At 38.2% G+C, this 71,824-nt stretch overlaps 1 pseudogene across 1 annotated transcript; it reads left to right on the forward strand.

Annotated features, from left to right (window-relative positions):
• The first annotated feature begins 44,378 nt into the window (after positions 1-44,378).
• LOC308633485 (large ribosomal subunit protein eL6-like) lies at positions 44,379-46,375 on the forward strand (annotated as a pseudogene). The gene is made up of 3 exons: positions 44,379-44,385; positions 44,495-44,790; positions 45,860-46,375. The product of its transcript is annotated as a large ribosomal subunit protein eL6-like (transcript).
• Positions 46,376-71,824: the final 25,449 nt, after the last annotated feature.

Here is a 71,824-nt window from a genome sequence, read left to right on the forward strand (position 1 = left end):
TGCAAGTACAACAAAAAGCTGTAGATAATGTATATAAGATGACATAAGAAGATTTATGAAAGGTAGAATGAAGAAGTCAGATATACCAGAAACCTCAGGACCCAAGGAACATCAAAATGCCAAGTTCTTTGGGTTTTCTTTTTGTCTCGAATATCCTGGAGTTGGAGCTTAATAGGCCAAAAATCTAGAAACACCAATAAGTACAGAGCAAAAAACAAACAAAGAAAACCCCCCAAACCACTGTTTTCTCTAGTCAAAGTTCTAAGAAATGGAAAGGGGCAACCTAACAAGACAGAAACCTTTTAGAAACTACTCTGCTTCAAGCAAACAGCATAGAAAAACTGTGATCTCACTTCTACCTATGCCAGCAGACTACCACTGTCACCAGTCTTTAACAAGGAATTTCTCACCTGTGTCTCAGAGGAAACCTAGAGTCAGGACTTTCCTCTCCACTCAGTGGAATGAGAGCACCTCTTATCCCATGGTGTCAGCAGAAGCATGCGTTTTTTTTTTTAATATAAAATAATACCTGGAACAGCAAACAAAAAACTACACTAAGAGATTCATTGAAAAACAATATACAAAAAATATAGATCATGTATAGAAGCTAGAGTAAAGAGAAGGGGGAGGGAAGGATAAGATTACATAAAGAATTGATCAAATACAAATTAATAGATGAGAGAAAGGAAGTCTAGTAGAGGAAGGAGAAGAGGGGTAGGACAGGAGGGGGAAAAAGGAAGGGAAAAGTTGTGATCATGAACTGAAATCAATTTCCATGCATGTCTGAGTTTGTTGGAAAAACCCAACTACTATGTATAACCATAGAGATCTAATTAAATTTAAAAAAAATAAAACCAATATATATAAACCTAATGGAACTCAAAAAGTGTTCAAGTAACCTCTAGGAAGAGAGTACAAGAAAACAAATGATAAACTGGGAGAGCAAACATAAAACAAAAACAAAAAATAAAATGACAGGCTTAAGCCATAATATATCAATACTTATATTAAATGTGAGTGGTAACCAAGAGAGATTGGCAGATTGTATTATAAAACATGATCCAACTATATGCTGTCATTAAGAAACTCACCTGAGCCAGGCACTATGGTGCACACCTGAAATCCCAGCAGCTTGGGAGGCAGAGTCAGGAAGATTTCAAATTCAAAGCCAGCCTCAGCAACTTAGTTAGGTTCTAGGCAACTTAGTGAGACCCTGTTTCAAAATAAAAAATAAAAAGAGCTTGGGATGCGGTTTACTGGTTAAGCACCCTGGATCAATCCTTGGTACCAAACAAACAAGCAAACCAACAAACCCCCAAATATCAGTATGGAAATGTTGGAGGTAAATAGAAGCAAAAACAGTAGATTATGCTAAGTGAAGCTAACCAATCCCTAAAAAACAAATGCCAAATGTCTTCTTTGATATAAGGAGAGCAACTAAGAACAGAGCAGGGAGGAAGAGCATGAGAAGAAGATTAACATTAAACAGGGACGAGAGGTGGGAGGGAAAGGGAGAGAAAAGGGAAATTGCATGGAAATGGAAGGAGACCCTCATCGTTATATAAAATTACATATAAGAGGAAGTGAGGGGAAAGGGAAAAAAGGGGGAGAAATGAAATACAGTAGATGGGGTAGAGAGAGAAGATGGGAGGGGAGGGGAGGGGAGGGGGGATAGTAGAGGTTAGGAAAGGCAGCAGAATACAACAGACACTAGTATGGCAGTATGTAAAAACGTGGATGTATAACTGATGTGATTCTGCAATCTGTATACTGGGAAAAAAATGGGAGTTCATAACCCACTTGAATCAAATGTATGAAATATGATATGTCAAGAGCTATGTAATGTTTTGAACAACTGATAATAAAAAACATATACTATGCAAATACTAATTAAAATAAGGAGTGGCTATGTTGGAAGCATATTAAAGTAGACTTCAGACTCAGAAAATCATAGACACAGAAAGGGACATTATATCATGACATAAGGTCGATCTACCAATATAGTAACCCTAAAGGTATATGCACCAAACAACAGAGCTGCAAAATATGTGAAGAAACTTGATAGAACTGAAAGAATAGACAAATCAACAAGTATGGTTAGAGATTTCAGTACACCTCTATGTTAATAGAACAACTATACAGAAAATGAGCAAGGATATAAAAGAACTTGACAACTTCATTAGCCAGCAGGATGATGATTTTATAAATTAACATTTATAAAAAATTCCACCCAACTATGGCAAAATACACTTTCTTCCAAGTACCTCTAGAACATACACTAATACAGCCTGTATGCTAGGCCATGAAATAAACCTCAACAAATCTAAAGGAATACAAATCATATAGCATGTGTTCTCTGAACACGGTGGAATTAGAATATAAATCACAGAAAGATAACATCAAAATCTTTAAGCACTTGAAAACTGGACAACACACTTCTAAATATTCCAGAGATTATACTGAAGTAAAAAAAAATGAGTGGAATGAAAACAATTGTACAACACTTCAAAATTTGTGGGACACAGCTAAAGCATTGCTGAGAGGGAAGTTTATAGTATTGAGTGCATATGTTAAAAAAGAAAAAAATCTTATGGGCTGGGGTCGTGGCTCAGTGGTAGAGTACTTGCCTCACATGTATGTGACACTGGGTTCAATTTTCAGCACCACATATAAATAAATGAATAAAATAAAGGTCCATCAACTAAAAAATATTTAAAAAATAAAAGAAAAAGTCTTAAATCAATAATCTAAGCTCCCACTTCAGGAACCTATAAAAAAGAAGAGCAAAATAAATCCAAAGGAAACACAAAGGAAAAATATTATGTTACATAATATGTTAAAGCAAAAACCCTATACAGGAGTATTCATAGCAACTTATGTGCATATTGGAAATAATCAAACATGTGCTTGCAGTATTCCATTTCCAGATGCCTGTGATGTCTATCTATACAAATATTAAGTTATTTTTTGTAGATATAAATATCTACTAGTGTAAGCCTTTCTAGAATTGACCAGTTTTTCTTCTGATTGACATGAACTTTTGAACATGAACTAATTTAGTTAGTAATTACTTTCAATCAAACTGTCGTCAAACCTGTGAACCTGAGAACCATCTTGTCTCAAATGCTTTTGTGTATTTTTTACTCTTGTATACTGATGTTAAGCCATGCTGTTGCCATGATTTCTGCATTCTTGGATGAATATCATTATTACTACCAAATTTAAAGAACATCTTTAATAGTTTTAATAGTTAAAAATTTCCTTCAGGGCATTGACTAAAGCCATTTGAGACTACTGGTGAGGTTTTTGTAGCTGATCCTGAAAACTGGGAAAAAGCAAAATTGTTTCTTAGTTTCTCACTGCCACCTGTTCATGTGATGCTCCAGCCACCAAGTCAAACAAAATGCATTGTGAAGGCAGATGAGCACTTGTATCACAATGTGTCTTTGGCATCCTGTGGGTCCTTGGTCCCCAGCTGGGTAACTTGAACTATCTTTCCTGCTCTGTGTTGTCAAACAAATAGACTATAGAGCAGAGAAAACTAAAATTCCTCTGAAGTGTTTTGTAGTGTTTAGTTCCAGAGGATCCTTCAGGCTCTGCCTATTTTTCTGACCTCCAAACCCAATAAAGGTTCCAGGGGTTTCTTTGCTTGTTGAAATGATACCCAAAGTACTTCTTCCAGAAGATCCAGTGGCAACTTAATGGGGGCAAATCTCCTTTAGATTTAACCAGACTTTGGTGCATATCAAGCCTGTAGAGATCAAAACTCAAACCGAGGTTGCTCTGTCCATGTAAATACATTTATAACAGGGGAAAGGTGCTGGTTTTTGGAGGCAATGGAGTATTTAGCATGTACTTTCTGCCTGAAGGCTTTTCAAACCTCAGGATCTGGGCTCATGTTAATTTGCCTGGCTATCCTAGTGTCTTAAGTTCAAGGAGTGAGAAGTACTATGCACTAGGTTGGAAAGGTCAACCTTAATAGAAAGAGATTCTATCCTTGTTAACATCTCAGTTCAGTTAATCTCTACTGTTTCTTTTTTCCTGCAATTTTGGCTCACTGAATCTTAGCTTCATCAATTCTTTTATTTACTGAAATCTGAAAGGTGGAGGCAGGAGAGGAGAAGATTTTAAACTGCATTTCCACTGCTTGGGGTCTAGCACATGAATTTCCCCCCCTCCCCATTTGAAGTATTTGGATAAGCCTAAAATTTTATTTTCTCTGTAGTAGATTATCCTTCATATTTTTCTTATTCCATCATTGTTCAAATCTGCTAAAAGTTTTCATGTATCAAATTATTTTGTTATTATAGAATTCTTCAGGCCTGAGTGGAACTTTTTAAGCACATGGTATTTAGCATTCATACTGCATAATTTAGTCATTTTTGATGATAAAAGCTTCTTAGGATGTTGGGTGACAAGGCTGTTTCTAACAGAAAGTTCTGGTTGGTGGAAAATGAACTTCACTTTTGAGACAAATAAAATTCAAAGCCAGTAACTACTCAATGTTTATAAACTACAATCTGTTGAGGATTCTGTATTTAAATAATAAGAACAATGATTAGAGCAGTAAAATGAAGAACAGAAACCATGACCTTCCCTTACTCAGAGTTTACTTTTGTCCATTCTTCATTCCCAGGCCGGAAGCCTCTATTTCTTAATCATTAGGTTTAGAAGAGCATCATTTTGTATTTCCTGGACAATCTATCACCCAGTGACTCACAGAGCTGGGGTGTGTGGGGAAGGCACATAGGGTTGCTTTAACAGAGAACAAGACAACACGATGTCACAGAGGCAGTCACATGCGTCATCCACACACCAAGGAGCTCTTGCCTGGATTCTGAATCTCAGAAGATGCTGCAAGATGCTGGAGGAAAAAAATCTGTCTTATGGGATTGCCTTCCACAGGCATAAAATGAAAACCATTTTGATTTTTTAGAGGTACCTTTACTCCCAAAGGATCCCAATGTACTCAGCTCCTACCCCAGGAGTATTAGTCATACATCTTTGAACGTTGCCTCCTCTATGCTAGAAAAGGCAGGCTTCTCTTGAGGCAGCCCCTACTGCAGCAGGCTTTGAGTGAGGTAGTAAATAGTATTTCTAATTAAAATGGCAGAACAAAGTATGGGGAGGTAAAATGTAATATCCCACACTGGAATTTGACAAAGACACAGTGGTTAATAATCCTCAGTTTTTAGAGGACTATATGATTTAAGGGGGGGAAACCTCTTTCATATTGCAGAGGATTCAGTGTGAATTCACAGGGAGTTGGACAGGATGAAAGGGTCAGAACCTCAGTTGGAAGATGAGTACATAGTAGCCAATACAAGGAGGGGAAATCAGTCAGTAAATTTAAATGGGTGATAAAGCTGTAGGTCATATCTTATTTATTTGAGACAAATAAAATGATGCTCAATGATTAAAAATAATGATTAAAAATAGAAGCTTCTGGCCTGGGAATGAAAAGTAAAAAAAGTAAACTCTGAGGAGGGAGAGTTCATCATTTCTGTTTTTTATTTTACCACTCTAATAATCGTTCTTATTATTTAAATGTAGAATATTCACAGATTGTAGTTTATAAACATTGAATAGTTACTGTGGTTTTGAAGTTTTATTTGTCTCAAGTAAATAAGATATGTCTGAGGATATGTGCTTGGTGTTTTAGAAGTGTTTGATAGAATTGGATTGGTTATCAAAGGACAATGTACAGTTTCCTCTTGAAGCTCTCAAATGTCTGCCATCTCAAAAATGGAAGGTCCTTAAAGATCATCTGTCCCATCTTCAACATCCAGGCTAAATTGTTTAAAAGCATCTCAGAAGGATGGGAATCTACTTAACAGAATTCCAGGGAAGGAGTGTCACAGAACCAGACTGTGTATTATCCAAGTTAAATCTAAGTTAAATCCCAGAAGTTTCAACTAAAACCAGACTCTTTTTGTTCCTATCTTAGAGGAGATGAGAAGTAGCTTTTCATTGTGTGAAAGCCTTTTCCACACTTGAAAGACATTGTTACAAGGATCTTTTTGCTAAACTTAACAATCCATTTCCTTCAAAGTTTTTCTAAGTTTCATTTCCCATTTATGACCCTGTGAAAGTTAATGTGAAGCTCTGGTATTGAATAGGAGAGTCCTTGAAACCTGCCAGGACTTTACTTACTTAAAGCATTTTTACTATTATATTCATTCTAGGAAAAGAGTCCTTCATTGATAAGATGGCAGAGAGCTTAAGAGCTGACAGTATGGGAAGCAAAATCTTTGAATTTGTCTGTCTGTACAGGACAAGAATCAGTGACATGTTGCAAACTGATGACAGCACAAAAGCAATTTTGATTGAATTGGGCTTCCTGGTGGTGCCTATCAGAAGTGCCTCAGAGCACAGCATTGTGGGAGGTGCTGGCTAGCACCTGTTCTCTGGGTCCAGCCATAGGCTCTGAGGCTTCAACATGGCTGCTCCTGTTTTCCTTTTAACCCTGGCAGTTCCACAGACATACTTCCTAGGAGTGATTAGGATTAATGGAACAAATGTCTTCGCTTCATAGGTTTGGTTTGTTCCAAAGGCTGTTAATTTCCTCCTTTGCAGTCTGTTCATGATCCATGTAAGTTTCACTAGGTGGACAGAGCTGCTTGCCTGTAGCTTCTTTCTCCCACAGGTGAATAACTGTATTGAAGGTAACACCATGTGCTATTAATTTGATCAATTTTTAAACTGTTTTAAAACAGTAAAATTATTTGCTTAAATAACATATAGCCATAGCAAATTTTGAAACCAAATACTTAGATAAGATAAAATATAATTTTTACTAACCTTGAACTTATTTTAGTTTCTGTTTGGGCTAACCCTGATTCTAACAAATGTGTCCTGAGACATACTTGGTACCACATGAGATACTGAACATCCTTTGGTAGATGCCAGGCACTGTATTTGTGATAATAAATAACACAAAGTTGATTTTTGTCCTCCGAGAGCTATCTGTGAGAACAGAACCTTCTAATGGCTTGCATACCTCTTCTGAAATTGCTGTTGTTTCAGAATATACACAGTACATGGGATCTGGCTGAAGTTCCTAGGAATTTCAGAGCAGGAAGGGTGCTTCAGCCCTTATAAGTAGCAGGGGAATCAAAATTTTAAATGTACCAGGTGAAGGACAGACATTTAATTACCTGCTTCCAATTCTTGAAAGAAAACCACACTTTGCCACCTTTTTTCCCCCTTATGGTAAAACAGAAGAGAATTATGTCTATAGCATAAGTGTCATGTTTTTTCAGAAAGCAATTGCCCTGGTGGTTTCTGGGTCCTTTCAGCTTTCCCTCCCTTTATATCAGATAACTAGTTTAATTTATTAGAGTGTTCCCTTACCTATGTCTCTTGATTCCCTGTTTTTTTTTTTTTTAATAGTGTGGCCATCAATAGTGTTGTTTATAGTTTCAAATAATTATTCATTAAAATATATTTATTAAAATGTATGCTCATTAAATATTCAAAAATATAGATATGGAGAAAGAAGGGAAAAAGTCTATAATCTCATGTCCATGTCCTAAGCATATCCACCATTTGAATTTTGGTGAACTATGCCAGGTTATATATTTTCTTTATGTAAATTTTATTTAAAAATGTGAAATCATAACATACTTTGGAACAGTTTGGTTTCCTCCACCTTTGACTTATCATTATATCTTAAACGTTTTCCATAGTCAAATACTCTTCAGAATATTTTAATCACATCATAATATTCCATTGAATGGAATCATCTTGTTTTATTTAACTACATTCTGTCATATGTAAACTTCCAGTTTTTCATTGTTATAAACAAGATGACTATCACTGGGCAAAGTATTTTAATCTAAAGCTAAGTATTATAAATGTCTATCAAAATGAATTCATTAAATACTCAACAAGACATAGGACCTTAAAATACAATTTTAAACCACCTTTGCATCCCAGGAATAAATCCCACTTGGTCACCATGGACTATCTTTTAACGTGCTGTTGAATTTGGTTTCCTAGTATTTTGGTGAGGATTTTTGCATCTATGTCCTTGGAGAGGTGTTGGACAAAGAGGACAGTTTCAGCTAAATAGAGGAATAAGTTTTTGATATTTATTGCACAACGTGATGACTATAGTTAATAATAATGTATTATATATCTCAAAATTACTAACAGCAAATTTTAAATTGGTAAAATCAGTAAATTTTCACCATAAAAATTGATAAGGATGTGGCATGATGGGGTCATTACATTGCTTTAATCACTCCACGTTGCATATGTGTAACAAAACATCACTGTACCTAGTAAATATATTATAATTGTAATTTGTTAATTAAAAATAAAAATAAACAAAACCTCATAGCTCTAAAGGGGCTGACCTTCCTGAAACTTTCTAATCACTGACTATGTGCCTCTTTCTGATCTGCTGCTTTACTCTATGAGGGGATTTTTGCTGTTCCTCTAAGTTTCTCCTTCATCCTATTGACTGTGTCATTTCTTCTATCCAACCCTCCTCAGTCAGGTTTTTGAATGACTAGACAATCTTTCTGGAACTAGTTTAATTACTCCATATGTTCCTGTCTTTAAGAGGAGCACAGACTTTGGCAACTGTCTGATAAGCTTGCCTCAAGCTTCCTATGAAACAATTTAAGTTGGTGCTGTCTAGTTTGGTTGACATCAGGAATGTTGTGATTTGGTGGCAAGTGGGGGTATATTTTATTGGGTGAGGAGTTATTTGCCCTCTGCTCACCAGTCTGGGCATGGGAAGCCTCTTCCCTGCAGCCACTGCTATTGGCAGGGATCCCACCACTGATCTGCTTTTTGATTCTGAAGGAAGAAGCTCTCTGGTGCTAATCATTTTCCATGTTTATAGCTCTTACGTTATATAGGAATCAAGAAATGAAAGTGATTAGAACAGAAGTGAGGTAGCAATCCATATATAAGATTTTCTTTGCTATACTTCTTCCTTTGGGTTTAAAGGCATGAAGGTAATTAGTTCAATAGAGCTAACCAAAGCCTTATAAAAGGAGACTAGATAAACCTACCAACATAACCATCATCATTCACATTTTTACCCTGGCTCTGTAGAGTGTACTGTCCTGTTTTTGTGCTGATGGAATTGGGGGTATTTTTTTAATGTTAAATAAGTATTTGTTCTGGAACAAGACAGGGATGCCCTCTCTCACCACTTCTATTTAATTTAGTCCTTGAAATACTAGCCAGAGCAATTAGACAGACAAAAGAAATTAAAGGCATAAAAATAGGAAAAGAGGAACTTAAATTATCACTATTTGCAGACGACATGATTCTATACCTAGAAGACCCAAAAGGGTCTACAAAGAAACTACTAGAACTAATAAATGAATTCAGCAAAGTGGCAGGATATAAAATCAACACGCATAAATCAAAGGCAATTCTGTATATCAGCGACAAAACTTCTGAAACAGAAATGAGGAAAAACACTCCATTCACAATATCCTCAAATAAAATAAAATACTTGGGAATCAACCTAACAAAAGAGGTGAAAGACTTATACAATGAAAACTACAGAACCCTAAAGATAGAAGTAGAAGAAGATCTTAGAAGATGGAAAAATATATCCTGTTCATGGATAGGCAGAACTAACATTATCAAAATGGCGATATTACCAAAAGTTCTCTATAGGTTTAATGCAATGCCAATCAAAATCCCAATGGCATTTCTTGTAGAAATAGATAAAGCAATCATGAAATTCATATGGAAAAATAAAAGACCCAGAATAGCAAAAGCAACTCTAAGCAGGAAGTGTGAATCAGGCGGTATAGCGATACCAGATTTCAAACTATATTACAGAGCAATAGTGACAAAAACAGCATGGTACTGGTACCAAAACAGGCGGGTGGACCAATGGTATAGAATAGAGGACACAGAGACTAATCCACAAAGTTACAACTATCTTATATTTGATAAAGGGGCTAAAAGCATGCAATGGAGGAAGGATAGCATCTTCAACAAATGGTGTTGGGAAAACTGGAAATCCTTATGCAACAAAATGAAACTGAATCCCTTTCTCTTGCCATGCACAAAAGTTAACTCAAAATGGATCAAGGAGCTTGATATCAAATCAGAGACTCTGCATCTGATAGAAGAAAAAGTTGGCTCAGATCTACATATTGTGGGGTCGGGCTCCAATTTCCTTAATAGGACACCCATAGCACAAGAGTTAATAACAAGAATCAACAAATGGGACTTACTCAAACTAAAAAGTTTTTTCTCAGCAAAAGAAACAATAAGAGAGGTAAATAGGGAGCCTACATCCTGGGAACAAATATTTACTCCTCACACTTCAGATAGAGCCCTAATATCCAGAGTATACAAAGAACTCAAAAAATTAGACAATAAGAAAACAAATAACCCAATCAACAAATGGGCCAAGGACCTGAACAGACACTTCTCAGAGGAGGACATACAATCAATCAACAAGTACATGAAAAAATGCTCACCATCTCTAGCAGTCAGAGAAATGCAAATCAAAACCACCCTAAGATACCATCTCACTCCAGTAAGATTGGCAGCCACTATGAAGTCAAACAACAACAAGTGCTGGCGAGGATGTGGAGAAAAGGGTACACTTGTACATTGCTGGTGGGACTGCAAATTGGTGTGGCCAATTTGGAAAGCAGTTTGGAGATTCCTGGGAAAGATGGGAATGGAACCACCATTTGACCCTGCTATTGCCCTTCTCGGACTATTCCCTGAAGACCTTAAAAGAGCATGCTACAGGGATACTGCCACATCGATGTTCATAGCAGCACAATTCACAATAGCTAGACTGTGGAACCAACCCAGATGCCCTTCAATAGATGAATGGATAAAAAAATGTGGCATTTATACACCATGGAATATTACGCAGCACTAAAAAATGACAAAATCATAGAATTTGCAGGGAAATGGATGGCACTAGAGCAGATTATGCTTAGTGAAGCTAGCCAATCCCTAAAAAACAAATACCAAATGTCTTCTTTGATATAATGAGAGCAACTATGAACAGAGTAGGGAGGACGAGCAGGAAGAAAAGATTAACTTTAAACAGAGACATGAGATGGGAGGGAAAGGGAGAGAAAAGGGATATTGCATGGAAATGAAGGGAGACCCTCATTGCTATACAAAATTATATATAAGAGGTTGTGAGGGGAATGGGAAAATAAACAAGGAGAGAAATGAATTACAGTAGATGGGGTAGAGAGAGAAGTTGGGAGGGGAGGGGAGGGGGGATAGTAGGGGATAGGAAAGGTAGCAGAATACAACAGTTACTAATAGGGCATTATGTAAAATTGTGGATGTGTAACCGACGTGATTCTGCAATCTGCATTTGGGGTAAAATTGGGAGTTCATAACCCACTTGAATCTAATGTATGAAATATGATATGTCAAGAGCTTTGTAATGTTGTGAACAACCAATAAAAAAAACTCAAAAAAATAAAAAATAAAATAAAAAAATAAAAAAAATAATAAGTATTTGTCTTAAAGAAGTAATGTTAACCTAAAACCTATAATGTCTACTGGGTTTAATTTTAGTGATAACTAGGTATGCAGGTCAAGCACTTATTATTAAGAGAGAAGAGACTTTTCTCAAAGCCTAAAATTTCTTTTTAATTGCTTACATAAGCCAAACTCAACTCTCCTTTTCTTTGACATAGCTAATCCCAATCACATAGTTACCTTGAGCCCAGGCATATTATTTCTCACTAAGGCATTCCTAAGTGTTGTCCTGAAATGAATTTTTTGAAACCCTGAGGAGGAATTGCTGGTGAATAGAATCATACCACAGGCTGATGAGCATCCATATTAGGATAGGAAGAACTTGAGTTGAGGTCAGGAGTTGAGATGAGTAGGTAACTATAATAGCACAAGTCTCAGAGAGTAGTTGTTGGTTTCTTGTTTGCATTTTTTTTGTTTTTATAAAGTAGGAGGAGTGATGTCTAGAAGCAGCAGTGGGAGTTAGGAAGAATGTCCACCGTTTTCCTGGTGTGTGGGAAGCAAGCAAATGAACACTCTTCACTGAAGAGGTGCTATCCATACACATTCAATTAATACTGAGAACCTCTGATATGCCAAATCCTGAGCCTACTGTTAGGAAAGTAATGTTTCCATGAAGTTATAATTCTGGAAGATAAAGATGGTGCCAAAGTCAGTGTTCTTGTGAGCCACCTGTCAGTCAAGTCAAGAAGGGTCACTCAGGTGGAGGCAGAACTGTTTGGGGTGTAAGGGTATAGAGTAATTCCTTTACAATGGACAGGGGTTCAGGGTCAGAGAGAAAGTCGTTGGCAGGAAGGGAGCAGTGCAGGTCAAGGTGAAGGCAGCTAGGAAGGCTTCCTGTCCCTTGCCTTGTCTCTTACTTCTGCAGCAGCTTCCTGCTTCTTTCTATCATACTAACTTCCTTACTTCTTGGTCCACAAAGTCTTTTAATTTCTTTTCTTTAAAGGATTAGCCCACATGGAGACCAGACACTCATAACCCTTGTTATGGTTTGGACTTCATGTGTGGAAGGCTTGGTCCCCAAAGCAGCAATGTTGATAAGAAGGGCTTTTGGGAAGTTATTGGATCTCGAGAGCTCTAAGATTATTAGTGGATTAATGTATGGGTGAATTCAGAGCTGAATGAACTATTGGGAGGTGGTGGAAGCTGTAGGGTGTTGGGATGTGGCTAAGGGAGTCAGTCCCTGAGGTGTGTCCTCAGGGACTATAACTTGTCCCCAGTGCACTCTTTCTTTTCTGCTTCCTGGCTGCCATGAGGTGAGCAGCTTTCTTGTGCTATGCTCTTTTACCAGGATGCTCTCTGACTTGCCTCAGGCCCAAAGTGACGGAGCCAGGTGACCATAGAGAAACCTCTGAAACCGTGAGTCCAAATAAACCTATCCTCCCTCAAGTTGAATGTTTCTTGGTTATTTTGTTACAGGGATGACTAATACAGCCCTGATTCCAAATTTTCAACTCCAGATCAATTTCAGTTGTCCATGGTCAGAAGGGTGGGTCACAGAGGTCCAATATGTCTGGAATGCTTAGCCTGACAAAAGATGTTTTCCAGGTGGATGAAAATTGAGAAATGGGTGACCAGCCCCAAAGTGTCTTTTTTATGCCTCATTTAAGGGGTCTGGGGTTGGGGAAGATGTCAAGGGTGTGACTCCTTCTATGTGGAGTTTGCCTAAGAACAGATTCTGGAGTTAGGATTTATTGGCACTTAAACATTTCCTTTAGATAACTTTAAGGGCAGAAAAATGCCAAATATCCTCTGGCATTGTCATATTAACTTTGACAGCCTTACCCTGGTACTCTGATTTTTAAAAGAACCGATGTTAGACCCCTTCCTAAGCAGGTCAATGCTAATTGACAGCATGTTTTAATTCATAAAGAAAATTTAGTATGTATTTAATCCAAATGAAAAATTAATGTACATCTGACAAAGTAACATTTTTATTTTATTCTCTCAACCCTCTAATCTTTATATCTGCAAAATTCTTGACTGGTTACATTCTAGTCCTCTTTATTTCTCATATACTATTTGAGCATCCAAAGGCAGTTGTCAAAGCTCATGTATTTGCTGGTGTTCCTGAGCTGCTGGCCCTGCATCATTCCTAATTTGCTGATAGCCTTGTTATTGATGATGGCAAGTTTGGCCTTTGGTATCTGATGGATGGAGCCTCTGGCTGGGTTTATGAATTATAATTTCAGTGGGACACTGTAGAAACCTAAGTACCTGTGTGTATTTTTGGCTTGACCCTCTGGTTCAGGCAGACAAAACAACAAAATGAGAGCAAGTGGAAGAGTCTTCACAGAGGCAGAGGGAATAAATCAAACTTTATCCCTCTCCTCACTCTATTAAATATTTACCAGTTCTCATTTTCAACAAAATATTAAAACAATATTATTCACAGTAACAATATGGTAGTCTACATTGCTGTCCACTAAAAGCAATGGCCACCATCATGATGAGTGCTTTCGTAGAGAAGCGGAAGTGTTAGTTAAGAACCTAGGAAATATACTGATCTGGACCTCTGAAGAACTCAGAGAGTGCCCAGGAGGAGAAATGCAAATGATAAGCATGTGACAACTGGTGAAGGCACGAAATCTTGTTCTAGATACAGTGCATGGCTATTTTGGAGAGAGGGGATCAAGATATTTTGGAAGATCTGTGGAAGCCCAGGAGCGCAGAAGTAGCAGTAGCCTAGGATGAAGCAGGAGACATGCTGTGGAAGCCTCATAACCAACCAAGGAGGCTGGACCTCCTCCCAAAGGCAATGGGAACCACTGAGATTTTAGGCATCCTCCTCTTTAGCAGCTCGGGCTCCTCCTGAGGGTCATGGAGGCTTTATACCAAATTCACAAGTCTTTTTAAATAAACATTCCCAGGCCCATGCTCATTTCACTTGTATGCATGAATTAGAAGTAGATTAAAATAAAGAAAATGTGTGTGCATGTCTATTCCTGTCTCTGGGACCAGCAGAGGCCATTTCCCAACTTCCTCTCTCCATACAGAGTTCCTATGAACCCTTGAGATAAGCCCTGGACTCTCCTCTAGCTCAGTCTCTTGCCTTGGCACAGGATTTACTTTTGTAAAATTATTTGACATATTTTTGCCTCTGTTTACCTGTAAGGGCCTGAGTTACTTTTATTGTGAGGTATGCAGGAACCATTTCTGCATAGTCTATAGATAGTCCAGAGACAGGCACCCAAAGCCCAGCTGTTGCAGTGAGGCTGTCAAGGATCCCCACTGGGCCTCATCTGCTGGAGGTTTACTTGGGTACAAGGAGGTTCTTTTCTTCTCTCTTGTGTTGCTTCACTCTGTGCCTCCACTTAAGTGTCCTTCTTGCCTTATCTTCCCATTTGCATCAATAACTGGGGGATGATGGAGGATGAGGCAATAGTTGAGGAACACTCCAGTTTTGTGAGCAAGATTACTTTATGTGCTGTATGCTGGATGTGCAGAAGACAAGGTTACGTACCATTCATTTCCAAGTTTTGTTTCTGACTTTGTTTTCTTAAGACCTGAAGATATTGATGGTGATTTAGTCAACAATATGGGCCCTGGAATTGAGCCAACCTGAGTTGAAATCCAGCTAACCTGAGTGGAATCCTAGATCTTTCACTTACAGATCACATGAATGTTTGGCAAATAACCCCTTGGCTTCTTCTCCAATAGAGTGGATATGTAGTTCAGAAGGCTGCTGTGAAGATGCTCAATACATGGTCACTGTGTAATTTTATTGATAAGTTACACATAATTAAAAGTAAGCCATTATTAGTATAATGACCAGTGATGGAAAGCAGAGGCTGTAAGGATGTGGAACTCACACCTCCTAGGATATTCAAGAGTCTCTGTAGGTTGTAAGGGACAGGATTCTTCTTACATTCTCCTCACTTCCTGATCACCAGCTTTGTTTTCACTTGAAGGACCTTAGCACATCAACAGGACATGTATAAGACAAATGGGAGTTACCCCTCAAACCTACCAAAAATCACTGGGAACAGGTTGGATCCAAACATGGCATTCATCACTGTGGTTTTGTTGAGTGAGCAGCCTGCTCAGAGAAGAGAACCTCATGCCACAATTTGTTTTGCTGAAGATTGATGAATGTTTATGCTGGAGATCTGAATGCTTATATCTCCCTAAAATTCATATGTTGAAACCTCATCTGAACGCAATAATATTAGGAATTGAGGCCTTTACGAAATGATTAAGTCATGAGGGTGGAGCCTTCATGAATGGGATTAGTGCTCTTTAGAAGGGGCCTGAGGAAGTTTGTTCACCCTTTCTGCCATGTTAGGACACACAGAAAGCGTCACCTCTGAGGAGCAGACTCTCCCTCATCTGACACCAAATTTGCTGGCTTATTGATCCTGGGCTACCCAACCTCCAGAACCATGAGCAATAAATTTCTTTTCTTTATAAATTATTCAGTCTAAGGTATTTTGTTGTGGCAGTAAGAACAGACTAAGACAAAAAGATGAAAGATTATCATAAATGAGAAGAAAGTGGTTTTAATTTCAAAATTTGCTTATAGCAGGCTAGACAAATACAAGCCCAACACCAACCTATGTCCTGACTGGTCCAGCCAGAATAGGGAACTGGGTCACCCTTGAATGGCCTTTGACTTACAGGGGACATGAATATGAAGAATCTGTTGATGCTGCTGCTTCCTGTGTTCTGGAAGAGAATCAAGCTGCACCTTTTAGCAGTATCTCTAAGTCTTCTGCAGTTGTCCACATCAGGAATCCTCATCTATAAGAATGGAGCCAAGGGCACTAAGAGAGATCAGAGAGGAAAACAACTAGAAAAAAATTCCTCCTTCATTTTGGCAACCATCCACGGACAAGGTTTAAATGATAACATTCTAGACAATATTTTGAAACTTTTGGACTCCTGTATTTGCTGAAGTTTCTAGTTGTCAGGACCAGGATGGCATGAGACAAATGGACTGAATCTGCTAGTTCTCGTAGTCCTTGTGTCCAGAGTCTGTACAGAGGTCATTCAAGCTGCTGACCTTGTGTTTACTTGTAATCCTGTGGTGAAGGCAGGTAATAGAGCCAGAGCTACAGCTGCAAAGATCCATCACCATCTGCATCCATTAATCAACAGATGCTTGATACCCACAATGTACCCAGCACTGAGCTGAGTAGGGGCCACAGATAGGAAATCTCTGGCTCCTTCTCTCAGAGTCATAGTCAGGGAGGGAATAGACAAGCAGATTTTATAGTATGGTGTGATGAGGACCTGGTAGGACACCAAACAAGCAAGGGCAGCAAGCCTAGCTCAGCCAAGAGATGATGCTTACATTGCAACTTTAAGAAGATTCATAGGTTATCATCCCCACCTCCAAATTATATGGGAGTCCTAACCCCTGAGATCTCAGAATGTGGCCTTGTTTGGAGTTGAGTCATTACAGAGATAATCAGATTAAAATGATATAATTAGGGTAGACTTTAACCCAATGTGACTGGTGTTCTTATAAAAAGGAAGAGTTGAGACCACCAGATGCAGAGGGAAAATGCCATGTGAAGAAAGGAGCTGTGCTGCACAAATCAAGAAACTACCAGGGGGGCTGGGGATGTGGCTCAAGCGGTAGCGCGCTCGCCTGGCATGCGTGCGGCCCGGGTTCGATCCTCAGCACCACATACCAACAAAGATGTTGTGTCTGCCGAGAACTAAAAAATAAATATTAAAAATTCTCTCTCTCTCTCTCTCTCTCTCTCTCTCTCTCTCGTCTCTCACTCTCTCTTAAAAAAAAAAAGAAACTACCAGAATCTAGGAGTGGGGCCCAGAACAGCTCCTTCTCCAGCACCTTCAGAGGGAACATAGCCCTGCTGATACCTTGACTTCAGTTCAATCCCCAGCACCACCAAAACAAAACAAAACAAAACAAAAAACTCTGATACATGACTTCAGGTTTTTGGTTTCTAGAACTGTAAAACAATAAAAAAATTGGGTGTTTTAATATTCCCAGTTTAGGAATATGCTGGTTCAACAGGAACTCAAAAACGAATTTAAGAACTCGGGGGCCATCCAGAGTGTAAGGCAGGGGAGGGAGAATGGATTAGTGCCTCATCAAAGGCTTGAGGGGGCAAGTTCACCCCTTCAGTTCCTCCTGACACTTGAAGATTACAGTGTTTATCCTTTCTAGAGGCTGCAGCAGCAACAAGGGCCAACTTGGAAGTAGAGAGCAGCCCTCCCCAGACATGGAAGCTGCCAGTACCTTCATCTTAGACTTTCCAGCCTCTACAACCATAAGAAATAAAATACTTTTGTTCTTTATAAGTTAGTGGATCTCAGTTATTTTGTTATAACATCAGGAAAGGACTTTTTCTCCACCTGGGTAACCTCTGAGTCCTGTATTAGCATCATTTCCTGCTGTAACAGAGACTGCAGACGTGGATATTGCTTACATGAAAACCTTGGACTGATGCTGTACTGAGGAATATGAGTTTTATCCTAAAAGAGATGAGAGTTACCAAGGAACTGCACACAGTCAACCTGTGCCTTGGGCAGTGTTGCAGATACTGGGCTAAAAGGGGTGGTTCTTAGAAAGGGAGGCATTGATGTTCTTTATAGAGGTCACTGTGTGACTCAGCTAGGGAGTGAGGAGACCTAGAACAAGGGATTCTGTGGATAAGGGAATAGGAAGAATGGCCAGGTGGAGCTGCTGTTGTGGAAATGGTGACAAAGGATGAGCAGGAAGAGAGAAAGGACCCGGGGGACTAAATGGATGCTGAAAGTATTCATTGACCAGGAAGGAGGGAAGATATGTGGTGCTGAGAGAGGCTGCTATTGAGGAGCTAGAAAAACTTGTCAGTGGAAGTGTCCTGCAGGGGCCTGGCCCCTGGGTCATGGAAGGAACTTAAGAGCCTTGTCCCAACTCTTTCCTGGTATAGTCCAAATCACCTATGAAAGGGGAGAGGAAGACAGGGCTGAGGGTGACTTTAAAAGTTCCTTCTGAAACACTCTCCACCCTCTACTCTGTTTAAAGGGGTCATGTTAAGAAGCTTCTCCCTCCTTTCCCATGGCCAGGGTCCTGCCTAGAATGCTGGGGTCACACCTGATGGACCACAGTTGGCCATTCAATCCTGCTATCCCAGGGCTGAGCTGAGAAGTACATGTTTGTTCATGGGGCAACTTTTTTTTTTAATTGGTTCTTTTTAGTTATACATGACAGTAGAATCCATTCTGATGTAATTTTACAAGCATGTAATATATCTTATTCTATTTAGGATCCCATTTAAGTGGATGTACGTGATGGTGAGATTCACTTCGATGTTTTCATATATATGCATAGGAAAATTATATCAGATTCATTCCACTGTCTTTCCTTTTCCTATTCCCCTCCCTTCCCTTTATTCCCTATTGTCTAATCTACTGAACTTCTATTCATCCCCCTTATTGTGGGTTAACTTCTACATTTTAGAGAAAATATTTTGACCTTTGGCTTTTGGGGAGTAGCTTATTCACTTAGCATGATAGTCTCCAGGTCCATCTATTTAATGGCAGATGTCATAAAGTCATTCTTCTTTATGGCTGAGTAATAGTCCATTGTGTATATATATCACATTTTTCTTTATCCATTCATCTGTTGAAAAGCACCTAATTTTTTTAAAGGAATCTCCATACTGCTTCCCAAAGTGGTTGAACCAATTTTCAGTCCCAACAGCAATGTATGAGGATACCTTTCCCCCCACATCCTTGCCAGAATACAAATAATGGTAAATGTTGTCTCAAAATAAAAGTGGATGGGAATATGGCTCTGTGGTTAAGTAGCACCCATGAGGGTTCAATCCCCAGTAACCCCCCAAAAAAAAAGTTGGCATAGGACAACTTTTGAGGGACCCATTTTAGAGATCCAAGTTAGTTTGCCTGTCTGAGCATAACAACTTCTAATCCAAATGCCCCATTTTTCTCATTTTTATGGATTTTCCCCATACTTGATCATTGTAATTATGAGATGATAGCTGAGTCGGGGCAAGACCCCTGGGCTTGGAATGTGAAGTGCTCACCACAGACAGATGTGCAGGTTGGTTCACTTCACTCAGCTGCTCTGTGCCTTAGTGCCCTCACCCCTGTCCCACCTCAAGCCACCATCAAGCAGATCACAGAGGGGTTAAAGCAGAAGCATCTTACAACTGTATGTTATATTATATTATTAGTGTTATTAAAATCTTCCCTGCTGAAGATCACTGTATTATTTTCAATTCTCTGCTGGGAGGTCATTCTCAGTATTTGATCTCTCTCCATTCATACCTCACCTTTTCCCAAACTGACTTTCTTTTAAGACTCACTTTCAGGCTCAGATTACCGTAAGACCCCTTTTCCATTAGTGCTTTTCTGTCACCTTTTTTTCAAGTGACTCTTATAGCATTCATTATGCTTCTATTGAAGAACACTCACTTTCCCACTAGCCTGAGCTGGGTACCTGGCATCTCCCAGCAGCTGCTGGCTACATTCAGGAAGGATACAGTCATTTCTCTGTCCTATAACTATGTAAATTATCTTATGTTCTGCTCAAGTCTTGCTGCCATTCACAGTGAGAGGGAAGAACTGAATTTCTCATCAGAAAATGCTCAGAAAGATAAAGGGGAAAGTTTATTACTGTTGATATCAATTAATATTTAACAAGTGCTCAATACAGCTTAGAGAGTGGCATAACCTCACTGCAATCCAGAAAAAAAGTAAGGAGAAGAATAATCATGCAGTTTCTAATCATCATTAAATCCTTGATTTTGGATGCCACGATTCCCAAACCCGTCTGTATATCAGTTTCCTAATCCTGAGAGTACCAAATATGCAGGATGAGATCCAAAAATCTGCACCCACTGTTCTCTTTTTTAATTTCAATATTGGGGATTAAATCCAGGAATGCTCTACCATTGAGCTACATCCCCAGTTCAGACCTTTTTATTTTTTATTTTGAGAGATAGGGTTTTGCTAAGTTGCCCATAATGTCCTCAAACTTGCATTGCCCCTGCCTCAGTCTCCTGATTCACTGAGCTTACAGCCATGTGCCACTGTTCCCAGTTAGGAATCTGCATTTTTAACAAGCTTACTCAGGAGATTCAAGTGTGTGTTTAAGTTTTGGGACTGCTCTTGTGCTCCTGAGCAGACTTGCTATGAATGGGAATGGAGGTTCTTGATCACTCTCACCTGTTCTTCTCCAGACTTTCTCTTATTCACTTGATCAGCATTTTATTGAGGGATGACTTTGGACTAGAAGTTGTGCCATGTGCCCATGAGCTTTGGCAACAAGATATAAGAAGGAAGGACACAGGCCAACTCCCCAGGACCCAGCATCCTCTCTCATCTTTGGCTGAATGAGAGAAGGCTTGGGGTTTCTTTCCTTCAGAAGGGATAGAATCTGTGTGGCTGAACTGCTGTGGAAATAGAGGGCAACTGTGCAACTTCTCCCTTATATTGTTATTGCTTTTTGCTTTTCTGTCATAGATATTTATGGATCCAACACTTTATGAAGATTAAATGTGTGCTGTGGAGCCAGATTGCTCCAGGTCCAAATGCCACACATGGGCAGTGTGGTGCTAGGCCAAGTTTCCCTGTAACATGGGGCCTCCTAGTGCAGGGAAGGTAACATGAATACATTATATGCCATGTGGTGAAATTAAGGCCCAGGCATAGGCACAGGCAGAGCAGGATAAGGCAAAGGGACAAGACTTCAGTCTCACAGAGCTTGTGTTCTGGTCAGTGAAGACAATAAGGTTGGTTGATGATGCTGCCATAAAAATAATAGAACCAGGTAATGAGATGAACATTGACCTCAGGGAATGGTGTTAGGAGGGAAAAGAGACTCCCTCTACCCTCCTAAATCCCACAACTGCATTTGTGAGATAATCGGACAACAGGCAGGTTAGAAGGAGAAAAGGTATATTAATTGTTTATTGTAATATTTATTCCATTAATGGGAATACTCAAAAAACGATTGAGATTTGAGGACTTATGTAATTTCTTAATAGGGTAAGGAGGAAGATGTAGGATACTTATGGGGGAGGGGGATGCAGTAAAGGATTTTTAGAAAAGATGAACAAATCCTTGAAAGAACAGATGGAAGATATATTAAGTTGTGGAAAAGCTTGTCTGGGTGTGGTATCGGACTTCCAGTATCGTCTCCTGTGTTAGGACTCAATCTTCCCTGGTTGATGAAACTCTCAGAGAGGGGACTAAAGATAATGGAGTTCCTTCTGGAGGATCTATCATTAGGCAGATAGGGGAGTTCAGAGAATATCTGCCTGTATTTACTGTTTTTCAAGTGCATTTGGCTCAAAGTGATTAATATACAAAAGAGGCAGAGTTTGGGGTGTCATAGCCTGAACTCCTCCTTCAGGGCAAGTCCACTGAGGAGGGGTACAGGCTCAGTGGAGGCTGCATGGCCAGCCTTGCAAAGATCTGGGGGCAGGGATGAAAGGGTGCATCCCAGACTGAAGGAAGAGTGAGATGAGCTGGATGGTCCAACAGCTGTGAGCAAGGGGAGATGGTGGCTATTGACCCGAATAAACAGGATCAGGAGGCTATAATGGGGACTTAGGGTTTTTGTGAGATGGCAACCATTGGAAGTTTTTAGGTATGGGAGATTAATTATTTAATTTACATGTTTAAAATATCCCTCTTGTGCAATTAAAATATCACCAGCACCTACCCAAACCTGAAGCTTAGGTGAGATTCAGACAAAATTTCAGATTTTTCCATGCATTGATGATACAGGGCCTGGGAACATCAGCAATGTATAAGGTTGCCTCTTCTTCCTTATCATGTGGAAACATTGTCTAAATTTCACCCTTTGAGACAGGGCACTTAGATACAAGTTGCCTCTGCCCCTGCCCTTCTGTTGCTAGGAAGCATGCTGGTAGATGTCAGGCAGGTGGGGGCCCTCTGAACAGCCCCTACCAGGAGGACCTTCCTTCTAGACTCCACTCAGCCCTGTGTCACTGATTTTTTCTTCCTGTCCCAGTTGTGTTTTACGAGGTTAGGCTTCTGAACTCTGTTTAGTCATCTCCAGTTTGCCTGCAGGCTCAATGTCCAGGACAGCCGTCAGCTCATTCAGTTTCTTGGGCTTATTGAGGCAATTCAGTGTGTGAGACTTTACACTGTGACTCACCTGCCATGAGCAAGGACATGCTAGGATCTGTGAGAAAGTAGAGTGGCTTCTCCTCCAGTCTGCTTTGATTTTTCCTGGGGCACTCAAATAAATTCCCTGTGGAGTGAGTTTGTCTGCTTATTCATGCTGTCCCAATCTGATTTAAGGTATGTAACAAATACACATAACATACAGATTGGAAAAAGTTGTGAAAGAAAAACTTAAGAGACAAAATAGTATAGAAATAAGATCAATTCAAAATGCAGATCCTGAGATCTTTATACTAACTATGGGTGTCTGAAAAATTTGTCTCTCTCACATGTAACCTAAGGAGCATCCCTTCCTCTGCCTGCTGTGTGGTCATTACGGCTTGGATATGAGGTGTTCTCCAAAAGCTCCTGTGTTAATGAAGGAATGTTTGGAGGTCAATGATTCGATTATGAGACTATTATTAATCAATCTGTCCTAGTTTGAATGGGCTAACTGGGTGTTAACTATAAGTAGGCATGGCTGGAGGAGGTGGGTCACTGGGAATGTGTCCTGGAAGGGTGCATCTTCCCTGTGCTGCCCCCATTCTCTTTGCTCCTTGAATGCCAAGTCCTGAGCAATTTTCCTCTGCTGAGCCCTTTGACCATGATGTCTTGCCTCACCTTGGGCCCAGAGCAATGGATTCAGCCAACCATAGACTATCCTTTGACATTGTGAACCAAAATAAACATTTCCTTCTCTAAGTTATTGTTGTCAAGTATTTTGGTCAAACCCAATACAAAGAAGACTAACACAGGAATTAATGTCAGTCTCTATGTCTGATAGAGACAGTGGTTCTCTGGGACCCAGCCATTGGGGTTTCTGCTCATTCAATCCTACTGGGGACAATGTGGATGAGGCTAGTCAGGTGTTCCTTTCAGAAGTGGGAGGACTGAGGCACACAAAAGATTTTGTGCTTTGGAATGGGATACAGCCCAGTTTTAATCCTACAACTCTACCTAGTAACTGTGTGATAGCAAGCAAGTTTGTTAATCTTTCTGACCTTTCATTTCTTCATCATTAATGGGACTAATAATGCTTACCTTGTGAGGGTGGAATGATTTATGTAGACTTGGACATCATAGAGTGCTTCATAAGTGCAGCCTTCAGCATTGCCGCTGTCTAGAAAAGCATGTCAATTGGCAATAAAAAACTAATATTTATTGAAAGCCAACTACACTAATATCTGTGTTAGGATTCTTCAGAGAAAGGGAACTGATATTATATATATATATATATATATATATATATATATATATATAGAGAGAGAGAGAGAGAGAGAGAGAGAGAGAGAGAGATGTAAGAGGAGGTTTCATTACAGAGATTGGTTCATGTGATTATGAAAGCTGAGAGGCCCAAGGATATGCTGTCTGCAACGTGGAACACAGGGAATGCTGGTGGTATACTTCAGTCCAAGATCAAAGGGAGTTGAGGGATGGTGTAAGTCCTGGAGGTTGAACCAAGAGCCCTGATGTCCAAGGTCAGGAGAAGATGGACGCCTCAGTGCAAGCAGAGACTTTGCCCTTCCTCTTCCTTTGCCTTTGTGTTCTATTTGGGCTCTTAACAGATTGGTTGATGCTTGCTCATGTTGATTAGGGAGTCTTATTTACTCACCCACTGATTCAAATGTTGATTTCTGCTGAAAACACCCCTCAGATACACCCAGAAGTAACTTTTTTCCTTCCCACAACTATCTGGATATTCCTTAGTTCTGTCAAATTGACAGATATAATTAACCACCACATTATGCTGTCTTGCTTATCCTCATAACACCTCTGAAGTCAAGGAACTATAGACACAGGGAAGTTAAGGAATTTGCCTTAGTATACTCAACCTCCATCTACTTTGCTTTTTGGATGTTAAAAAAACAGTGTTTAAGAAGGAATTTAAATCCTGTCTAGGGAGTACTAATAGTAATATTAATCATAAAAATAAATAACACTTCTTATATGCCTTTTTTATGCAAGACATTGTGTTTAAGCACTTATGTGAATTATTTAACTTAATCCTTTAAAAACTCCTGGCTTAAGCATTACTCTTATGCTTGTTTGCTGGCAAAGACAATAAAGCTTGTCTTTATTTAGCAAGTACAGAATCCAGAATTTCTAAGAGAAGAATAGGAAACTTTGCTTATTTGTGTATTCAGTAGCTGGTTATTGAATACTTACCATCTCCCAGGCACTGCACTAGGCTCTAAGGATCCTATGGTGTGCAAAACAGATAGGGTCACTGCCTTCATGGAGCCTGGGAAACTTATGGGGAAGGTAGTCGCATCCAATGGGAGGTCATCCAGGCCCAGATCCTGGTCTCCCATATCTAATTCTGGGGTTCCTTCTTTTATACTGTACTAAGGAAGCTATAGGTTACCTGCCAGCCTATTGGGCCACTGTCTGATGTCCCTTCATTTCTGTAAAAGCCAAATGGAATTTTAACAGAGCCAATGGCCTAATTTTCTGAACTGCTATTTTTGTTTGTTTTTATTTGTTTTAACTATAGAACTCTGTCCTTAAACAGAATCTTTCATATAAGCCTGTTTTTGAAACAGAAGAAGCTGGCACGTTCTGTTTAAAGGCTGGGGATGTGTAACCTGTGTCATCCCCAGTGCTGTTGGGAGGCACCTCCTAGACTCAGGAGAACTTATGTGGAAATGACTGCACTAGATCATCAGCATGATCTATGGCTCAGGAGCGGAAAACAGGAGCCAGGCATTTTCAGTGGAGAAATTGGCCCAGTGTGGGAAAACCTTGTCCTTTTGATTCTTTCTTCCTTTGCTTTCACCCCCCCCATTCACATTATAATTTCTCATTAGCATCTTCATATAAATATTGAAAGGGAAGGTCAGGTTGTTAGTAAATAGGCAGAAAAGGCTTCTTTGGGGGAGGAGTCTGGAAATTGAAATGGGAGATTTTCCACTGATTAAGTTTATCTCTCCCAGTCCAATATCCATAGAGAATCAGGAACTGTGGCAAGGTTGAGATAATTTTTTTGTTGTTCTGTTATTCTTCACATTTGTTTTACTCTTTTTAGTATATATATGTATGTATATACACCCATATATATATATACATAAAATTAGTATATATGTCTAAATACATACATGTAGAAATATATATACAAAGATTTATATGTGTCTATATACACATGTGGGAATATCTACACACACATATATGATATGGATATATACTTAAGCTATATGTGATCCATGCCCATGTCCCATGAGGCACAGTCATAATTGGTAAGAGAGGCTCAGTATTATTGCCAACCTTCTTTTGTTGGTCAGGGATTTAGACCTACTCTAAATAGAAGCCATCCATCTCCATGAATGTGGGTCTCACATGCCTCCACATGCTTGGGAGAGCTAGAAAATTTTTACTTCTTAAATTTATATCACCACCTTCTGTTCATTCAACAAAGATTTCTTGATACTTATTAGAGATTTCTTGATACTTATTAGAGACTAGTATGGTCTGGGAATACAAGAATTAATAACGATATCGACATCTAAGGAGCTGAAGTCTACTAGGGACACAGCTGTGTAAACATATAGTTAAGTGTCGTGAGATACAATTTGTCCCTTTATATCCATGGGAGATGGGTTCCAGGACCTTGAGTGGATAGTAAAATCTATAAATGCCCAAGTTATTATATAAAATGGTATAGTATTTGCACATAATTTATGTATGTTCTCCTGTATATATTATCTCTGTATTACTTATAATACCTAGTAGAATGTAAATTCTTTGAAATACTTGCTATACTGTTGCTTAGGGAATAATGAGAAGAAAAATGTCTATTCACATTCAGAATAAATACCATTTTTTCCCTGAGTAATTTAAACCTGTAATTGGTTGCCCATGTAGAACCCAGGGATGCTGAGCCCTTAGAAGTAGAGGGTATGGCTGTGTGAGGGTAGAGAAGGGCCTGTGGTGTCATGGAAAACAGAGGAGAGAATTCTCAACTCTGCTGGGGCTGGGAGAGCAGTCAGAGAAGACTTTCCAGGAGACAGGGATTTTGAACTGAGTTTAGAAGGTTGGATGGGAGATGGCCAGGGGTACAAGGACATTGCAGGCAGGACTATGAATGAAAGGCCAGGAGGCACATAATACACAATCTGTTTGGGAATTGCTAGTGATGCCATGAGTAGCATAGCTATGTTAGTAGGTTATATTAGGAGGAATACACATAATGAATCAGTATGGGCAGGGCATGGAGGGCTCTAGAGCACCCCTGAAAGAGAGTAGAGGGGGTTTAGCAGGAAAGAGGACTATAGGCAAAGGCCCAGCAGTGGAGTGTTAACCAAGTTGAAAGAACAGATGAAGAGTAATCCTGAGGACAGCCTGCATGTGTTTAGAGGCACTTTTACTATCCACCTGGCCCAGCCCAGTGGAGTTGGACACATTCTGCAATATCTTCTGTAGCCTCTAGCTTTGATTATTATTATAGTCCATGCATGACCAGGAAGGAATTATACATATACATTTCCCAGTGGCTTCTGCTAAGCCAAAGGGAAAAGAATATTTGCATTTCTTAAAGAATTGATTGAGATTCTAAAGCCACACTGGAAAGTTAATAGCAAAACACACACCTTGAAAGACTTTGCTTTGGGGCATGAAGTACAGACCAGAATGACTCTAACTGTGATGCAGTTTTTAATTGTTTATAATGAGACATTTATAGCCACTCAGGGGCCTTTTGGGTCCTTTGGGGAGGAGACATAGAGAATATATCTGTGATTCTAGCTGAAATTAATATATAAACAGACTTCATATGATTTAGAAAGACTCAGATAAGAGAACACTCTTTGTGAGATGAAACTTGTCACATAAATTAAAACTGAATACAGTGGGGGAAAACTTGGGGAATATACATAGGTTAAGAGTTTTTCACTCCAAATCACTTGCTACAGGAAGTGATTAATAATCATTAATACTGATTATGAAATTAGATAACCCTTTTAGGACAATTAATTCATATTTGATTTTGATTTAATAAGCATCATGTTAAGTAAATAGCAACTGTTTCCTTGAAGCTATAGAGCTGGAGATCAACTGCCATGGAATGGTTGGATCTGGATGTCTTATGGAGTCATTAAACTCAATCAGTGGGTTGCTACTAAAATCACAATGACAGCACAGGCCAGTTTGACAAGGATTTGGCCAATACTAGACTCAATTATGTTATTCAACACAGGGGAGACTTTTAAAATAGCTAAATTTCCTCCTCGATTCATTCCTCTAAGCACGTGGTTCTGAGTTCAACTATGCTATGATTTCTACATATGTCTCCCTTAGGGTGGGATTGGTATCTAATACTGGTGCTTCCTTTTGTACTTGGCATTTGTATTTAGCTATTAGGTATCTTTTTTTTCTAGCTGCTATCTGGCTAAAGAAGCCAGATAAAGATCTAAGGTTAAAGACAAAAATAAAAAGAAAGACATTGTTAAGAGAAGCTGTTTTTTAAAATTTATTTTTTAACTGATAAATATTATATGTATTTATAGACTACAACATGTTTTGATACATGCATACATTGTAGAATGACTACAAATCAAGCTATTGAACATGTGTATTACTTTACTGTTTTAGTCAGTTTTTTGTCACTGTGACAAAAAGACCTGACATAATCAACTTATAAAGAAGAAAGATTTATTTTGATTCACAGTTTCAGAGGTTTTAATTCATGATCCTTTGACCCAATTTCTTTGGGGCCTGTAGGAAGGCAGTATCATGGTGGAAATATGTGGCAGAAATCTGTTCAACTCATGGCAGCCAGTAAGCACAGAGAGAGACAGGAAGGGGCCAAGGCCCTAGGGTTCCCTCCAAGGGCATACCTCCAGTGACCTAACTTCCTCCTATTAGGCCCCACTCTTAAGGGTTCCACCACCTCCCAATAGCACCACAGGCTGGAGACTAAGACTTTAACACATGTTCTTTTAGGGGATACTCTAGTTCCAAACTATAGTGCTCATGTACTTATTTTGGGGGGTGATAACACTTAAAATCTATTCTCTTATCAATTTTCAAGTATATAGATATTATTATTTGCTATAGTAATCATGATATACAATCTCTCTCTCTCTCTCTCTCTCTCTCTCTCTCTCTCTCTCTCTCTCTTTCTTTTGCCAGGGTGCCCTAGGGATTGAACTCAATTGCACCCAACCACTGAGCCACATCCCCAGCCATATTTTGCATTTTATTTAGAGACAGGGTCTCACTGAGTTGCTTAGCGCCTTGCCATTGCTGAGGTTGGCTTTGAACTCACAAACCTCCTGTCTCAGCCTCCCGAGCCGCTGGATTACAGGCGAGCCGCTGGGATTATAGGTGTGCGCCACCATGCCCAGCTAGATCTCCTGAATTTATTTTTTGTATCTGAAATTTTGTGTCATTTGACTAATATCACCCAACTCCCCTGCAAGCCTTGAGTAATTGCCATTTTACTATCTGTTTTTAAGAGTTTGACTTTTTTATATTCTACCTATAAGTAACATTGTATGGTATTTGTCTTTCTGTGCCTGGTTTATTTCACTTAATATTATGTTCTTCAGGTTCATTTATATTGTCACAAATGACAAGATTTCCTTGTTTATAAAGGATGAATAATATCCTATAATGTATATGTCTTCATTTTCTTTAACCATTCATCTGTTGATTGACATTTAAGCCAGTTTTATTTCTTGGCTATTGTGAACAGTGCTATAATGATTATAGGAGTGCAGATGTCTCTTTGACACTGATTTTATGTATTTTGGATATATACATCCAGTAGTGGAATTGCTGTGTTATGTGATAGTTATATTTTTAATTTTCTGAGAAACCTCAATACTTTTTTTCCATGTGATTGTACCAATTTACAGTTCCACTAATAGTAAAAAGAAAAAGTAGAAAAGGCTTCCCTTTTCTCTACATAATTGGCAACGTTTGTTATCTTTCATCTTTTTAATAAAAGCTACGTAGGTGATGGTGCATGCTTTCAATTTTGCATTTCCCTGATGACTAGTGATGTTGAGCATTTTTTTTCTAAGCCTCCTGGCCATGCATATATCTTCTTTTAAAAATGTATTTCCAGGTCTTTTTCCAATTTTTTATTCATTTTTATTTTCTTGCCATTGAATAGTGTGAATTCCTTTCATACTTTAGAATTAACCATTTATCAGATGCATGATTTGTGAATATTTTCTCCCATTCTATAGATTGCCTTTCATTCTGATGATTATTTCCTTTCCTGTGCAGAAGCCTTTTAGTTTGATGTAGTCCCATTTGTCTATTTCTGCTTATTGCCTATACTTTTGGGGTCAGGTCCAAAAAACATGTTTGTCTAGATCAATGCCGAAAGCCTTTGTCCTTATGTTTTCTTCTAGTAGTTTTATGATTTCAAGTCTTTCTTTTTAAGTAATTTGTCCATTTTGAGTTATTTTTTGTATATGTGGTGAGATAGGGGTCCAGTTTTATTCTGAAGTAAACATTCAGTTTTTCCAGTACCATTTATTGAAGAGTTTGTCTTTACCCCATTTTATATTATTGGATTTACTTCTGGGCTATCTCATCTGTGCCATTGTCTATGTGTCTTTTTTTTTTTTTTGCCAGTACCATGCTATTTGATTATTACATCTTAATAATAGATTTTGAAAGCAGGTAGTGTGATGCCTCTAGTTTTTTTTAATTAATATTGCATTTTAATTGATTTTTTAAAAAAATAAATGACATTACAATTCTTTTTAAAATTTTTTTATATGTATGTACCTTTATTTTATTTATTTATTTATATGTGGTGCTGAGAATTGAACCCAGTGCCTCACACATGCTAGGCAAGCAAGTGTTGTACCACTGAGCCACAGCCTCAGCCCCTACAATTCTTATTACATGTATAAGCACAATTTTTCACATTTATGGTTGTATATAAGGTACACTGCCACCCAATTCGTGTCTTCATAATGTACTTTGGATAATGATGTCCATCACATTCCACCATCCTTGCTAATCCCCTACCCCCTCCCTTTCCCTCTCACCCCTCTTCCCTATCTAGGATTCATCTACTCTTCCCATGCTCCCCCTCCCTACCCCACAATGAGTCAGTCTCTTTATATAAAACATTTGGCATTTTTTGGGGGGGATTGGCTAACTTCACTTAGCATTATCTTCTCCAACGCCATCCATTTACCTGCAAATGCCATGATTTTTTTCTCTTTTAATGCTGAGTAAAATTCCATCGTGTATATATGCCACATTTTTTTATCCATCCATCCACTAAAGGACATCTAGTTTGGCTCCACAGTTTAGCTACTGTGAATTGTGCTGCTATAAACATGGGTGTGTCCCTGTAGTATGCTGGTTTTAAGTACTTTGGGTATAGATTGAGGAGAAAGATAGCTGGGTCACATGGTGGCTCCATTCCCAGATTTCCAAAGAATCTCCGTACTGCTTTCCACATTGGCTGCACCAATTTGCAGTCCCACCAGCAGTGTATGAATGTACCTTTTCCCCCACACCCTCGCCAACACTTATTGTTGTTTGTCTTCATAATAGCTGCCATTATGACTGGAGTGAGATGATATCTTAGAGTAGTTTTGATTGCATTTCTCTAATTGCTAGGGATGGAGAGCATTTTTTCATGTACTTGTTGATTGATTGTATATCCTCCTCTGAGAAGTGTCTGTTCAGGTCCTTGGCCCATTTGTTGATTGGGTTATTTGTTTTGTTTTGTTTTGTCTTTTTTGGTGCTTAGCTTCTTGAGTTCTTTATATACCCTAGAGATTAGTGCTCTATCTGATATGTGAGGGATAAAAATTTGCTCCCAGGATGTAGGCTCTCTGTTCACCTCACATATTATTTCTTTTGCTGAGAAGAAACTTCCACCATTTGACCCTGCTATTGCCCTTCTTGGACTATTCCCTGAAGACCTTAAAAGAGCGTACTACAGGGATACTGCCACATTGATGCTCATAGCAGCACAATTCACAATTTCTAGACTGTGGAACCAACCCAGATGCCCTTCAATAGATGAATAGATAAAAAAATGTGGTATTTATACACCATGGAGTATTACACAGCACTAAAAAATGACAAAATCATGGAATTTGCAGGGAAATGGATGGCACTAGAGCAGATTATGCTTAGTGAAGCTAGCCAATCCCTAAAAAACAAATACCAAATGTCTTCTTTGATATAATGAGAGCAACTAAGAACAGAGCAGGGAGGAAGAGAAGGAAGAAAAGATTAACATTAAACAGAGACATGAGGTGGGAGGGAAAGGGAGAGAAAAGGGAAATTGCATGGAAATGGAGGGAGACCCTCATTGTTATACAAAATTACATATAAGAGGTTGTGAGGGGAATGGGATAATAAATAAGGAGGGAAATGAATTACAGTAGATGGGGTAGAGAGAGAAGATGGGAGGGGAGGGGAGGGGGGATAGTAGAGGATAGGAAAGGTAGCAGAATACAACAGTTACTAATATGGCATTATGTAAAATTGTGGATGTGTAACTGATGTGATTCTGCAATCTGTATATCGGGTAAAAATGGGAGTTCATAACCCACTTGAATCTAATGTATGAAATATGATATGTCAAGAGCTTTGTAATGTTTTGAACAACCAATAAAAAAAAGAAAGTTTTTAGTTTGATTCCATCCCGTTAATTGATTCTTGGTCTTAATTGTTGTGCTATAGGAGTCTTATTAAGGAAGTTGGGGCCTAATCCCACATGATGAAGATTAGGACCTATTTTTTCTTCTATTAGACACAGAAGTCTCTAATTTAATTCCTAGGTCCTTGATCCACTTTGAGTTGAGTTTTGTGCATGGTGAGAGATAGGGGTCTAATTTTATTTTGTTGCATATGGATTTCCAGTTTTCCCAGCACCATTTGTGAAGAGGCTATCTTTTCTCCAATGCATGTTCTTGGCACCTTTGTCTAATATAAGATAATTGTAATTTTGTGGGTTAGTCTCTGTGTCCTCTAATCTGTATCATTGGTCTACCAGTCTGTTTTTGTGCTGATACCGTGCTGTTTTTATTAGTATTACTCTGTAGTATAGTTTAAGGTCTGGTATAGTGATGCCACCTCCTTCATTCTTCCTGCTTAGGATTGCTTTAGCTATTCGGGGTCTCTTATTTTTCCAGATGAATTTCATGATTACCTTTTCTATTTCTATGAGGAATGCCATTGGAATTTTGATCAGAATTGTATTAAATCTGTATAGTGCTTTTGGTAGTATGGTCATTTTGATAATATCAATTCTGCCTATCCAAGAACAAGGTAGATCTTTCCATCTTCTAAGGCCTTCTTTGATATCTTTTTTTTTGGGTTCTGTAGTTTTCATTGTATAGGTCTTTCACCTCATTTGTTAAGCTGATTCCCAAGTATCTTTTTTTTTAAAAAAATTTTTATTGTTGGTTTTTCAAAACATTACATAGTTCTTGACATAACATATTTCACATTTTGATTCAAGTGGGTTATGAACTCCCATTTTTACCCGATATACAGATTGCAGAATCACATCAGTTACACATCCACTGATTTACATATTGCCATACTAGTGTCTGTTGTATTCTGCTGCCTTTCCTATCCTCTACTATCCCCCCTCCCATCCCTTCCCCTCCCCTCTTCTCTCTCTACCCCATCTACTGTATTTCATTTCTCCCCCTTGTTTTTTTCCCTTTCCCCTCACTTCCTCTTGTCTGTAATTTTGTATACCCATGAGGGTCTCCTTCCATTTCCATGCAATTTCCCTTCTCTCTCCCTTTCCCTCCCACTTCTTGTCCCTGTTTAATGTTAATCTTCTTCTCATGCTCTTCCTCCCTACTCTGTTTTTAGTTACTCTCCTTATATCAAAGAAGACATTTGGTATTTGTTTTTTAGGGATTGGCTAGCTTCACTTAGCATAATCTGCTCTAGTGCCATCCATTTCCCTGCAAATTCTATGATTTTGTCATTTTTAATGCAGAGTAATACTCCATTGTGTATAAATGGCACATTTTTTTAATCCATTCATCTATTGAAGGGCATCTAGGTTGTTTCCACAGTCTTGCTATTGTGAATTGTGCTGCTATGAACATCGATGTAGCAGTGTCCCTGTAGTCTGCTCTTTTTAGGTCTTTAGGGAATAGACCGAGAAGGGAAATAGTTGGGTCAAATGGTGGTTCCATTCCCAGCTTTCCAAGAAATCTCCATACTGCTTTCCAAATTGGCCACACCAATTTGCAGTCCCACCAGCAATGTACAAGTGTACCCTTTTCCCCACATCCTCACCAGCACTTGTTGTTGTTTGACTTCATAATGGCTGCCAATCTTACTGGAGTGAGATGGTATCTTAGGTTGGTTTTGATTTGCATTTCTCTGACTGCTAGCGATGTTGAGCATTTTTTCATGTACTTGTTGATTGATTGTATGTCCTCCTCTGAGAAGTGTCTGTTCAGGTCCTTGGCCCATTTGTTGATTGGGTTATTTGTTATCTTATTGTTTAATTTTTTGAGTTCTTTGTACATTCTGGATATTAGGGCTCTATCTGAGGTGTGGGGGGTAAAAATTTGTTCCCAGGATGTAGGCTCTCTATTTACCTCTTTTATTGTTTCTCTTGCTGAGAAAAAACTTTTTAGTTTAAGTAAGTCCCATTTGTTGATTCTTGTTATTAACTCTTGGGCTATGGGTGTCCTATTAAGGAAATTGGAGCCCGACCCCACAATATGTAGATCAGAGCCAACTTTTTCTTCTATCAGACGCAGTGTCTCTAATTTGATATCTAGCTCCCTGATCCATTTTGAGTTAATTTTTGTGGATGGCGAGAGAAAGGGATTCAATTTCATTTTGTTGCATATGGATTTCCAATTTTCCCAGCACCATTTGTTGAAGATGCTATCCTTCCTCCATTGCATGCTTTTAGCCCCTTTATCAAATATAAGATAGTTGTAACTTTGTGGATTAGTCTCTGTGTCTTCTATTCTGTACCATTGGTCCACCTGCCTGTTTTGGTACCAGTACCATGCTGTTTTTGTTACTATTGCTTTGTAATATAGTTTGACCTCTGGTATCACTATACCTCCAGATTCACACTTCCTGTTTAGAATTGCTTTTGCTATTCTGGGTCTTTTGTTTTTCCATATGAATTTCATGATTGCTTTGTCTATTTCTACAAGAAATGCCGTTGGGATTTTGATTGGCATCGCATTAAATCTGTAGAGAACTTTGGGTAATATCGCCATTTTGATGATGTTAGTTCTGCCTATCCATGAACAGGGTACATTTTTCCATCTTCTGAGATCTTCTTCTATCTCTCTCTTTAGGGTTCTGTAATTTTCATTGTATAAATCTTTCACCTCTTTTGTTAGGTTGATTCCCAAGTATTTTATTTTTTTTGAGGATATTGTGAATGGAGTGTTTGTCCTCATTTCCATTTCAGAGGATTTGTTGCTGATATACAGGAATGCCTTTGATTTATGCGTGTTGATTTTATATCCTGCCACTTTGCTGAATTCATTTATTAGCTCTAATAGTTTCTTTGTAGACCCTTTTGGGTCTGCTAGGTATAGAACCATGTCATCTGCAAATAGTGATAATTTAAGTTCTTCTCTTCCTATTTTTATGCCTTTAATTTCTTTTGTCTGTCTAATTGCTCTGGCCAGTGTTTCAAGAACTATGTTGAACAGAAGTGGTGAGAGAGGGCATCCCTGTCTTATTCCAGATTTTAGAGGGAATGCCTTCAATTTTTCTCCGTTCAGAAGGATGCTAGCCTGAGGCTTAGCATAGATAGCTTTTACAATATTGAGATATGTTCCTGTTATCCCTAGTTTTTCTGGAATTTTGAACATAAAGGGATGCTGTACTTTGTCAAATGCTTTTTCTGCATCTATCGAGATGATCATATGGCTCTTCTCTTTAAGTCTATTGATGTGGTGAATAGCATTTATTGATTTCCGTATATTGAACCAGCCTTGCATCCCAGGGATGAATCCTACTTGATCATGGTGCACAATTTTTTTGATATGTTTTTGTATCCGATTCGCCAGAATTTTATTGAGGATTTTTGCCTCTAGATTCATTAGAAATATTGGTCTGTAGTTTTCTTTCTTTGAAGTATCTTTGTCTGGTTTAGGGATCAGGGTGATGTTAGTCTCATAGAATGAATTTGGAAGTTCTCCCTCTTTTTTATTTCCTGGAATACCTTGAAAAGTATTGGTATTAGTTCTTCTTTAAAGGTTTTGTAAAACTCTGCTGTACACCCATCCGGTCCTGGGCTTTTCTTAGTTGGTAGTCTTTTGATGGCTTCTTCTATTTCCTCAGTTGATATTGGTCTGTTTAGGTTGTCTATATCCTTCTGACTCAATCTGGGTAGATCATATGACTTAAGAAATTTATCGATGCCTTCACTATCTTCTATTTTATTGGAGTATAAGGATTCAAAATAATTTCTAATTATCTTCTGTATTTCTGAAGTATCTGTTGTGATATTGCCTTTTTCATACCGTATGCTAGTAATTTGGGTTCTTTCTCTTCTTCTCTGCATTAGTATGGCTAAGGGTCTGTCGATCTTATTTATTTTTTCAAAGAACCAACTTTTAGTTTTGTCAATTTTTTCCATTGTTTCTTTTGTTTCGATTTCATTAATTTCAGCTCTGATTTTAATTATTTCTTGCCTTCTACTTCTTTTGCTGTTGTTTTGCTCTTCTTTTTCTAGGATTTTGAGATGAAGTCTGAGATCATTTATTTGTTGGTTTTTCCTTTTTTTAAGGAATGAACTCCATGCAATGAATTTTCCTCTTAGAACTGCTTTCATTGTGTCCCATAGATTCCGATATGTTGTGTCTGTGTTTTCATTTATCTCTAAGAATTTTTTAATTTCCTCCTTGATGTCTTCTATAACCCCTTGATCATTCAATAACCTATTGTTCATTCTCCAAGTGATGCATGATTTTTCCTTCCTTCTTTTATCATTGATTTCCTGTTTCATTCCATTATGATCAGATAAGATGCATGGTATTATCTCTACTCCTTTATAATGTCTAAGAGTTGCCCTGTGACATAATATATGATCTATTTTTGAGAAGGATCCATGTGCTGCTGAGAAAAAAGTGTAACTGCTTGATGTTGGGTGGTATATTCTATATATGTCAATTAAGTCTAGGTTATTAATTGTTTTATTGAGTTCTATAGTTTCTTTATTCAACTTTTCTTTGGAAGATCTGTCCAGTGGTGAGAGAGGTGTGTTGAAGTCTCCCATAATTATTGTATGGTGGTCTATTAGACTCTTGAACTTGAGAAGAGTTTGTTTGATGAACATAGCTGCACCATTGTTCGGAGCATATATATTTTTGATTGCTATGTCTTGTTGGTGTATGGTTCCCTTGAGCAGTATGTAGTGTCCCTCTTTATCCATTTTGATTAACTTTGGCTTGAAATCTATTTTATTTGATATGAGTATGGACACTCCTGCTTGTTTCCGAAGGCCATATGAGTGATATGATTTTTCCCAACCTTTCACCTTCAGTCTATGTATGTCTTTTCCTATCAAATGCGTCTCCTGTAGGCAGCATATTGTTGGATCTTTTTTTTTTTTGATCCACTCTACTAGCCTGTGTCTCTTAATTGGTGAGTTTAAGCCATTAACATTTAGGGTTATTATTGAGATATGGATTGTTCTTCCAGCCATATTTGTTTATTTATGTTACTTAACATGGTTTGTTTTTCCTCTTTGATTATTTTTTCCCTTTACTGTACTACCTCCCTCTGTTGGTTTTCATTGTTATTTTCCATTTCCTCTTCCTGTAATGTTTTGCCGAGGATGTTTTGAAGAAATGGTTTTCTAGCTCCAAATTCTTTTAGCTTTTGTTTATCATGGAAGGTTTTAATTTTATCTTCCATCCTGAAGCTTAATTTCTCTGGATACACAGTTCTTGGTTGGAACTCATTTTATTTCAGCATTTGAAATATATTGTTCCAGGATCTTCTACCTTTCAGAGTCTGTGTTGAAAGATCAGCTGTTATCCTGATTGGTTTACCCCTAAATGTAATCTGCTTCCTTTCTCTTGAAGCTTTCAAAATTCTCTCCTTATTCTGTATGTTGGGCATCTTCATTATAATGTGTCTAGGTGTGGATCTCTTATTATTTTGCATGTTCGGTGTCCTGTAGGCTTCTAGGATTTGGGATTCTGTCTCATTCTTTAAGTCTGGGAAGTTTTTTCGTATTATTTCGTTGAACAGATTGCTGATTCCTTTGGTTTGGACCTCTATACCTTCCTGTATCCCAATGACTCTTAAGTTTGGTCTCTTTATGTTATCCCATATTTCTTGGATGTTCTGCTCATGGTTTCTTAAGAGTCTTGCTGAGCTGTCTATGTTCTTTTCAAGTTGAAATACTTTGTCTTCATTGTCTGATGTTCTATCTTCTAAGTGTTCTACTCTGCTGGTAGTATTCTCATTTGAGTTTTTAAGTTGGTTTATTGCTTCCTGCATTTCTAGGATTTCTGTTTGTTTTTTATAACCTCTATCTCCCTGTATAGTTGATCTTTTGCTTCTTGGATTTGTTTATGTAATTCATTGTTGAAGTGATCTTTCATTGTCTGATTTTGCTGTCTAATGTCTTCCTTGAGACTCCAGATCATCTGAAGCATGTAAATCCTGAATTCTTTATCTGACATTCAAAAAAAATTTTTTTTTGAGGTTATTGTAAATGGGGTAGTTTTCCTCATTTTCTTCTCATAGGATTTGACACTGATATACAGAAATGCTTTTGATTTATGGGTGTTGATTTTATATCCTGCTACTTTGCTGAATTTATTTACTAGAAGTTTTCTGTGGAGCTTTTTGGGGTCTTCTAGGTATAGAATCATTTCATCATCAAATAGTGCCAATTTAAGTTCTTCTTTTCCTATCTGTATTCCTTTAATTTCTTTCGTCTAATTGCTCTGGCCAGTGTTTCAAGAACTATGTTGAATAGAAGTGGTGAAAGAGGGCATCCTTGTCTTGTTCCAGTTTTTAGAGGGAATGCCTTTAATTTTTCTTCATTTAGAATGATGTTGGCCTGGGGCTTAGTGTAGATAGCCTTTATGATGTTGAGATATGTTCCTGTTGTCTCTATTTTTTTCTAGTGTTTTGAACGTGAAAGGGTGCTGTATTTTGTCAAATGCTTTTTCTGCATATATTGAGATAATAATATGAGTATTATATTTAAGTCTATTGAAGTGATGAATTACATTTATTGATTTCCATATGTTGAACCACCCTTGCATCCCTGGGATGAATCCCACTTGATCATGGTGCACCACCATTTTGATATGTTTTGTATTCAATTTGCCAGAATTTTATTGAAAATTTTTTCATCTATGTTCATTAGAGATATTGGCCTGCAGTTTTCTTTTCTTTTTTTTATGTGTCTTTGCCTGGTTTTGGGATCAGGATGATATTGGCCTCACAGAATGAGTTTGGAAGTGCTGTCTCTTTCTCTATTTGCTGAAATAAATTGTAGAGTATTGGTATTAGTTCTTCTTTAAAGGTTTTGCAGAACTCAGCTGTGTATCCATCTGGTCCTGGGCTTTTCTTGGTTGGTAAGCTTCTAGTGGCATCTTCTATTTCTTCACTTGATATTGGTCTGTTTAAATTGTCTATATCTTCCTGATTCAATCTGGGCAAATTATATGACTTAAGAAATTTGTGGATGCCTTCAGTGTCTTCTATTTTATTGGAGTATAAGTTTCCAAAATAATTTCTTTTCAAAAAATATTGTCTTTGTTGTTGATAGACCTTAATTTATTTACTTATACATGGTGCTGAGAATTGAATCAGTGCCTCACACATGCCAGGAAAGTGTGCTACCACTGAACCCCAACCTGAGCCCTTAAGATTGCTTTGATTATTCAGAATCCTTTGTGATTCTATATGAATTTATGGATTTCTTTTTCTATTTCTGTAAAAATGTCATAGAATTTTGATAGGGATTACACTGAATCTGTAGATTGCTTTGGGCAGTATAAATATTTTAATGATGTGAATTCTTCCAACAGGTGAAAATGGGATATTATTCCACTTATTTGTGTCTTCTTCAATTTCTTTTATCAATGTGTTACAGTTTTCAGTGTACAGTACTTCATCTTCTCCGTTAAATTTATTCCTAATATTTTACTTTGTTTGTAGCTCTCCTAAATAGAATTATCTTCTTGATTTCTTTTTCAGGTGGTTCATTATAAATGTACAAAATTGCTACTGATTTTTGTATGTTGATTTTATATTCTATATCTTTACTGAATTTGTTTATTAGTTATAATAATTTTGTAGTTAACATCTTTAGGGTTTTCTTTATATAAGATCATACCATCTGTGAACAGGGACAATTTAACTTCCTTCATTCCAATTTGGAGGCCTTTTATTTTAGAGTAATTTAAGATGGTCATAATTTTTTGCAAGTAATTTATTAATCTTGTGAATTATACTAACAAACTTCCTAATAATGAATCCTTGCAATTCTGGGGTAAAGCTTGCTTTTTAAATGTTGTATATTCAATAACTATATTGCTGATTTCATTTTCCCCTATTTCACATAAGAATGTTTATAATTACGTTCCTTACTGAGAACCTTACTGAGAATGACTTATAGTTGTGAATGAGCATATATATATGTATATGTACATGTGCAATTTTTATCTAATTATGGTGTCAATCAAAGGCTAGATTAGCAGGATGGTTGAGAGGTTTCTTGTTTATGCTCTAAAATGATATGAATATCATAAATTAGTCTATTTCTCAAAGAATTTGTAGAACTCATCTCCAATCTATTGGCTTTAATGCCTTTTCTATTAGGGCATTTTCATTTTACTCAATATTTACTTATTTGTGTGGGTTTCTACCATTTTTGAGTAAATTTTTATATATTTTTTTTTACTAAAAATTATCTCCTTAAGATTTTTAGATTTGTTTCTACAAATTTTTACATAGTATTTTCTTATAATTCTAACATCTTCCTACATATCTCCATTTGTTATGGTTATGGTTAGGTACAAAGTGTCCCCTAAAATCTCATGTGTGAGATAATGCAAGAACTTTTATAGGTAAAAATATTAGATCATGAGAGTTATAATCTAATCAGTGGATTAATCCCCTGATAGGGATTACCTGAGTGATAAAATTGGCAGTTAGGGTGTAGCTGGAGGAGGTGGGCAAATGGGGGTATGCCTTGGGGTTTATATTTTGTCCCTGGGGAGTGAAGCTCACTCTCTGCTTCCTGGTGATAATGTCATCAGCTGCTTTCCTCCTTCACCCCCTTCCACCATGATATTCTGCTTTGCTTTGGGCTCAGAACAGTGGATTTGACTGTCTATGGACTGAGAACTTTAAAAAACTGTGAGCACCAAATAAACTTTTCCTCCTCTAAAATTGGTCTTGTAAGAATTTTTGGTCACAATGGTAAAAAAGATGACTGATAGTTGTTATATTCTATTTTAAATTTTAATATTTTAATTTACCATTTTTCTTTTTTTGTCATTGAAACTGACAAAAGTTTATGTATTTCATTTGCTTTTTGAAAGAACTAGCTTTTGGTTTTCCTGATCATGTCTACTCTTCTGTTTTTCATTCCATTATTTTTCCCTGTTATGCTTCTTTGTTCCTTCTTTATACTTCTACTGATACTTATCTTGTTGTGTTCCTAGTTGGTGAGTTTTATTTTCTAATATATAATAGACTTTAAAGCAAAATGTATTCTCTTTTGTGATGCATAAGGTGATTTTTATTCTTATGTTGATCTTGTTAGTTGTGTTATTCAAGTAGTCTTCAATCATACTTTTGTATGCATGGTTTTACAACTTATTAGAGAGCATTTTAGTTCTCTATGAAAGCACTTTTGTTTTTTGTTTTCTCAAATATTTCTGTAAATATTTAAGTGTAAAGTTGGCAAAAGTTGTGAGAGACTCTATTTATTAGCCAGATGTTATTAAGAAGTCCATTTGGTGAGATACTTTAAAATATTTTAATTAGTACATTATTGTTACACATAATAATGGGGTTCATTTTGACATACTTGTATGGAATATAATTTGTTCCATTTTAATCCCCATCACTTTCACTTTCTCTTCTCTCTCTCAGTCCTCTCCTTTACTAGCTTCTATTTATTTACTACTTTTTAAAAAAATTGGTGCTTTATGGACATACATAAAGGGAGAATTCACTGTGGTATATTCTTGGTTTTATTTCTTGAGCTTTAGGGGTCTTTTTAAGGAACTTGGTTGCTAGGAGCCACAAGCAAATATTATGATGCATGGCACCTTTGGTTGTAAAGTGACGCCAGCTAGCCACTGAGATGATATGATTATGTTAAGATTTACATTCATATGGAAATTGGGCTCCTGCTGTTCACCTTGGCCTGCTACCGGACTCATGTTATGGGACTCCTGGAGAGTTCCCATTGGTTGGGGAAGGATAGTAGGAGGAAATTCCTGGGGAGGTCCGGGCCCCCTAGTTCCAGGGGACGCGTGGTTCCGGCAGACGCCCGCGCGTGGGAGGACCGGGTTTGGCTTGCCGGTGCCTACGGAGTATTGGCGGCTTTTTCAAAAATAAAGTTTTGTTCCTGCTTGAGTGGCTCGTGATTCTGTGCCCAGCCAAGACTGCGGCACTTGGTGCCTGTGCCAGTATGTTGGAGTGTTGACTTTATGTTTTTTTTTCTAGTAAGTTGCAAAGTTCTGGTCTAATTCCTAGATCTCTGATATGCTTCAAGTTTACTTTTATGCAGGGTAAGAGATAAGGATCTAGTTTTATTCTCTTTCATCTGGATATCCAATTTTCCCAGCACTATTTTGTTAAAAAATTGATCTTTTCTTGAACATATGTTTTTGGCACTTATGTTGAATATCAGATGACTATATCTCTGTTTTTCTCTGTGTCTTCTTTTCTATTTCACTGATCTTCATGTATGTTTCAATGTCAATACCATAGTGCTTTTGTTACTGTATCTCTGTATATAATTCAATATCAGTATAATTTTGATTCCTCTAGTATTGCTCTTCTTTCTCAGGCTTGCCTTAGCTATTTGGGGTCTTTTATGAATTTTAGGACTCTTTTTTTTTAAGTTCCATGAAGTATGTCACTGGTATTTTAAAGAGAATTGGATTAGATCTGTATATTACTTTTGATAACATGGACATAAACAAGACTGATAAACCCCTTGTTAAACTAGCCAAAAGAAAGGGAGAGAAGACCTAAGTCAACAAAATTAGAGATGAAAAAGGAGATATTACCATAGACATTTCTGAAATACAGAGGATCATTAGGAACTGTTTTGGAAATTTATACTACAATAAAGTGGAAAAATCTAGAAGACACTGACATATTTCTAGGCACATATAACCTACCCAAATTGAACCAAGAGGATATAGAAAACAAACAGATTAGTATTTATGAATAAGATCGAAGCAGCCATTAAAAGTCTTCCAACATAAAAAGCACAGGACCAGCTATATTGTCAGCTGGATTCTATCAGACCAGTTAAGAAGGACTAATGTCCATCCTCAGATTATTCCATGAGACAGAAAGAGAGGGAATACTGTCAAATTTGTTCTGTGAAGCCAGTACCAGATTTGGTACCAAATCCAGACAAAGACACATCAAAGAAAGAAAACTACAGACCAATATCCTTAATAAAATGTTAGTTTTAATAAACTATAAATTAATATTAAATAATAAAATATTAAGTAATAAAATACTAGGAAACCACATTTAAAAACACAAGAAGATTGTACAAGTGTATTTCATCGTAGGGATGCAAGTTTGATTCAATATATGCAAACCAATAAGTGTAACTTAACACTTAAATAAAATTAAAGACAAGAATTACACCATCATCTCAACAGATGCAGAAAAAGCCTTTGACCAAATCCAGTACTCTTCCATATTAAAAATGCTAAAGGAACTAAGAAACTTACCTCAGCATTATAAAGGCTATATACAACAATCCCAAAGCCAGCATCATACTGAACAGAGAAAAACCCCAAAGCATATTCTCAAAAATCAGGAAGTAGATAAGGGATATCCATTGTTATCACTCCTATTCAATATAGTTCTTAAAACTCTAGCTAAAGCATGCAAGAGAAGAAAATTAAAGGGATACAAATAGAAAAAGAAGTCAAATTTTTGTTTGCTGATGATATGATCCTATATGTAGAAGATCCAAAATACTATATCAGAAGACTTCTAGAGCTAATAAACAAATAGAGCAAATAGCTGGATATGAGATCAACACACAAAAATCAATAGCTTTCCTATACTCTAATAATTAATATACTGAGAAAGAAATCAGGAAAAACATTCCATTCATAATAATCTAAACAAATAAACAACAACAAAAATAAATCTAACCAAGGAGGTGAAAGACCTCTATAAAACCAGAACACCAGAGAAAGAAATTAAGATTTCTGAAGATGAAAATACCTCCTTGTATAGGCAGAATTAATATTGTCAAATGGCCATACTACCAAATGCAAGATACCATTTTAGTAAATCTATAGACATTGCTATTTTACCTAGGAGTGGTTTCTGCTAAACCTTGCCAATTCTTTAGTTTTAATGAATCACATCAGTGTTGTATTAATAACTTTATCTCTACCTTGGCATCCCACCATGCAGTTATGACAACTTGCAATTTTTGTCTTTATACCTTTCCCTAATTACATATTTTTGAGGTACAACTTTTTTATTCTTTTAATTATCTGAATCTAAAGACCCAGAGAATTGTGCTAAAAATATTCTTTTTATTTTCTCTTTACTCTGTCTTATGACCACACCTGAGAGTACTGATGAAAGGTGATTTTCTTTTTCTCCTCTCTCTCTTCCCTTATTTATTTGTTTGTGTTAGTATTATGGGAGCTTAATTAATAAAACAATAGTTGCTTTTTCCAATCTTGCAAAATAGATGGTGAAAAGGCTGAGAAGCTGGACACTAAGGAGAAGAAACCTGGAGCCAGGAAGGCTGATGCTACTGGCATGGTTAGAAGTGACTCTAAGGCTAAGAAACCCCAAATGGGAAGCCCCACTGCAACCAAAACCCTTTCCTGGTTAGAGAAATTGACAGATACTCCTGATTCTCTATGTATTCCTGAAAGCCCAAGTACAAGAGGAAGTAATCAGCTGCTAAATCCAAGGTTGAAAAGAAGAAGGAGAAGGTTCTTGCTGCTGTCACAAAATCAACCGGTGGTACCAAGAATGGTGGTACCTGATCAAACTAAAAAGTTTCTTATCAGCAAAAGAAACAATCTGTGAACAGAGAGCCTACATCCTGGGAGCAAATTTTTACCCCTCACATATCATATAGAGCACTAATCTCTAGTGTATATAAAGAACTCAAAAAGCTAAGCACCAAAAACAAACAAACAAACAGAAACACAAATAACCCAATCAACAAATGGGCCAAGGACCTGAACAGATACTTCTTCGAAGAGGATATACAATCAATCAACAAATATATGAAAAAATGCTCATCATCTCTAGCAATTAGAGAAGTGCAAATCAAAACTACTCTAAGATATCATCTCACTCCAGTCAGAATGGCAGCTATTATGAAGACAAGTGTTGGTGAGGATTTGGGGGAAAAGGTACATTCATACACTGCTGGTGGGACTGAAAATTGGTGCAGCCAATGTGGAAAGCAGTACGGAGATTCTTTGGAAATCTGGGAATGGAGCCACCATGTGACCCAGCTATCCCTCTCCTTGGTCTATACCCAAAGGACTTACAAACAGCATACTACAGGGACACAGCCACACCCATGTTTATAGCAGCACAATTCACAATAGCTAAACTGTGGAGCCAAACTAGATGCCCTTTAGTGGATGGATGGATAAAAAAATGTGGCATATATACACGATGGAATTTTACTCAGCAATAAAAGAGAAAAAAATCATGGCATTTGCAGGTAAATGGATGGCGTTGGAGAAGATAATGCTAAGTGAAGTTAGCCAATCCCAAAAAACAAATGCCAAATGTTTTATATAAAAAGACTGACTCATTGTGGGGTAGGGAGGGGGAGCATGGGAAGAATAGATAAATTCTAGATAGGGCATAGGGGTGGGAGGGTAAGGGAGGGGGCAGGGGATTAGCAAGGATGGTGGAATGTGATGGACATCATTATCCAAAGTACATGTATGACATGAATTAGGTGTCAACATACTTTATATACAGAGATATGAAAAATTGTGGTATATATGTGTAATAAGAATTGTAATGCATTCTGCTGTCATTTTTAAAAAATCAATAAAAAAATAAGAATGGTGGTACCCAGTGAGTAAACTTTGCAAAAATGCCTAGATGCTATCCTACTGAAGATGTGCCATGGAAGCGATTGAGCCATGGCAAAAAACCCCTCAGTCTGCATGTGAGAAAACTGAGCCAGCATCACCCCTGGGACCAGCATCACTCCTGGGATCATCCTCAGTGGGCTCACAGAGGCAAGAGGGTGGTTTTCCTGAAGCAGTCTTGCAGGGACTTGCTACTTGTGGCTGGACCTCTTTCCCTTAATCAAGTTCCTCTGTGTAGAACACACGAGAAATTTGTTATCATCACCTCCACAAAGATTGATAACAGCAACGTGAAAATCCCAAACCACCTTACAAATGTTTACTTCAAGAAGGAGCTGCAGAAGCCAGACATGAGGAAGGTGAGATCTTTGACCCAGAGAAAGAAATATGAGATTACAGGGCAGTACAAGGTTGGTCAGAAAGCAGTGGACTCACAAATTTTACCCCAAATCAAGAGCTACTCCTCAGCTCTGGGGCAACATGTGATTGATTTTCTCTAACAAATGGAATTTATCCTCACAAATTCGTGCTCTAAATTTCTTACCAAGAACTTAATTAAATAACTAATACATTTAGGTCAACATATCTTATTCACTTTTATTGACTTAAGTGCTATATTTTGAGGCTTTCAGTTTTGTTAATTTTTATGTTTTATTGTTTCCACATAAAAATTCATGATACAGTCATAATAGCTCAAATAAAGTATACATACTCATTATTATTTTTAGATAATGAGGAACTACAGTTTGCTACAGCATGTATTATCAGCATTTCCCTAATTAATATTTGGTGACTATTTTATTGAAATTAGTGTATGACAGGCTCTCCTATTTTATGAAGTTTTTGCATAAAAATTGCTTCATATTTCTCAAATTAATGTAAATTCATATTCTCATAGATATAAAATGAATATTGACTATGAAATAGAAATCTGGATAGGGTTTTAACCTGAAGTTTAACCTGCTTTCCTTACATTCTCTTCTACTTGAAAATTTACAGTCAGGGTAGAACTCAATTTTGAAGGACCAAAATCTTACAATTTTGATATTTATTGTTAAGAAAAAGAATATTAAATGAAAAATACAAAATTAGATTCTGAATTATTTAAGAAACCATAGCAAAATGTAGATTTTTTTTTAAAAAAAAGCTGCTAAACCCCCAAAATATTGCAAAATTCAATACCTAATCTTTTTGTATTTTTCCCTCTACATTTTGGCTATAAATATGTTACCATATCTTCCTCTGTCAATTTTGTAGTATTTTCTACCATAATAATAAAAAGATTAATTCAGCCCTCTCTTTATCATGGTTGATCAAAATGTTAATATTACTAATAGTTTAGAAAAGCTTCTTTCAGCTTCCTGAAAGAATCATTATTGTGATACAACCATGAGCTATCACAGATGTGCTCTTTCTTCATAGCTCAGCTTTGTGCAATGCACTGTAAACTCAGGCATTTTGTGTGGTTTTAAGGAAGTTGGATATGTTGAGGGGAATATGTTGTTTGAATCTAGAATTACTACTTACTAGATGTTCTTAACTTTGGGTATTTAACCTGTGTCGGATAAATATTAGACTGTCAAATGCTTCCAAGCCAGTATTGTTTTAATTAACTTAAAGAAAGTTTAAATTTCATAATAGTCTGATCTATAGTTTCAAGTGTTATCTTGTTTAATACCCTTAATATTATGAGATAAGAATTTTGAGATTTAAAGGCATATGAGATTTTACCTAAAGTGATACTGCATGTGGACTTGGGCTGTGTGCTGAAGGGACATCTGTGTTAACAGTATTTATATCATGAACGTCACTGGAGGCAGTAGCAATAGTTATAAGATCATTATGTAACTCACTGTGGTATTGGGGATTGAACCCAGGACCTTGTGCTTCAATCCCTAGGGCCTCGTGCATACCAGGCAAGTGCTCTATCACTGAGCTACATTTCCAACCCCTGCCTACATTTTTTAAAATTTTATTTTGAAACAGGGCCTAGGCTTGCCTCAAACTCCCAATCCTCCTGCCTCAGTCTTCTGAATAGTTAGAGTTATAGGCATGTGCCACCATCCAGCAAAAGCAAATATCTTTTTAAAAACAAAAATCCCCCCTCCATTTTGTCAATCCTTTATACTTGGCCCAACTTCTTTTTATGAAAGAAAAAATAGTTTAACCAGTTTCCTTGAAAAGTTATTTCTCTGTTTAGACTTTAAAATCCCTAATAAGACCCTCACAGGACAACTATTCCTAGTTCTCTTAGATTGACTCTCTTTGTGCACAACTGAGCACTCAGGGGCTGAGCTGACCTCTCAAAGACCAGTTCCATTAAGGCTACTGAGCACAAGAAAGTACCTTTGTGACTGATCATGATGCAACTATCTTTTAATGGAGCAGCATCCTCATAATAGACCTTCCATAACCAATTGTGAAGGAAAATAAGTTTGAAAGTAGGAATACAGTAGAATAAATTATACCCCAAAGCAATGATGAGTGTTCTGTTACCTAAAATAATATTAAATACTAACAGAATAAAAAGTGAGAGGGAAGAAGAAATAGAAAAGTTGGCAGAATAATATATATATATTTAGTACCAGGGTGCTTAACCACTGAGTCACATCCTTGGTCCTTTATATTTTTTATTTTGAGACAGAGTCTCACTAAGTCACTTAGGGCCTTGCTAAGTTGCTGAAGCTGGCTTTGAACTTGTGACCCTCCTACCTCAGCTTTCCGAGTTGCTTGGGTTATAGGTGTGTGCCACCATGCCCCACTGTTCCAACTTTTTAAAGTTTTCTATCATTTTTCAAAAAATAAGCACACTAAGATATCTTTGCTGTCAGTGTATATTACAGTATAATGAGCCAAGACTTTGGAGTAAGATAGAACCAGTTCTATTCCAACTCACTGTGATATTGGACAAGGTATTATAACTATGAGAAGTCTTAGTTTTCTCATCAGTAAAGAGGGGATAATTGCAAGCTTGGAGGGTTGTTGCTATTATCATGGAAAATCTGCAAAGTGCTGAGTATGCTCTTTGGTACCCTCCTTGTACTCAATGTTAACTATGTTATCATTCACACTAATTGGGAAGGCTTCATTTTTATTAAAAAAATAAACTACAAGACACACACACACACACACACACACACACACACACAGAGACCTATTAGTGCATTATTGTAGTTGCAATGTAGAAAGAGAACAAAGAAATCCATTGGTATTTCTGGTAGAATAAAAAGCATATGGGGCTGAGAAGGCAAAGATACATTAAAATTGTATTGAGCAGGTATTTATGTATAACCTAGTGTGATGGTTAATTTTATATATCAACTTGGCTAGGCCCACAGTTGATTTGGTCAAACATCAATCTGGATATTACTGTGAAAGTACTTTTTGGGTGAAATTAACATTTAAATCGGTAGAATTTAAGTTAAGCAGATCACCCTCCATAATGTGGGTGGGTCTTGTTCAATTAGTTGAAGAATTGAACAATGAAATCCCTAAAGGAAGAGGAGTCTCAGCCTCCAGACTGCCTGTGAACTCTGGCTGCAATATCAGCTATTCCTTGGATCTGCAGTCTGCTTCCCTGCCTTGCAGATTTTAGACTTGCCAGTCCCCACATCTGTGAACCATTCCATAAATAAATGCTTGCCTTGGGGCTGGGAATGTGGCTCAGGCAGTAGCGCGCTCGTCTGGCATGCGTGCGTCCCGGGTTGGATCCTCAGCACCACATACCAACAAAGATGTTGTGTCCCCCGAGAACTAAAAAATAAATATTAAAAATTCTCTCTCTCTCTCTCTCTCCTCTCACTCTCTCTTAAAAAAAAAATAAATGCTTGCCTCTTCTTTCTATCTTTCCATCCTATTGATTCTGTTTCTCTGAAGAACCCTGAATAATTATATTGATTAATACCAGTGAATGATAAATATTAATTTCTAGTGATCCTTTAAGTTTATATAGGACATCCAATTGATTGGGGCCCTGCCTGATTTTGGCTTACTTCTCTTCTTTTTAAGATTTTCAGGGTTTCTTTTTGGGCGGGGGGGGGGCAGATTCTTAATATCTTTGTTCAACATTTGCTCTTTACATTATGGATGATCGACAAAAGCCAGAAAATATCAAAGATTGGGCAATTTATAATCATTTAAAAATATGTTTATGTATTTTATTATACAAACCATCTGGGATGGTTAAAAGAGTGACAATAAAACAGCACCAAGAGTTTTTTGATTTTGTTCTGGGCTAATCGTGTCACAGAGGTTATCTCAGGTAAGCCTCACAGTGACCCATGACATGGGTACTCTCATTACACCTAGTGTACAGAGGCGCACATGAGCAACACACTCAGCAAGTGCTAGATTAGAACTTGAACCTGGTCAACTAATTCCAAAGAAGGCTGTGTCGGTTTCCTCCTATAGAAATGTGTCTTTTTCATTTTTTCCCCAAAGTGGGCAAGACACATCTCAGAGCCATTTATGGCATGGGTCTCTGTGCTGGTGTCATTTTTCTGGAACTGAGCTAGAATTCTGGAACTCAATTAGAACAGAGATCTAATTGGCTACAGAATCAGTCCTTTGCACCTCCTGAGTTAAAAATTCTCATTTATGACTATTAATATTGAAAGGGTTGAAATGTATCTTTATATCAGTCATCAATTTTCCCTTGCCTTCATGGAGTTGCTGCAGAACAACTCTGGGGAAACTTCAAGGCAACTGAAGCAGTCAGGAGAAGAAGCAGAGGATTAGGGAATTTAGGAAATGTAGGACTCCTAGAGAGCTTCTTATCCTTTGCCTTGTTTCACAGATAAGGAAACTGAGGCATGATGTTAAATCACCCAATCACAGGACCATACACTGGAACATGTAAAATTTAATGTGCACATAGAATCATTTGGAATCTTGTTAAAGCAGATTCTGATTTTGTAGGACTTGGTTGGGGCCCAGAAGTCTAAATATCTAACAAGCTCCCAAGCAAAGATGCTGCTGATCCAGGGGCTACACTGTGAGTAGGAAGGAGAGAGATGTATTGTGACAGGTAAGCTAATAGAAGAGGAAGGAGCAAACTGCATTTTACTAGGTCCCATAATAAGTGGAAATGACATTTACAGTGTTTATTAATACACAGATGATCTCTTAAAATACTAATTTATAATTAGTATTTTACATGATTTGCTAGTGTTTGAAATCATATCATCATCAATTAAAACTGAGAATGACATTGAAATTTTTTCATGGGGATTAAGAATTTTACAGGCTAAACAATATACTGATTTTTAATTTGTGTAAAGTTAAGCAGAATGAATATGATTCAATGAATATGATTATACTGGTACATAATTGGAAAGCTACAATTTAATAGTTGCCTGCGTGGAAAAGACCTAGAGGCATTAGTTACTAGTAAGTTTATTGAGTCAATAACATAAAATACAGTTTCATTAACAGAAGTATAGGGTATGGGAAAAAGAAAGTTTTAGTATCCTTCCACATTGCCCAAGTTGTGACATATCTGGAAGCTATGCTCAGTGCAGGGTATGTCACAAAAAGGATATTAGAGATGTGGAATGCCTTGGGTACTGGGTGACAGACATGATAGGATCATGAATTTGAGGAATGGTTTAAAAAATTGTGCATTTAACCTGAAGATTAAAGTGACATACAGAACAATGAAAGGACTGACCCAGATATTTGAAGGTATATCATATGTGTGATAAGATCAGGCTCATTCTATGAGACCCTTGAGTATGATTAGGGTCAGTAGAAGTGGACACCAGAGACAAATTCCTGCATACCCTAAAGGCATTTGTGGAGAGACGAAAGAAGAGAACTGGGAGTTGAATTCCAGCTGTATGACCTTGGGTACTCTGAGTCTCAGCCCCCCCCCCCATTTGGAAAATGGGAAAAATAATTTTTTCTTTCTGATCATTATACAAAGTTTAAGAGATAAAATGTGAAAACACATAGCCAAGTGTGATAGTGCTGATTCAATCACTTTTTAAAATATCATTAACCAGAGAAGTCTAGCCACAGGTAACCCAGAAAGAAGTAAGTTACCCCTCTCTGGAGGCATACAAGTCAAACACAATTGACCACTTGGGAATTAGCGATGAGAACCTTGCACAGATTTTTCTGCCAGCCAGGAAGTGTTATGTACCTTGAATATGATTGATGGGTTCCTTTCCAATTTTAAGAGTCTGGGCAGACTGGTATCACCACTCTCTTTTCCTGGCTATTAAATATGCAAGTGGAAAAATTGCTTCATTCAATTGTAATGCTATTCACCTCTCAGTCCAAGATAGGGAGGCAGAAATGGACTTTAAGCTTGTCATTGCTGGCTGCCACATAGAACGATCTTCCTTTGAATTATAAAGTGGTACCATTTCCATTTTATGATGATATTAAGGACATATTTTCTTCAAAAATGGTGCCATACAGAGTAGTCTTCTATTTAGTATGATTTGAAAAGAGCAAAGGAAAATTTAATTTTTACCTAATCATTTTTCCCATTGGTCCTGATACACATCTTTTAGTTCCTCTATTATTGTCATTTCTTTGTATAGAGCTATCAAAATGTGAATGTGATCTAGGATGACTAACCTCAAGCCATTATCTGTCATTAATATCTTGGCCAGACTTAGTCTGGGCATTGTGTCTTATTGTGATGCTCATGAAAATGCACTTTTCCGTTCTGCTGTAAGAGTGTATTGTTGGCTGACACCCCCAGCTGCTAGCCTTCTGGATTCTCTGCCAACTGTGTATTCAATTCCATTTTTGTGTGCCATTCTAATCAATGAATAACTATAGTGGACTAATGTAGGTGAATTCATAAATGATGTGGGATTCCTCCAACAGGTGATTTTATTGAGGACTCTCCAATCAGCCTGACCCTTCCTAGACACTTGCTGTAGTCCTGGACTCTTCCTCCCCAATACTCTCTTCCTCAAAAGCATTCCACCTGCACTGTGATCTGAAGGCTCTGCCTGCCTCCTCCTGCTCCCTCCTCTTTATTTTTCACAGGCATTTTCCCCAACCAGTCTCTGTACATCTAACTTTTGGGGGACCCAAATTAACATGAGTGGTGCCAGAAGTGGACTGAGAAAGCAAGTGGTAACTTGAGGTCGTGATGTGGTCTTACTCACAGCTCTAAAGCCAAAGGGGAAACCATCCTGAGTGATATTTAGGGATAGGAGGTCCGTGGCACAGGGTGAAGACCCAAATGCTAAACTTTTCACCCATGGAGACCTGAAAAAGTGTTCCTGTGAGGCAGCTCCACTTAAAGGAGCAATGATTAGGTGTTTTGTAATTATGGGGCAAGAGAGAGGTATCTATAAGGGCAATAGGGTTGACTGGTTACTACTTATTTGTACTAATGTCTCTTGCAGATAATGAGATGGGGGCTTTCTGATAAGAAACTGAGGATCTTGACAAGCAGTTAAAGGTTAAATGTAAAATGTAAGTGAGACACAGTTGAGCAGAATCTAACTATTAGATAATTATTTAGAAATGCAGAGCATGTCTGTTATGCTAAGGTCAGAACACTGGTGGGAAAACATGGAACCCTAGAATATGGGTGAGAGCCATCTGAATGAATGTCTCTGAAGATGCTTCAGACCCTCTCAGTCTGGCAAGGAGGCCCACTCTTTCTGAGTATGAGCCAGTGGTTAGCCTGATTGAAGATGCTGCTGAAGTCTTGTTCCCACTGCCTCACCTGGCTGCCAGGTGGGTGGATACTAGGTTAAATTCCAGCATTATCTGACTGGGGACCAACTGGGTCTGATTAGGGAGAAGGGATATTGTACACTGAAGGATTTTCAGAATTCACTAGAATGTACCTGCCAATTGAAAGAGTATCCCCTGGAAGTAGATTTTGAGGGTGCTTCATCAATGGAACTTGAATGTATGATTAGAATTACAAGAATTCATTTTTACTGGGGACATTTCCTGGGATATGAGGTCAAAAAACCTGGCAAACCCCCCACAGGTTGAGGTGAATTTATTGCTAAGGTAGCACATAGAAACCTGGAAAAAGTGATGGCCCTTGCTGAGGAAAGCAGAGATGTTGTGTTTCTTTGGCAGACAATAGAGGAAGGAATAGAAAGGTGCAGGCAAGTGGATGTGCCAGAGAGGATACATTATGTGAAGATCGACCAGAGGATTATGTTAGATAAGAGGAACACAGCATTTACCTCTCTGCAAGAGAAGCAACAGCACCATTAAGACATTTGTTGGTAGTGCTCCTCTGCAGGTCAGGGATGATGGTAAAGGAGATAATTAAAGAACTAGATCTCACATCTCCTGCACAAGGAATATAGGCTGATAACACCAGATGCTCCCCCTCTAAATTTACCACCACATTCACCATGAGGTCACCTTCCCCCATGAATGGCATGGACAGCCATTCATAGGTACGGAGGGAAAATACTGGCAGATTGAAGACAAGGAGGTCTTGGATGGAGTATTGTGAATGATGTGCAGTAAGGCCTCTGTGTCCTTGTGTTCTGCATCCAGGAGTTCAACTAACTGTGGGTTGAAAATATTCAGAAAAAATTTGCATCTGTGATGAATATGTACAGACATTTTTCTTGTTATTATTCCCTAAATAATACAGTATAAAACCCTTTTATGAGGCTTTCACGTTGTGTTAGATATTATAAGTAATCTAGAGAGAATTTAAAGTACATGAGAGAAAATGTGTAAATTATATGCAAATACCATACTGTTTTATATAAGGGATTTTATTATCTGCAGATTTGATATTTGCAAGGGTTCCTGGAATCAGTTCTCCTTGGATACTCAGAAATGATAGTATTTATGTGGGAAGATCTTTGTATCACATATTAGCTCCTACCAGAAAGCATTCACCACAGAAGAAGAACTGAATAACCAAGCAGACAAGATGGTCAGCCAGCTGAAGTTAGTGGTCTTTGTCATCAGCTTCCAGACCTGGCAGAAAGAGACATGAATGGAGAGGCCAAGGTGGCAGTGAGGGAGGTTTAGTTTGGGGAGTTACTGCTGCCTGAGTATCCGAACTGCTAGCCACATAGACCAGAACTGAACTGTTGGTATGTTAATATTCTTTGAGGGGACTTCATTGCTCTTATGACAGGTTAACCACATTGAGCCTGATTTACCTTGAAGGGCCAGCAGTTTATCACAGGAATGAGCACCTATTTTGGACAAGGGTTTTTGTCTTTTCCTCGGCAGACCTCTAGCCAACACCATTGCTGAGGGCTCACAGAATGCTTGATCCATAGGCAAAAGATCCCACACAGTACAATGCCTGATCGGAGAGCCACTTGGGTGAGGAGTTTGCCATGAGCATGGATCATTCAAGTCCAGAAGTCAACCTCATAGAACACTGGAATGACCTCCTAAAGGCATAGCTGAAACTGAAACAGCTCAGGTGACATTCAGAAAGAAGTGCCATCCTTCAGGCTGTAGCAGTGTACACATTAAATCAGAGACATATATATGCTGCTGTGTCCCATAAAGGAAGAATACAGGGTGTGGGAACCCCCAGAGAGGAGTGCTTCTACTTATCATCACTCCCAGTGATATACCAAGGGGATTCTGTGATTCCCATTATCACAATTCAAAGTGCTAGTCTTCAGTGCAGATGCACTCTTACAAGTGGGTCCCAGCAGGTCCCATTGAACTATAAACTGTGATCATCACCAAGACACTTTGGATTCCTCATGTACAAAGATTAGCCATGGGAAAGAAGGGTCCCTATTGTGGTGGAAGTAATTTCCCCTGAGCCACAGGAGGAGGAAGGGCTGCTCTTACATGATGGGGGCAAGGTGGAATACATACAGAATCTGGAACCCCGGAGATCCATTTGGAAGCTTCCTGATACTCCGTTGTCCCATTTTGACTTTGACTGCAATACTACTCTAAGAAGAATATAATCACCAATGCCTCAGATGCCTCAGGAATGAAGGTTTGCATGAAATTGTTGAAGTTGAGCAGCCAGTGCATGGATGGAGAAAGAGGAGGAAGAGAATGAGAACCAGACAGGATCCCAAGACTACTATCTGCAGCACTGGCAATGATGACTCCTATTCCTAACCTCTCTCATCCCAATTTCCCCTCATGAAGAGACTTATGAGATCCATAAAGGACCTGCTTCCTGAATCTGTGTAGAGAAGTAGATTGTGCTATGTGATGGGGTGACCATGGGGGCCAAGAAAATGCAAAACTCAGATCTCACATCTCCCGCACAAGGAATATAGGCTGATAACACCAGATGCTCCCCCTCTGAATTTACCACCACATTCACCATGAGGTCACCTTCCCCCATCTGAGGTCTAAGCATGTCCTCCTGAGAGATGTGAAACTCCAACAACAGTAGACTTTGGTTCAGGATTACCCATCAGTCATCAGCAAGCTGAACTTTCCTAGCACCAAGGCTTTTCCTCCCTTTTCCCTCTCCTTCACTGGATTCAGCTGCATGTTCATCTGAATTCTCTTCCTACTTGTTTCTTTTCTCTCTCCTCTCTGTGAGTTTCCTTGCTAAATGTATCTTGAGTGTGTAATCCTGTCTCAGTATCTGCTTCACAGAGGATCCACACTCAACTCATACCATATGAAATGATTGACTTTTGACTCAGTCCTGGATTCAAATCTTATTTCTTCCCTTTATTAACTATAAGAACTTCTGTCATACAACTTTCTCTTATTTTCCCCACCTAGGAAAATATTTCTTACTCTTAAAGTTACAGTGAATATTGAATGAATTCACACTTGAGGAACACCTATCACATGCTTCCTGTATCAGCAGGTTCACAATACATCCCCATCTAGCTAGAGTTGGGTCAGAGGCAGCTACAGTGGGTACTGTATCTCTATGTGAGCTCCAGATGCCTTCTCTTAATTAACTGAAATCCAAAATTCATCTTCATCATTGTTCTTTAGCAGGGCAGCAAGGTAGTGGGATACTGTACTATTGAATTTTGGTAAGAGGTTGCAAGGAAGTAAAAGAGGAGGAAATCCTAGCCTTTCTTATAGGACAAGCTTGTCTCCCTTACTGAACCTCCCCTTAAAGACTTGATAACCTGGAAATTAAGATGCTAGGAATCAAGGAAGGGAAGGGTGGGGCACAGAAGTGAGAACAAACTTGATAGTTTTCTTAAGGACAGTCCCCTGTTCTGTGTAATTTCTAGTGTAAAGTTTTTTTTTTTTTTTAAAGAACCTTAAAGGCAACAACAAGATAGAAAAGAAGTCCCCACACATGGTGTGGAAAAGTGGTCCCGTCTGTCTGAGCAGCACTGGCTCTGTCTGATTCTCCTCCTCAGCATCCGCTTTCCTCTGAGGGCTCCTGAGTATCTCACAAAGGAGCTGCACATCTGATTCATGCTCTGAAGAGTATGAATGGCCATGACTAATGGCTGGGGAACTTTCTGAAGAGCCTTGAACGTTTAATCATCAGGAACAATTTAGTCAACTTCAACTGAAGTTTTCTTAAGCTTCACATACATCAAAACTTGCTTGAGAGTATGAAATAAAAGTTTTCTATGCTGCTCGCACGGTGACTGACTCCTTGTTGATGTGGGTCACTATTAGTACCATCTGGGCCAGTCTGCAGAGGATTCAGTCTTTGTGAACTTTCTTTGTGTGGCTGGGGACAGGGGACAGAGGAGGGAAGGAATTGAATTAGAACTTTAGTTGTTCTCTATGACCTGGGGCCTTTAAAGTTAAGTCCATATGAGGCTTTGAGTCCCTACTCTCACTAGGTCATGTGAGGAATAAACTAAATGTGAGAACACACTTGCAGAGCAGAGAAAGTGCCTGGCATTTAAGTGCTCAATAAATGCTTACATCATTGATAATAAGAGCAACATCATTTTTTCATATTGCTCCTCCTCCTCCCTGTAACACACTCCCTTCTTCTACCCATCAACTTAACCTTATTTGTCCTTTCACTTCCTCCTCGAAGTTGCTCAGTCCATACCACACTGAGTTGTTCTTTGTTTAGTGCTGTCGGAACTTATCTCTTCACCTTCACTGGGTACAGACAATATTTTGCTTTGTGTTATGCTTTAGGCATCTATCTTATCTTGATTTAGGAGAAAGGTTAAGACAGGGGTAGTGGCTAGATTATAGGATGAGGAGCTGTAATGATTGGATTTCATTATTTATTAGCTATGTGAGCAAGTAACTTAGCCTCTGTAAGCCTCAGTTTCCTCATCTGTAAAGTGGGAAACGGCAACTTAACCTTTAATGTTTGCTGAGGAGTTAGAGATGAATATTGTATTAGTTTGTCTTCCATTATACCAAAGTAGCTAAGACTGGATAGTTTATAAAGAAAATGGGTTTATTTAGCTCATAATTTGGGGGGTTGAAATTAAATATTGGGTATCCCCATTGATTTGGCTTCTGCTGAGAACCTAATGACAGATGGTATCAGGGTGGAAGTGCATGCAAGAGGGAGAGATGACACTAGATCACACTGTGGGATAGAAAAACCGGAGAGAGTGGGTTGGGGAAATTGTTGCTGTTATATAATAAGCCCTCCCGTGGGAACACCTGGGGTCTGCTGAGAACTATGTTAATCCCTTTTGAGGGCAATTTTCCCAGTGACCTAATGGCTTCCCCCTGGGCCCCACATCTTAAAAGTCCCACTACCTCTTAACATAGCCTCAGTGGGGATAGAGTATCCCCTTGGGGGTACACACTCAAACCATATCCCAATCATAGCAAATATACAAAACATCTGTACATAGGAAGGAAATTATTCCATTATGAATTTAATATTTGATTTCCCTTTAAATCTGTCAGAAAATGCAGCAGAAACACACAGTATTCACTTCATACATATTTGAAATAAAATTTAATTGTTTTTGCAACCATTTTAAAAGTATGTTATGAAACTGGTATTTATCATACTTCCCTGGGCATAAGAATCCCTCGGGAAATCTGATTTGGCAGGTGTGGAGTAGGGCATTTTAACATGCACCTCAGGGAATTCTGATATTCACACCATTTGGGAAAACAGTTATAAAATAAACTTAAATGATGCTTTAAACCCTCAACAATTCTGTGTGGGTATCTGTTTCATAAGAAGAATGAACTTATAGTGGTCTTTAATAATTGGAACACAGCTGCCCAATCAATTCAGATGAAGGGATCACTATGGAGAGGTGGGTGTGATGGATAACTTGCATCCCCCTCTAGCTACAGTTGGGTCAGAGGCAGCTATAGTGGGTACTGTGTCTCTATGTGAGCTCCAGATGCCTTCTTTTAATTGACTGAAATCCAAAAGTTCAATTTATTTCAAAGATGCCTAATGTGGTAATTAAAAGCCTAGTTACATCTTATGCCCTGAATCAAGATCCCAGGGTTGTATCACAACAGGCAAGAAGTTCAAGGAAATCATTATGTTGCTCTGATAATTGCCAACTTCAACAAAGGAGAGAATGCCCATAGACTCCAGGGCCTTGAAATGCTAAAACATGGCCCCAATGTCAGGCAGTGTTATTGATGAAGAGTTTGTCTTTTATGATCCTGGGATCCTCAGAATGGAGGTTCTTTCGTTTGGCATTGATTTCCTTTTAATTTATCAGTCCATTGTGAAATGGTTTTAATGAGGCATGGGACTGGGCTGAGACCAAGATGAAAAGTAGATCAAGACCAACAAAGGAAGAACTCAGGAACAGTTTCCATTCTGTAAGTATGACCTTGAAGGATATTTCCAAGTGGAAGCATTTGTAGTTTTAATAGCAGACTCAATCTGTTTAGGCTCAATCTATTTCTGAGCAAAAGAAATTATCTTTAATGACATCCAGTATACCTAAATTTTCACATAGATTCAAAACTAGTAGGCAATGCCTGGATTATTTCACAGAGTATAACTCAAGAGAAGTTCAGAAAAGCAAGTAGTACTCTATCTGCTCAACACTTAAAATCAAGTTCAGAAATCTAACAGGTCAATTGTCTGACTCTTCAATTAGGAACTGAAAGAAAACCCAGAAGAGAAAAAATTTGTGTTTTTGAGTTGCGTATATCACCTCACAGTACGCACTACTTGACATCAGTCATTAATGAAAATATTGCCTCATCTCAAGGCTGGGGAGGTAGCTCAGTGGCAGAGTGCTTGCCTAGCATGTGTGAGGTCTGGGTTTGATCCCCATTACTGAAGGGAAAAACAAAAACAAAAACAAAAAACAGTGACAAAAATATTCCTTCATCTATAAGTCTTAGAATAATTGGTGTTTTCTCCAACTGATGCCTTTATGTTACCTGGGAATACAACAAGTCTTCCCCCATCACAAATATTTGAGAACCACAAAACAATCTCAAATTTGCTCATGGTTTTACTTTTTAAGAAGTGTTTTGAAATATTGATGGCATTGATGTCATTCTTTAGTGGGTGTATATATGAGATTTGATTGTTACTGAAGTGTATGCTGAGAAAGGTCATACAAGTGTAAGTGGAGGTGAGTTGAGACATAATGTGGAAGTTAAGACTTTGTGTTGTGGGAACTAAGTTGGGAGCAAGTTCTATGATGTGTCATATTTCCAGACTGGTATAGAGATTGAGACTCATGGATAATGAATTCAACTCACAGACTGCCCAGTCCTTCACAACTCATACTAGCATTCATAAAATAAAAGAAATTGATTTTTCTGTGAAGAAAATTTGAAAAGAAATGTGATCCGGTGATGCCAATAGAAGTATTGAGAACTTTGAGGACAAAGACAGTTATAGTTCTTAATAGAAAATACAAGTTTGGGGTAAATCAAGCAGCAAAATATGAAATTCAGCAGTGACCTGGTTCTCTGAACATAAACAATTCACCATATACTCTCCACAAAAAGAAGAAAAAAAGGACTTAAACAATTTCAGCTGATGTCTCAGCTAGCATGAAAATTGCTCATCAAGTGAGAGATAAAATTTTAGTGGGAACTGAAAAGACAATTTGTAGTGTAATGATATGCACAAGAAGCCTATGCCTGTACAGAAAATTGATTTGGGTAAAATGCAGAAATTTCCATAATTAAGATCTTGGGGATTTGTGGAAAACTAGATACTTATCTTTCAAATGGATTAGGTTTCTGAAGAAATTTATATCAATTTATCTCTATCATATATGTATGTTCTGTCACCTATGTATCTATGTAACTAGCTACCTATCTAGATATCTATTATCTGACTGTTATCCATCTATCATATATCTCTATGTACGTGTATTTGTATGAATCTATCATCTATTCATCAATTAAATTATTCTTTAAAAAAAATAAGGGTGATGTGTGTTAGACATTGTGCTATGAGGAGGGATAGAAATGCCACGGGCTATAGACTATAATAGAGGAGGTCTAAGATGCATCACCATGGAAAACACTCATGGAATAAGGACAGACCTGGTTCAGAATTGGAAAGAACATAATCCTATTGTTTACCTCTTCCTATCCACTTCCCACTCACTCTGTTTTTCCTCAGTAAGCAATTTGACAGGTAGGCCCATTTATCCACTAAATCTTATCTACCCCTTGATTTATTTTCTGCCCCAGTGTTTTTCAAATAATCCATAATTATTGTTCCTACACATTATACATCACAGGACAGCTGGTCAATAAGAACTTATATGGGACTAAAAATAATAGTATTTTTCTGTGCCTTCCTATGTGTGACTGGCGATTTGAGAAGAAGTATAACAAACAACTGTTTGCAGTTGCTGAATGTGCTTTCCATGTAGATGGGAGAACCAATAATGCATGTTGGCAGCTAAGTGGTTTCGGAAGGAGGACTTGGAATCTGGGACTGGATTAGCTTTTTATCTTAGCATCTGATTATAAACTCATTGCCTTACCTTCTTACACTCTTTAGCTCCTTTTCCTACACTAGTAATGATAGCAAACACTAATTATGGCACAATTATTAAAGGGCCTTCCCTATATTAATGTATTTATTAGTTTCAACCACCACAGGAGGTAAATGCTATTATTATTTCCACTTTATAGATGAGGAAAGGTGACCCAAAAAGATTAATTGTTCACAGCCACATATCTAGTAAACTGTAGAACCTGAATTCCAAACCACAGGATCTCCACATTTTCCCCAATTACTGACCATACTGCCTCTCACGCCAAAGGCATCCAGATGAGAGAAATGTCTCTTAGCTGTCAAATTCTTAGTTGCATGGGACAGGAGACTCAGGCCATCTTCCTTCATCAGATATCTTATTGACTGTCCTTCTTGTTACTTGAATGACTATTGGGAGAAAGGGCAAATAGTATTAAGCTTTAGAGCACATCTCAGTGAGAGATGTTGGAGAATTCTGAAAAACATTTCCAAGATGCTCTAATTATAGACCTGGCTCCATGTCTGTTGGATGCAGTAAAGATAACAGAGTTAATAAAAGGTCCTTAAAGGAAGGCATATGTGTTCTATTTAGGAATCTGTCTCCCTCATTCTGCAACCAGTAGGTAATGAATTGCTGCCTGGTGAGTTTGGCTGTTAGGGGTTTCAGTCTCTCCATTCCTCACAGATGGGTACTAGGTACAGAGTATGATGGAGGGGCCAAGAAAGTCCAGGACTGGTGCCAGGCCACTTCTTCCCTGACTGGGCATCTTTTTTTTTTTTTTTAAAGAAGGCATGATTTTTTAAAATTCATTTTTTCAGTTGTAGTTGGACACAATACCTTTATTTTATTTATTTATTTTTATGTGGTGCTGAGGATTGAACCCAGGGCCTCACACGTGCCAGGCGAGCCGTCTACCACTGAGCCACAACCCCAGCCCCTGACTGGGCATCTTGAAGTGCTGTTCACTCTCTCCTTTTGAAGCAGTAATAAAATATATCAGAAACAAAAAGCAAAGTCCTCATCTTAGCTCACAGAAAGGGTGAGCCAGCTCTGTGTAGTCTTGACCTTTTCTCCTTTGTGCAAAACATTTTTTGAAACTATTTTAAGTTGTTGAAGGAAGAGTCTACATGAAGAAAAGGTTAAAGCAGTCATGAACGGGCTGGGGGCACAAAAGTCAAGGTGGATGAACTAAGGTTCCAGGGGTGTTTCTGACCTATTTCTGCCCATTTTTGCAATGCAACACCCTCACCCTTGGAGTGGATGGATGGCAGTTAGAGACATTCATGAGAGGTGTCCCTTTGAGTCTGGAATTTGTTTCTCTGACATCTGCACAGGTAGCCACACTGGGGAGAGGAGAAAAGGAGAATACCCTGACCTACCATATATGTCTGCTTTGTCCTCCTCTTTCCTTTCCTCTGGGACCTCAAATGGTACATTTTCACTGGGGAGAAAATTTAATCCAAAATGTGGTTGTGTTTTGTCCCAGCTAGGTTGAATCTGGATGTGTATATAACCACTGAGATTCATAAGACAGGGTCAATACTGAATTTCACATTCCACTGCTTGACTTACCCCAAACTTCTGCTTTCTAGTTAAGAACAGTAACTGTCTCTGGCTTTATCTTTTTTTCTTTGTTTCTATCAATCAGCAAGGGAGCCTAATTTCTCCTTTTATCTTTGTTTTAATTGCCCTCATTTTTCTAATTAGGAAAGTTTCTTTGGGGATATCTTAATATTGGGCTGAACTAAAATGAAAAGACATTTGTTTACATGCCTTAATCCTCCATTAGATTCTGCTGTCCCCAAGAGTTCAGTGACACAGATTAGAGCTCAAGAAATGTCCACTAAGTAAGTGAGTGAACATTCAGGACACTTTCCTCCACTGAAAACCACACCCATCACATCCATTCTTCTCAATAACTGCAGTAAACTTCTTAATTCTTGGTGCCATCTCCCTAAACCTGAAGCCCATGTTTTACCACACACAAACTCTGACACTCAGAGCAGGTTTCTTAACCTCTTCATGCCTTAGTGTACACTCATTTTTACAAGTGGTCTTAATGAGAGAATGTAATGTGGCTGTTGGAAAAGTTAAATGGGACAATCCATGTGAAATCCTTACAGCATTACTTAGCTTATTATAAATGTTCAATACCTGTTATCTTTTGTTTCTGGCTGAATGCTCATGATTTCTATGGATGCCCAACTGAGTTTCTCTTTTCTATTGAAGGACACTCTGATGCTCAGAATACTTTTAGAGCAGAGGTGACTCCTCTGTCACTTGTGTATATAGACTGAGTCACTTGGTCTTCAGGCTGCTGTGTTTGAAACTGATAGCTCTTGTTTCACTTACTATTGAGGAAATGACAAACCACTCCAAACTCAGAAGCATGAAATCATAAACACTGTATTATGCTCCCACATTCTATGGGACAGGAATTGAGGCAGGGAAAAGCAGGGATGGATTGTCTGTTGTATAATGCCTGGGTCCTCATCTGGGGAGACTTGGTTGGCTGGGACTGGAATTGCACTTTTATTTGGTTCCTGGACTGATGTACAGATATTCCTTAAATTATAATAGAGTTATGTCCCCAATAAACCTATTGTAAGTTAAAATGCCATAAGAAAAAAATTCATTTAATACATCTAACCTACAAACATCCTAGCTTAGCAAGACAGTACACTGTGGAATATCATTATTTCCCTCGTGATTGCAGACTGACTGGGATCTGTGACTGACTGCTACTGTCTGGCATCTCCAGAGGGTACTGTACTACATATCACTACCTTGGGAAAAGATCCAAATTCAAAATTTAAAGCACAGTCTCTACTAATGCATATCGCTTTCATACCATCATGAAGTTGAAGCCTTGTAAGTTGAACCATTGCAATTTGGCAACCATCTGGATTAGCTTTTTAGGGCTACTATAACAATGTACTACAGACTGAATGGCTTATACACTAGAGATATATTCTCTCACAGTTCTAGAGGCCAAATATCCAAAATCAAAGTGTCTGCAGGTCCATTGCCCTCCAAAGCCTCTAAGATAGAAGACTTTCTTGCCTCTTCTAGTTCTTGGTAGACCTAGGCATTCCTTGGTTGGTGGATACTGTCTGTGTCTTCATTTAATATGTTTTTTTAAAATAAGGACAATTAAAGATCCACTTACAGCAATATGACCACATCTTAACTAATTACATTGGCAATGACTATTCTAAGTGAGACTGGAAAAAGATATTTTTGAGGAGAAAAGAATTTTATATGAGCTGAAAATAGACAACATGACTGGAATGATTACAAGTTGCCAGGAGGCAGGAAGCTGTTGTCAGGTGAGAATGCTGGAATCCCACAGCTATGAGAATCAGAGCCATGGCATAAGCTGAGTTGTTTCTGTTTGATTTTAGGGAACAAACTGCCAAAATATTGTGGAGAGATGATGTGAATGTCAAATAATCATCTCCTCCTCCTCCTCCTCCTCCTCCTCCTCCTCCTCCTCCTCCTCCTCCTCCTCCTCCTCCTCCTCCTTTTTGGTATAGATTCCTATATATACGCAGCATACACTTTCTTACTGAGCTTTTTACAGTGCAACCTGGAATAGAGTTAAATATTTGGCCATCCATCTGCAGGTGAGATATTATAAAAAACATAAGACTTGTTTCATGTTTATCAAAACCATGTATCAAGATGTTCATAGCAGCACTTTTTGAAATAGCCCCCAATTGAAAGTTACCAAGATGCCTATTGACAGCAAAATGGATACATGGTGCTTTGTGCACAGTGGGGAGAGAGATCTGTGGCTACATGCAACAATATAATGAATCTTAGAAATAATGCTGAGGGAAATAATACAAACAAAAGAGAACATACTGTACAGATTTCATTTATATAAAGTACAAATGGGAAAACTTATCTGAGCTTGTTATAAGGCCAGAAAATAGTTACTCTCCGGGGGAAGAGTGACTGGAGGAGGTAAGGGGAAAGGACTTCTGGTTACTTTCTGTTTTTGGACCTGGGTGCTGGTTGCATGGGTGTTTTCAGTGTGTAAATCTATACACTTATGACATGTATACTTTCTCTCTGTATATTTTGCTTTATTTAAAAGATTAAAAATAACACTCAAATAACCACCAGGCTATTGCAGAAGAGAGTATGTTACAGAGAAAACAATAAGAACTTGTCTCATTGAGACTTATAGTGTCTATGCCCAAATGACCAATTCTTCTGGCCTTTTTAGTTTTAGTCCAGCAAATTCTTTTCTTTTCTTTTTTGCAGTGCTGGCGATTGAACCCAGGACCTTGCACATGCTTGTTTTTTCTTTTTTTAAAAACAGTGAAATGGGTAAAATCACCTAAATCTTCAAGGATCATTTAACTATGATCCTTGCTTGAGGGGAGAAAAGGGGAATGAAAGGCTGTTTGAAGGTAGAATATTCCTTCATCTTTTTGAAGTGACCCAGGACTGCAGAGAAGGAGAGCCATGTATAATAACCTGAGAACAGAGAAGATGAGGAAAGAAGCATTGTGATGCCTACAAAAAGGGGGAGCTCCGCAGGAGCCCCACTGTCTCATTCGCCTCCTTCAATATGAAAAGATTCATATTCAGGTTTCTCTTTGATTGAGATCATTCAAGATTCCAGAAGGTTTTCTTCCACCTTCCATTGCTCATTCACTCATTCTATTGCACTTCACTCATTTCTTACTTCACAGGATAGCTACTTGGAATTCTGTAGAAAGTCTTTCCCTGTTTGATGTCCCCCCTGTTTTACTTCCTCCACTGGGACTAATGTCTATCTGGCTTGGGCCTTGTTAGTCTTTTGTGACAAATCACCCTCAGAAATTTTCATTGAGGCCATTTGCTCAAGGGCCTTAGAGTTTTGGGGGATGCAGACCAAGCTTCCAGACAGCTTCCCATGCCACACAGTAAGCAAGAGTTGAAGATGAGGATGCATACGGTACATGGCATGCGTCCTATGCAATGGCAGGGAAGGAATGGGGTTCATTGGTTATTTTGTTAAGGTAGGAGTATTCTGCAAGGGGAGAATACTGTATTAATTCAAAAGAGTGCCTAAAGCAGCCATAATCTAAGGCTTGATCTGAGTGTTTCCTTGAATGCATCCATAGAAAACATATGGGCATTGTGTGTATATCACTGAGCAAGATCAACAATTTTAATTTGGTTTGAGCAGCATTCACTTCCCCAGTTTTGATGAGCTGAGTAGCACATAATACCAGCACCTGGGGCCTTCTGCAAATCCCAGCTCTACTCCACTCCTCACTTGATACAAGCTGTGAGGCACAGTCAGAGCAAGCCGACTGGTTACTAAGAGGAAACAGACACTGACAGCTTTTTAGGTTCTGATGGGAGAAAAGAGATGGCTTCACACCAGAATGGTTTACTGCTCAATGTAGAAAATGAGAGAGAAGTGCGAGGGTGGGGGGAGATTTTTAGATGTCAGGCTCTGGTGCATAGTGCCAAAGTTTCTTAAATTATGAGAAATAAATCTTTTCAACAGTGTAAAGGCCACAGGTCTCATTTCCTACTCTACCCCTGCCCCAGCATGGGCAGCTCAGATAGGATCCAGAAACTCCAGCTTATAACTCAGTTCCATCAAACACTCAGCAGAGGAAATAAGAAGTATTATAACTGTAGTATGAAATCCTCCATTTTGGACACAATTTTAATTGCTCAGCTAATTCTTTTAGGTTTACAGAAACATCAGAGATATGTAGAATTAGAGGGTCCAGAGAGAAACCCATTCCATGTACAAATAATGCAATCCCATGTTCTCATTAAAATTTAAAAAATAATCAATAAACAACAAACAAATCAGGGCACAGAGATATTAAGTAATTTGCCTGATGTATTCCTTCAGCAACAGTGCCAGGACTGTTATAGCCTTCAGCCTGTTACAAACCCTATTCATAGAACCACCTTGATGACCCACTTTCTGTAGGAGTCTTTAGAGCCAGAATGGCTTCTTTCCTGAGAGGTATGTGCCTCTAGGATAAGGATGATTTGGGAAATAATCAGGAAATAAATGAGTCAAATATCTTTTGCCCCATGCCGTCCTTTCTTCATGTATTCAGGATGTTGAATCATTTCCAGAATTCATTGTATGACCAGGACTTGAACACCAAGCACTTCTATCCTTATATCCTGTTTCAGTGTCAAAGGCTTTGGAGGATTTGGCCATGCCTGGAGTCATTCCTGCTATGTAGGGCCTTAGGAAGCTTAGAGAGCATCTGTGGATGTGGGCTTCTCTGATTTACCCATTCTTTTCTTCAAACCATCCCCTAATGCCACTCCAAGACTGTACCATGATTCCTAAATGCCTGAGAAAGTAAAAATGTCAGTCTTCCCCCCCAGAATTCCTTCTGACATTGAAAGAAGTAGCATGGAGTCAAACCATTCAGAGACTTTCTGATGTGTTTGAGTTTATGCCTAACAGACTTTGGCCATTAGGAGACTATAGCATTTACCTAGGTAAATTCCCTTTCCTGGTATTGTCTATTCTCAGAAGATGCCTTCAGTGAGTCAAAAAGAAGACTTTCATATATTCTGAACTATAGATACTCAGAGTTTTGCCAGACAGGATTTACATTTGACAGTGACAGGGATGCAGAAAGTCATAGATAATGCTGTGTGCCACTCACAGCACCACAGATTGGGGCACAATTAAATGAGTTGGCAATTCTGAGTTTCCAGTTTTACCCCCATGACCAATACAGTTGTGAGAGGGGCCAACCCTGGGAATCCTGCTTTAGAAAGATGTTAGATTTCAGAAATACAAGATTTTCTATTTGCTTATACATATATTCTCACATGTCTTTTACTACCTAGTTTATTCAATAAATATTTCTTAAATACTTGCTGGAGACTCTTGGATAAAGCTGATAAATGAGCTTTTTTTTTTTAAAGCTCCTCCTCTATGCTAAGCAATTAATATTATCTCAACTGCACTCAAAATACTGTTGTAGGTTTTTATTTTCTTTTTTGTGATAATGGAAATTGAACTCAAGTTATTCTACCACTGAGCTACATCCCCAACCCTTTTTATTTTTTATTTTATTTATTACTTAGGGTCTTCCTAAGTTGCCGAGGTGGGCTTAGAACTTGAGATTTTTCCTGTTTCTGCCTTCCACATAGCTAGGATTACAGGCATGCACAACTGAGCCTGGCATTAAGTTTCTTTCTTACAGACTGTGAAATCATGGCTTAGAGAAGTTAGTTGAGTTGTCCTGCATACACAGTAGATACAGAACTGTGACTTGACCCTGGATCATCTGATTTGGAATTCTGTATAGTTTTAATTTTGTCTGCTTACTCTAATAGTTTACCGTTAAAGATTGAAATTGTTGACAAGAAAAAATGTGTGGTTATTTTAGTAAAAATAACCCACCAAACCCCAAATCTTTGACATGGTCATGATTCTAATTTAACTGTACTCAATATATAAACAATGGTAGTTTGATATAATGACTGATAGATTCAAGGCTAAAGTCCACCTAGAAATGCATTACACATCATTTGACAACAGATTTACCTTAACTGTTGAGTCCAGAATAATTTTCATATTATTTGTTGTTTACTGGGCTCATAGCAATTTAAACAAGTAGTAGTCTGGATAGCAGAGAAAAGTCTGCCTGGGACCACTGGTGGTCATTACCCTAAGGATTCAAATGTAGGAATGAGAAAACAAGCATAACTGTTGTGGAAAAAAGCAGAAAGCACATACCAATTATCCCACAGAAAAATTAAGTTCTTTGAGAGTCACATAGTCTTAAGAATGAGATGGACATCATCACCCTAGATAGATGTATGATTGCATGAATGGGGGTCTCTACACTGTGTACAACCAGACAATTGAAATGTCATACTCCATTTGTGTGTGATGAATTGAAATGCATTCTGCTGTCATGTACAACTAAGGAGAGGGGGGAAAAAAAGAGAAAACCATCACAGCTAGAAGGATAAACTTTGGAATCTGAGAAGTTGGTCCAGAACTAGGCTCTGCCTGTCATATACAAACTATATGCAACTGGGAAGTGAGTTAAACCTGAGCTAAACTTAGTTTGCTTCTCTGACAAACAGGAATGTAATAATACTTCCCTCATAGGATCATTGGGCAGGATTAATGCCCCCAGCACAGTGTGAGGCACATGGAAAACATATAATAAGTGACAGCTATTGTTATAATTACTAAATGTAATATATGATGATATGCAAAACAATAACATAGCCTCACAACATTTTCACCCAGCAAATTTAATTTATATCCATCAGGCTAAGAACTTTTCTGAATTAAACATCTGATTCAATATATACTGGTTGACTTCTACAGTTCATTTTAATTCTAAGCTCTTTTAGGGGTTGAGTGCTAATTCTAACCAAGATTCAGGTGTCATGTTATTCTCAATTAGGTGGAACATTTGTGAGTAGATTAAAACAAAACTAAGAAAGAAGACCATAGATTTAACACACTTAATCTCTGCTCCTGCTCAAAATCTCCAACTAAAGGAATTTAAAATATATGAAGTTATAGAACAAGAGGAAAGGAGAGTTGATGGAAGAGAAAAACAAAATTTTGAAAGCTAGAGGGGTAACAGCATACTTATCAGATGGGGATCAGTTGAAAGCAGAATTTCTGCATTATAGAAAAACCAATAATAAGGATTGAAAGAAAAGCAAGTTAATTTTGACATGGAACCTTGGAAATACTTACAATAGGAAATGGACACATGAGTCATGACATTGGTTAAAATGTCTGCTTAGCCTTTGCAGTGTTCCTATGGTTTTGATATGGTTAGAGTACATCCCCCAGTGACTTAAGAATATCCCATTTAAGGACTTCTTATGGGGAGCCAAGTTTCTAACAGTTGAATCTTAAGTAGCTCCTGTGGGATCCCTATATTCTTTTTTTAAAATATTTATTTATATATTTATTTTTAGGTGTAGATGGACACAACACAATGCCTTTATTTTTATGTGGTGCTGAGGATTGAACCTGGGTCCCGCCTGTGCTAGGCGAGCGCTCTACTGCTGAGCCACAATCCCAGTCCCGGGATCCCTAAATTCTTACAAGAGGCTTGTTATAAAAAGTGCAAGCCTGGCTCTACCATTCTTTCTGGGTTCCTGTTCCGCAATGTTATCTCTTCTTCACACATATGCTCCTGCCATGATATAATGAAGCCAAGAGGGCCCACACCAGAGCCTAGCCAATGTCAGTGTCATGCCCTTGAACCTCCAAAACTGTGAGCTAAATAAGCTACTTTTCTTACAAGGTTAGCCTGCTTTGGATATTTTCCTATAGTAACAAAAAAAAAAAAAGAAAAAATATAGATGTATACTTTTCCCCCTAAAGATCTTTACTCATAATGGATGTAGCTGGAGAATATCATGCTAAGTGAAATAAGCCAAACCCAAAAAACCAAAGGCCAAATGTTTTCCCTGATAAGCAGATGCTGATTCATGATGGGAGGGGAGGGGTAGGGAAGGATGAATGAACTTTGGATTGGGCAGAGGGGAGTGAGAAGAGGGGAGGGGGCATGGGAATGGGAAGGACAGTAGAATGAGACAGACATTATTATCCTATACACATGTATGATTATACTACTGTTGTGACTCTGTACCATGTATAGCCAGAGGAATGAGAAGTTGTGCTCCATTTGTGTACAATGTGTCAAAATGTATTCTACTGTCACATATAACCAACTAGAACAAATTAATTTTTCTGTTGTGTTCACAGCCCTTTTTACTTCTCTTTATCTTTACTCCAAGGCATGGACAGAGTACCTTCTTTTTTCTCTAATGCTTACTAACACAACAACATGAGGTGATGGTATTTAACAAATCTTACTCTTGAGAAAAGCAAAACCTAAAATAAGACATCACATATTACTATCCCTAGATACCATCATCCTGTTCCTTTGAAGGCGACCTCTACTAGTTCTCTCTCCTCTAGCCCTTGCCTCCTGCCACTGAAACAAGGGCCTGTAGTCCTCCCTGTTTGGAAATCTCTTTTATCTTGTCCTCCCCAAATTAACAGTCAAAATAAGTAAAAACCTGTTGACAACATAAAAATTGACAACAACATCAATGCACCTTGCCCACTATGAAGACAGAACTTTTCCTTGTTGGAGTAATGAACATTCCCCA

The sequence above is a fragment of the Spermophilus citellus genome, assembly GCF_964194105.1.
Source record: "Spermophilus citellus genome assembly, chromosome: 14".
Taxonomy (NCBI): Eukaryota; Metazoa; Chordata; class Mammalia; order Rodentia; family Sciuridae; genus Spermophilus; species Spermophilus citellus.